The 72,089-nt window shown below is 36.4% G+C and overlaps 1 protein-coding gene across 1 annotated transcript; it reads right to left on the bottom strand.

The window, feature by feature from the left end:
• Positions 1-43,308: 43,308 nt before the first annotated feature.
• On the bottom strand, positions 43,309-43,737 carry LOC141714486 (uncharacterized). Its single transcript, XM_074518004.1, has one exon. The coding sequence runs from the start codon at positions 43,735-43,737 to the stop codon at positions 43,309-43,311; it is 429 nt and encodes a 142-aa protein (XP_074374105.1).
• Between the last annotated feature and the right edge of the window lie 28,352 nt (positions 43,738-72,089).

Here is a 72,089-nt window from a genome sequence, read left to right as displayed (position 1 = left end):
CATGTTATGAATGGTACTGTGGAACTTCATTTTATTCCAAGTGAGAAGCAGCTTGTAGACATCTTTACCAAGCCACTTGATGAATCCACCTTCACTAAGGTTGGTAAGTGAGTTAGGTATGCTTAATTACTCTTAATCTATATTGATGTCTAAGCAATTTGCAATGCAGCCAGAGTAAAAGTTGACATTTCCTGTCAAAGACAAAATTTTGGCTAAGTCAGAATTTATATCTCGACGGATGTTCATTATCCGTTGAAAATGAACATCCGTTGAATTTTATTATCCGTAGAAATATCAATTATCACTCTGGGTACTTTTATCATTATCCGTCGAATTGCACTCAATCTTAGCCGTTAATTTTAAGCATCATCCGTCGAATTTACTTACAACCTGTATGTATATTTCAACGGATAATCTTAGAATTTTGACAGTTTTCTTTATTTTGAAACGACTATTTTGGGCTAATTTGATTGGCTACTTTATTTACTTTTTAATTTTTGACAGTTTGTTTCTGAGTAAGTATAAAAGCTAATTTCCATTCTATTTTTCACTTTTATCATTCTCAAGCAATATCTCTAACTTTCTTATTCCAAAAAGCAAATACTCTCTTTATGCAACTCCAATCACAGAAATGGCACCCGTAGTCAAAATCATGTCTGCAACTGGGTTTATCTATGAAAAGAACAACTTTGTGGCTCAGGTGAACAAGCAAATTCCGGCTTCTGAAGATTATCACAAGATGATGAACTTCATATTGAACTGCAAATTGAGCTATGCAATGCTTGAATCTCCAACCATCTACTGTGAAGTTATCGAGGAAATTTGGACTACAGCCGTGTTCAACTTTAAGGACAAAACTATTACCTTCACTTTTAAAGATAATGAACACTGTATTAAATGTGATGCTATTGAGAAATGCTTTAAATTGCCTGAAAATAACACACCTTCCTCACACACAGGCACTGATGTGAGTAATATGCTAGTTTTTATGGGCTATGCTCTTGATGCCACTAAATTTGGTGATCTTAGGAGATTGGGTCTTAGAAAAGAATGGAGTTTTCTGTGTGATTCATTTATCAAAGTGTTTTCTTGCAAAATTAGCAATTTTGATGCTGTATCTGTTGGGTTTCGAGCACATAAACGCAACGGAAATAGTAATTAAAACGTGAAAAAACAAAAATTTCGAAACCCACTGCAGGATCCATGTGAAAAATAGATATTTAATTTGTAGATCAGATTGTTTACCTTAAGAAGCTTTATAAATTGGTTGACTAATGGAGATCCAAAACTTGTTCAATCACCACGCATCCCGCCCTCGCGATCGACGCTCAATCGGTATCCACACGAATACTTGAACTCAAGGATTGGATGTGTACTAGTACAAACTCATTTTTTCTTGCTCTCTCCATCTTCTCTCTTGGTGGCTAGGGTTTTAGTAAAAGTCTTGCTTGCAAAATCAGCCACACAAGAGATATTATATAGAGAGTAGAAAAACGAATTATAACTCTTAACTAATTAGGAGTTATTATTAATTCGAAATTCCTATTTATATTATAATTAAGTCTCACTTAATTATTTAACAAATAAATTTCATAATTAATATTAGTAAATTTGAATATCAATATTTATCTAATTAATTAAGTCATACTTAATTTATATTATAAATAATTTGAATTACTTTAATATAATTTAAATCCAATTTAAATTAAATAATTCTTCAAGCATTCTTAGTGTGTGACCATATAGGTTATTATTACATTGACAACGAATTTTAAATCTAATTTAAAATCATAAATAATGAGCGACATCTAGTAATACATCATTGCTACCCAAGTAATAATAATTGAATCAGTGATCGATTAAACCTTTTGTGAATAATGTACAATGTAATATAATTTCTTTAACCAAATATTATAGATTAAACTAGAGGCATGTAATGTGTCATCCTCATCATAGTGTAATCCAAGTTTCTTTGATCAATGAGTAGACTATCATATCAAATCAACATTTGAGCGTGGCCACACATTTCATAGTTTAGCTCACACAAGAGGCCAATAATATCACTCCTAAAGTAGTAGGGTTAAATCCCATCTAGATCATTCATATTTCTCATACGATTCATAATATACCCAATGTCTACTTTTATCATTACCCGGTCAAGGATAACTTTTAATGGAATCAATGTATATTAATTTACGTATAAAAATATAATGACTTCAGGTCTAAGGACCATTACATCATTATCACTCTGAGAATTACTTATGACACAACAAACATGTAGAATCTCACATTGGGTCTGTCCAACACCATGTACATATAAATCTGCCTGTATTTTTTACTTTAGTATTGTTATGCCACGTTTTGGCATGACAAATACTTTTTAATAATTCCGTAATTTGTTAATTATTAATTACAGCTAATAATTAATTGCTTAAGCCCCAAGTTATCCTCTCTCCGAAACGAGGAAAGAATCAATCTCAATAAATCAATAACGGAAAATATCTCTCAACGATATTCTTCAAATCAGGAAGATATCACAACGCTCAGATTAAATCAGATAAAATCGGTAATTACCACATTAATGAAACTTATCCCTAAAGTCTCTTAGGGATAAGCCCAAATTTCACAGAACTGCGTAGGCTTGATCCAAGATAAATTGGTACGCAGGCATCTTGGCAAAAGGGATCCGATACAACGAGACAAATCGAGACACCTCCCAAGTCCAGCCCCTCTTTTTCATAAACCCTAATCTCACAACTACACACAAATCGCTCTAATATTCCAGCAACCCTCCGATTTCGTGTTGTTACGAAATTCCTCCAACAACATTTGGCGCTAGAAGGAGGGGTTATTATTCGAGGAGGACGAATAATATTACAAAACTCGTGGGTTTATGGTTCATCCATACAATGGGGGATCGATAGTCAATTACCGATGGTAAAAAAAAAAGGGGCTCGTGGCAGATATATCCTATATGGATGTACAATAACACACAATTCAGCGGAGTCCAGGCGGTGCAATATGGTGCAGCAAAGGCAGTCTCATGATGAATAACAAGACCCAGCGGCGGCATGCAAACTTGGCGAAAAAAATAATATTTAACATGGAGCGACCCGTGGCATTTAAGAAAACCCAACGATCAGGCGTTTGTAGTCACACGCGGACGGACATGTTAAGGTAATATACACGCGCGGACAAGGAGAAATAAAAAAAAGGGAAGCAACCATGGAGTAAAAAGAATGACGAATGAACATGTCATGTTGAGATTGTGGGGCCAGCAGGAAAAAGAAGACAAACAACTTGAGGAAGACTGAAACGCACCATAGAAAAATGGTGACACTCGGAAATTCACAGCCTGTTAGAAGCGGAAAATAAAGATAAGATTTTTCTTCTCCTGATTTATTTCTGCAAATTTATTATTACGTGATGAATGCATAGATATTATGTTTTTCTTCTAATTTTTTATAAGAAAAATATTTAGTGATAAAATTCGTGCGAGTCGCATATTTTTATGATTGTAAAATTATTGCGTCATCTTAATTTTGGACGACACACATATTTTGGGAAAAAATCGTACGAGATATTTATTTGAGAGAATTGTGGATTTTTAGAAGATCGTACGAGCTGCATCTTTTGGAAAAATAAATTATATATGCGAGATGCATAATTTTGGGAAAATATTTAAGAAAGAGCATTATTTTTGGGAAAAATAAATATCGTGACAATTTTAAATTGGCATATTTATTATGTTTGAATTGCGTTTAAAATATTTTGCATATACTGTCGCGATAATACATATATGTCGAAAAATATTTTCAAACTTGTGAATGGGAATTGCTATGTTTGGTAGCTGAGACAACCACTTGGAATGATATACACTACCGATTGTGAACTTGTATTGTTGACACCTTACGCCTAGATAGGCAGAAAATTACAAACGGAAAGATTGAAGGTATGAGCTCACCTTATCTCAAGTATGGAAAGAGATTCAAGGTGCGAGCTCACCTTATCTTAAGTACAGAAAGAGATTGAAGGTCGGGAGTTCCGCCTTATCTTTTGCTGAAGGCATGTTTGTTGATCTTGTTACATTCATATAATACTAGCAGTTCACCTCAATAATACAATTTTACAATCGGCTGTTATATCTATCTTGAAGTGTGTACGTCAAGGTCCAACTTAACATCATTGTTCGCAATGGATTTATAAATTTGTGCTCGCACAACCACAAACAAGGGAAATATGTATCTTTTTCGGATCTTGCATGGTCTCGCACGTGCATTCGCATAATTGTTTTGAGCACGAAGGTGCTCTATGTTATTTACTAAACTCCGATTTTTAGTTGTTTCAGCGATTGAAGAATATTTAGTTCTCCACTGCAGCAAGCTACACTGAAGAACTGGGGGGTAGTTGTTATGCCACGTTTTGGCATGACAAATACTTTTTAATAATTCCATAATTTGTTAATTATTAATTACAGCTAATAATTAATTGCTTAAGCCCCAAGTTATCCTCTCTCCGAAACGAGGAAAGAATCAATCTCAATAAATCAATAACGGAAAATATCTCTCAACGATATTCTTCAAATCAGGAAGATATCACAACGCTCAGATTAAATCAGATAAAATCGGTAATTACCACATTAATGAAACTTATCCCTAAAGTCTCTTAGGGATAAGCCCAAATTTCACAGAACTGCGTAGGCTTGATCCAAGATAAATTGGTACGCAGGCATCTTGGCAAAAGGGATCCGATACAACGAGACAAATCGAGACACCTCCCAAGTCCAGCCCCTCTTTTTCATAAACCCTAATCTCACAACTACACACAAATCGCTCTAATATTCCAGCAACCCTCCGATTTCGTGTTGTTACGAAATTCCTCCAACAACAAGTATCACTATACCTATGATCAATGAGATGTGATCATTAGTCAAGACACACACCAGTTTTAATGCATTATTATTGTCCCTTAATAATAATACTCGACTAGGGACCTTTAGGAATATTGATACTATTCTCATAATCTCATTTCTAAGTCACGTACTTAGAGATATAGAATTGCATATCATATTCTAATGATATTTATTAATCTAATATTTATATCGCAGTAAATTAAAAATTAATAAATTATAAAGAGAATAATCGATAGAACATAAACATTAATAATCCTAATGTCTTAAACTAAAACATCATAGTGTTGTGTCTAGGGCACAAACACTAACAATCTCCCACTTGCACTAGAGCCTATCACCCATGTATCTAATACTCATGGAACTAGTATGACCATCGTACTTCTGCTGCGACAAAGCCTTAGTCAGTGGGTCTGCAACACTATCATTATTATGCACTTTACATTTATATCTCCTTAATCATTAATCTCATTAATAAGGCGATATTTCCTAAGGACATGCCTAAACAGTCTCCATGGTTGTTTCAAAAAAATATCAATATATTCGGCTTCCATAGAATCATCAATGTTCTTACTGTGAACTATTGAAGCTAACATCAATTATATTTAGACAAAACACAAAATAGACATAAAATCGTAATCATCCTTGTCTGTCCAAAAATTAGGTTCAGAAACTAGTATCAGTGTAACCCTTTACAGCCAGTTCCCTATCTTCTCCGTACACCAAAAATAAATCTTTAGTCCTCTTTAAGTACTTAAGAATATTCATGAAAACTATCAAGTGACCCTCACCTGGATTAGACTGGTATCTGATCGTCATGCTCAAAGCATACGAAACATCAGGATAAATACATAATCATTGTACATAATATAGATCCAATTGCTGACGCATTTGGAACTTTCTCAAACGGCCCTTATCATCTAATGATTTAGGGGCAATTATCTTTTGAGATCACTATACCATAAGACATAGAAACATATCCTTTCTTTGTCTCTTGCATCATAAAATGATGTAATACTTTATCAATGTAAGTACTCCGACTAGGTCGATTAATCTTTTCAATCTATCTCTATAGATCTTGATCCCTAATATATAGGTAGCATCGCCTAAGTCTTTCACCGAGAAACTATTTCTCAACCAAGTTTTAACAGCCTGTAGAGAAGGTATGACATTCTTTATTTGTTATATGTCATCTACATATAATACTAGGAATGTCACATAGCTCCCACTAACCTTCTTGCAAACACATGGTTCATCTTCATTTTGAATAAAACCAAACTCTTTGACCGTTTCATCAAAATAAATATTCATTCTTCTTGAGGCTTGCTTCAATTTATAAATTGATAGAAGCAACTTACAAACTATCTTAGCAAACTTTGGATCGATAAAACCCTCAGGTTGTATCATATATACATCATCTTCAAGGCTCCATATAAGAAAGCAGTTTTGACATTCATTTGCCAAATCTCATAGTCAAAGTAAGCAACTATTGCTAACAAAATCCTGATGGACTTGACCATAGTAACCGGTGAAAAAATCTCATCATAGTCTACACCATGAATTTGTTTGAAACTTTTTTCCACTAGTCGCATCTTATAGGTCTGTACTTTACCATCCATGTCAGTTTTTTTCTTGAAAACCCACTTGCACCCTATAGGTTTTACCCCTTCGAGTGGATCAACTAAAGTCAATATTTTATTTTGATACATGGATTCCATCTCGGATTTCATGGCCTCTAGCCATCTCTCGAAGTCTAAACTATTCATAGCATCTTGGTAGGTGAGAAGCTTATCATTATCCGTAAGCATCACATCACCATCTTGAGTCAAAAGAAATTCATAATTTCTCCCGGGCTCATGGTGAATCCTACTAAATCTACGAATAACCTGTGTTTCTTGGACATGATTACTTTTAACATTTTGATGTACATCCTGATCTTATTCCAACTCTGGTTCAATGTTATCATGTGGTTCTCGATCTTCATCGAGATGTATTATCCTCCCACTGATTTTCTTAGAAAGTAGTTCTCCCTCAAGAAATATAGCGGCCCGAGCAACAAACACTTTGTTCCTGGAAGGATTATAAAAACTATACCCTAGTCTCACTTGGGTATCCCAAAAAATAGCGTCTATCTAATTTTGGTCCAAGCTTGTCAGAGGCTAAACGTTTTACAAACACTTCACGTCCCCAAATTTTCATAAATGACATGCTTTGACATTTATCACTCTATATCTCATACGAAGTATTTTGAACCGCTTTAGTCGGAACTTGATTAAGTGTATATGCAGCCGTTTCTAGAGCATAACCCTAGAAACTGAATAGAAGATCCGCTTGACTCATCATCGACCGCACTATGTCCAACAAGGTATGATTTCTCCTCTCAGAATCTCTATTCTATTGAGGTGTTCCAGAAGGAGTAAGTTATGATACGCTATCACACTCCTTCAAGAAACTCTTGAAATTGAGGTTTAAGTTTTCTCCTCCACGATCTGATCGTAAAACTTTTATACCTTTCCCTTGTTTGCTTTTCTACTTCGGCCTTATATTCTTTGAACATTTCAAAATAATCAGATTTGTTCTTTGTAAGAACCACATATCCATATCTACTAAAATCATCAGTGAATGTTATGAAGTAGTATAAGTCACCCCTTGTCATCATACGCATTCGACCACATACATCATTATGTATAAGTCATAATCGTTCGATGGCCCTTTCACCTGATCAGGTAAAAGAAGCTTTAGTCATTTTGCCAATGAGACAAAGTTCGCATCTTCCGTAGAGGTAATGTTTGATCTGAGTCATCTTAGAACATATAAATTGTTAACTAATTGTGCAACATTATAGGCCTTATCATTATAATAGAATAAACAATTGTTTTTTATTTAATTAAAATGAAAACCTTTCTTGTCCTGACAAGAAATTGATTTAATGTATCCCCTAAAGGCAGGCACGTAATAACAATTTATCAAGTTCTCAATCTCGCCTATATGGGCAAAATTAGGTATCAAGTTCCTTCAACTAGAGCAACAACTTTTGCTCTAATTCTAACCGGATACCTGAAACTTGACCATTGCTAGTATTCTTCTTTAGATCTTCCAAACAAGCTCGACAATTTAACTTCCAATCATCCAGTTATATCCACAGAAATGACAAGCATCTCCATTAGCAACATCACTATCAGGCTTCAAAAGCCCTTTGGGATTGAACTTCGGTTTGGCACCGAATAAGATCAAATATTCATCTTGCCTGTCCACTTTCCTTTCTTATTTGCATTCCATGTGTACATCATCAATATGGACGTAATTCATGCCTTTATCGTGTTATTTTCAGCAGTTCTAAACATGCTTAACAACTCAGTGAGTGTTCTGTCTATCTCATTCCTTTTGTTCTTAACAAACTAAGAATATAAGTTGTTCAAAGATTGTTTGATCAAATCAAGCTAAGTCTCTAGACTATTCTTGAAACCCAAAATATCAAGGTACATATACCTATCATCTTTAGAACATATGGTCCAACCGGATATCATTATCACATTAATGCAAAGTATGGTGCCTTATTATTGTCAAATCTTTCTGACGAGCCTATCTTTCAAACATCCTTTGAAGGTGCTCAATCATATCATAAGCATCATTATGCTCTTGTTGCTTCTAAAGCTCAGCACTCATAATTACAAGCATGAGACATGAAACATCAGTTGCATAATCAATTTACTTCTGGTAAGCATTTTGTTCAGCACATGTTTCATTCTCAACTAGAAGAAATAAGGGAGGGTTTTAAGTGACATCCTTGAACCTGAGGACAATCCTCAAGTTCCCATGTCAATTGAGGAAATTATTTCATGTCAGCTTGTCCTTCTCAAGGACTATTACATAGAGAAGTTATTTGTGTTATTTGTCATTTGATATCTACAATATTAAAGTGCATAAAATGACTTAGTCTACAGATGATCATCAAATTATGTTCAAGTGATTATTCATATATATATATATATATATCTCCCACTATTTTTATCAAATCAATAGACCTAACTATTAATTCGAAAAGAATATCTTCTATATCCTTTCTAGTGAACCAAGATCCATATTTCACCATGCGTTAGGTCAGCTTTGGCTTTTCTCCTAAAACATGATTATTTAGGTAGACAATATTTGTCAATTATATCAACTATATAACTCTTGAATAGCTTGGTGGAACAACATTTGTTCATATTTATCTAATAAATCTCGCCAAACTCTATGCCTCTAAGTTCACAATCATATTATGGTAACTTAGTTAAGTCAAACCCAATAGTCAAAAGTATCAATATACTTCAACACATCTCCCACGATAGATGGGAGTACTTCACTTTGGCGAACCCACTCCTTATCGATCTAGGGTTAATGCATTAGACTTATTGGAAGGCATCCGATCAACTTAATATTAACTTTAGGGGTTTGTTAGTTTTAAAACGATCATGATCCCATCATAAAGAGATTCCCAATTTTTCCTTGAATAAAATACTTTAAATCAATATTCGTCAATGGTTTAATTTCCAGGTAGTGAGGGAGTCACAACGGTCTCGCTTAAAACCCACAACCTTACAAGTTCAATAAACTCGCTTTTGACAAAATCACCCCATGTCAGAAACAAAAAAAAATTGTATTTTATTCCGTGTTTCATAAACACTAGAATCTCTTAATCGTTTGTTCATTTTAAAATCTTGAGTCGTTACAGATTTTATCTTGTTTAGCAAGCATGGCATGGGTGTCGTATCTAATACATACATCCTTAATCTAATTAAGCATGCATATTTGTAAATTACTCTACACATACATTCATCATATGCGTATATATATGTAAAGTGCAATAAATAAACGTGGTTGATTATGGCTTCATCCTATGTGATCCTTATCAAGCTAATGACAAAGATCTAGGTCAATCTAAGGTGAAAATAAATATAGGCTAACTATTACATGTCTTCTTTCTTTTATTGCTTCCTTGGACGGACTCCGTGTGGGATTACCCTTATCTTTAAATCTTCATGTCTTCATGTACATTACAAGAATGAAATACGAAAACTAATCTAATGAACTTATAAGAAGAACTCGAGTTACATTCGAGATTTAATAATTACAAGGTTAAACGACATGCAAGCCGTATTTGAAAAACCAAAACCATTAAACGAAGGTCATAAGCCATAACCATCCACCATGCTCAATTAACACAAAATAACATTTTAAAACACATAATCTGAACTTAACATATCATACCCATCATGATCTAATCATAAAAACCAAATATTGAAAAAATTAGAAAATTCGAAATTAAATCTGATAACATTAAATCGCAGATTACAGGGCCTAAACGGCGTCAAACGCCTTACAGACGAGTCTCTGATAGCTTAATCTATCAGTTTTATTCAGACGCTCGATTTCATATAAAATAGCATATTCGTTCGCCAAAATCGGACATCAGGCCCAGATTTCAGAAAATCCGCTGTATTCGATTCAGAATCGTATCAAATACGATTCATTTAATAAGAACAAACACAAAACATATATATATCAGTATATATACAGATTTTATAATCATCATATGATTATACAACTCTCATGAATATCATATATTCAAAACATATATACATACGCATATATAAACATAACAATATGTAAAACATACAAAATCACATACATAACAGTCATGGAATATTGTATACATGTTATCATCATAAAACCAATAAACACATAAACGAATTAAACACTTTTTGCAAGTAGCTCTGATGCCATTGTTGGGTTTCGAGCACATAAATGCAACGGAAACAGTAATTAAAACGTGAAAAAACAAAAAATTCGAAACCCACCGCATGATCCATGTGAAAAATAGATATTTAATTCGTAGATCAGATTGTTTACCTTAAGAAACTTTACAAATTGGTTGACTAATGGAGATCCAAAGCTTGTTCAATCACCACGCATCCCGCTCTCGCGATCCACGCTCTATCGGTATCTACACGAATACTTGAACTCAAGGATTGGATGTGTACTAGTACAAACTCGTTTCTTCTTGCTCTCTCCATCTTCACTCTTGGTGGCTAGGGTTTTAGTAAAAGTCTTGCTTGCAAAATCAGCCACACAAGATATATTATATAGAGAGTAGAAAAACGAATTATAACTCTGAACTAATTAGGAGTTATTATTAATTTGAAATTCCTATTTGTATTATAATTAAGTCTCACTTAATTATTTAACAAATAAATTTCATAATTAATATTAGTAAATTCGAATATCAATATTTATCTAATTAATTAAGTCATACTTAATTAATATTATAAATAATTCGAATTACTTTAATATAATTTAAATCTAATTTAAATTAAATAATTCTTCAAGCATTCTTAGTGTGTGACCTTATAGGTTATTATTACGTTGGCAACGAATTTTAAATCTAATTTAAAATCGTAAACAATCAGCGGCATCTAGTAATACATCATTGCTACCCAAGTAATAATGATTGAATCGGTGATCGATTAAACCTTTTGTGAACAATGTACAATGTAATATAATCCCTTTAACAAAATATTATAAATTAAACTAGAGGCATGTAATGTGTCATCCTCATCATAGTTTAATCCAAGTTTCCTTGATCAATGAGTAGACTATCATATCAAATCAACATTTGAGCGTGACCACGCATTTCATAGTCTAACTCACACAAGAGGCCAATAATATCACTCCTAAAATAGGAGGGTTAAATCCCATCTAGATCATTCATATTTCTCATACGATGCATAATATACCCAATGCCCACTTTTATCATTACCCGGTCAAGGATAACTTTTAATGGAATCAATGTATAATAATTCTCGTATAGAAATATAATGACTTTAGGTCTAAGGACCATTACATCATTATCACTGTGAGAATTACTTATGACACAACAGACATGTAGAATCTCACATTGGGTCTACCCAGCACCATGTACATATACATCTGCTTGTGTTTTTGACTTTAGTATCACTATACATATGATCAATGAGATGTGATCATCAGTCAACAAACACACCAATCTTAATGCATTATTATTGTCCCTTAATATTAATACTCGACTAGGGACCTTTAGAAATATTGATACTATTCTCATACTCTCATTTCTAAGTCACGTACTTAGAGATATAAAATTGCATATCATATTTCAAGGACATTTATTAATCTAACATTTATATCACAGTAAATTAAGAATTAATAAATTATAAAGAGAATAATTGATAAAACATAAACATTAATAATCCTAATGTCTTAAACTAAAACATCATAGTGCACAGACACTAACAGTATCTTACTCACTTGTTCACAGGCTTTATATGCTCCTTAGTGATAAGTACTTCAATTTCTGCACATCTGTTATGTGACGGCCTCAACCATGGGGTCTGGGGCTGACGTCACCAAAAATGTGATAAATTATAACAAAAACTACTAAATAAACTTTATTATAATACACGACCCCAACCAGGAGCCGAAACAGGTTCAAGTATTATTTAGGTTACAACACACACACTAACTTATTCAAACCCAGACACATAATATAAAACCGACAACCGTAACATCAGAAAATAATAGTACAACAACAGTACAAATCCATCTAACAACTACAGTACAACACCCATAATATACTAAGTACACAACAAAATTGGCTGTCATAGCAGACCCGCCTAATACAAGCTACAGTACATAGAAAATATACATAAGAAAAGCATCTACAGAACTCCTACAACTAACTCCGAGCTCTGTATCTCACTACAACAAGTCTGGTCTAGCCCCTGCCACTGCCACCAATGGATCCTAACTCAAATACCAATCAGTTCATGAGATCCTGGTACTGAACAGCTCTGAACTCAGAGCTAATGAAACGGTCAATGGTCCGAGCTCTCTCTACTGCAGCCTGAGTCAAGGATCAAACTCTCCCTTGCACATCTGGGGAAGGGGCAGGAATACCCTGGAAAGGCCCGACCGGAATCTGGTCAAGCTGAGCTGCTAACCCTGGGCTCTGCTCTCTGATCAAAGACTGGTTCACCGCTCGGTGAACATGGTAAGGGATCGGGGATGATGCACCTGAAGGAACAAAGGGAGGAACAAGTGATCTCGAGGTGGAGGAACTAGGGCCACATCCTGGTGGGAAATCCCTAATAGCCGACACTGACCTTCGTACCCAGCGAGGACGGATACTATGTCCTCACATACCTCCTTATATAACTGGAGGAATAGGTGGATGAGGCATGGGAGTCTCCTCGGCTACAACATCCAAGGTTCGCTAAGAATCAGAATCATCTGAGTCTGCCGGGTTCCCCCGAGAAGGAGAACTGGAGATCACTATAGGCCACTGTCAATCATAACAATATACAGGAAAGACATAACAAGGTTAAGGCAAGTCTATTAAAATATTAATAGATGCCAGGGTAACGCCGTCGGAGCCCTCGACTGACACTTAAGGTTGCTCCTCGACATGAGTTGCTGACTCACACTATATGACATAGTTCCTACACCTTATTGACTCATCTCTTAACCTAAATTAGGGACTTGAACCTGTAGCTCTGATACCAACTGTGACGACCTCAACCCTGGGGTCAGGGGCTGACATCACCAAAAATGTGATAAATTATAACAAAAACTACTAAATAAACTTTATTATAATACACGACCCCAACCAGGAGCCGAAACAGGTTCAAGTATTATTTAGGTTACAACACACACACTAACTTATTCAAAACCAGACACTCTCACTTATTACAGCAACTCATCAGACCTCAAGGCCTGATACAAACTACCTCAGAGGAGCCGGGACCGGAGGCTGACACTCTACGCTGACCTGGTCTTCTAGACATCTGCAATAAATAAATATAAAACAAGCTGCAAGGGTGAGCAATCCATTGCCCAACAGTACCTCAATATGAATAACCAGTAACAGGATGTATAAAACAGTATAGGAACAGATATTAAACTGATATACGAAAAATCCGTAAAACAGGTATAAACTGGATATCAAACTAGAATGCTTTGTAAAATAACATCATCTGTAGTGTGCTGTGTAAAAATACCAGAGTTAAATTTTAGCATGCTATTTCCTTTCCAAAATCACTGTACAGTTCTGGACCCATAAACCACCTCACCCGTTACGGGGACTCTAAATCATTTGTTTCGTTTCAGGAACCATTAAACCTTTATCAAATATATAAAAGAGGATGAATTTTAGGGACAGCTGATCACTCTATCCCACCACAAATTTCGTTCCGGAACTTAGAGACTAGCTAGGTCTCTGTCATGCTAGACTAAGTGGCCTACCAGTGCGCGCATCCGACTTAGCCTCTTACGCAACCATGTTGGGCCGTTACCTAATAACGAACCTCTTACGCCAACTGACCATCCAATATCTGATTTATTTTTATCCAGTTTCCAAAACCAATTACACCTATCTCTGTTTAAACGATTACAGCACACATTCTAAAAATCCCTTTTTAATTTTAGTCACAATCTAGAGATAGGCATTTTCAGAAGTTACTTTTTCCCCAAAACCTCATTCAGTAAAACATATTTAAAACCGGGGAATACGTAACTTAAAACGTTCTGTTCCAGTACATAATTTAAATCAACAATTATTCATATATACTGAACTATAAAAGATTAGTTCAGGGGTACTTGCGTTGCGAAGCTTTGCACTAACTCTGGCTTAACTCTAATTGACTTCAACTACTGGGTCCTTTGACTCGAACCTACGAAATCAAAACAACCTAGGTTATACGACCGATTGTGCTTGAATTTTCCTCACTAATAATTATCCAACGATATACTTCCCGACTCGCATGCATATTAATAACAATAATATATACGCAATAATAGTGCACATAACAATCATGGGTTAATTTGTATTAAACGAGATATATGTACTCGATTTATAATTTAAGGAAATTTTTAGAAAAAATTTGGACAACGACTCTTCTGTTTATAGGCCTACCCGTCGAAATATCAATCGACGTCAAATCCCAACACAAACAATTGAAATTGCCACATAACTAAATTTTTAGTTCCGAAAATAATTTATACAACTCATTTTATTTATTAAAATATTTAGGACTCAGAACAGGGTCATCACCGTCCACCGCGCGCTCGTAAAAATTCATCGCGCGCGGCGGCAAAATTTATTGGTGCCCGAAAATATACGAGTGTCCGAATAAATTTCATCGATTAAAAATTATTGCTCACTTAAATAATAATTTAATATCACAGATTGTAGTCAATAATTCCCTGCAGAAAAGAAAAGGGAATTAAAATTAAAAATTGTTATAACCAAGTCCAACTGCACGCACAGGGCCCAAACAAAGGCCCAACAACAGGATCTAACAGCAAGGCCCAAACGGAGGAGCCCCGCCACAGAACACAGAACACAACCGGCCAAACCACAGCCACACAACCACACTCTGCACACCCACACACACACACTTCACATACACACACACATCACATAATTCACACACACACACCACACAATAGATACACATAATCACACACAGTACACATAATCGAACACCACCACCCACCGCCGCCACCATACCGGAGAACCGGCGGCAACAGGCGGCCGGAAACGGGAAAGAACGGCGACAAAATAACCGAAAATAGGCGTTGTAGGAATTATCGAAAAAGAAGCAAATATAGATGAGAGGGAACCGGGATAGAGAGATTGCGAGAGAGGACAGAGAGAGAAGACAAAAGAGGATGGGAGAAGAACCGAGTACAGGGGTGGGGGGTAGTGGGTTATTGTTATGTTTTTATTTAACAGATGTTAGAACTCGGAACAAAGAGGTAACACGTGTCCCCTACTGTGATACAAAATAGACACGTAATATTTAGGATTAATACGTGGGTTCTTTTGTGGCTCGATTTGTCTCAAAATTAGAAATTAAAGAACTGAGGTGCACGCAAAATAGTTTCATAAAATTACAGAAATAATCTTAAAATGTCACAAATATCCCGAAGTTTGTAAAAACATAGATTTTGAAATTTTAAGACAATTTTCAAAACGCAACTTATACCCGCTTTTAGCCTTTAAATGAAATCATGCGCGGGTAAGTTTAATCCCGAAAATTTCCAAAATAATTTTAAAATTCTCAGAATATTATGAACTTAATAAAATACAAGTTTTATGATTTTTGAAGAAGTCTGGAATTAAATATGGATTTTACTAATAAACACAGTCAGAAAATCATTCAAGAATAAATAATTAACAGAATATTGATTTGTAAATTTTATAAAATCCCAAAAATAGTCCTTCAAATTATAGAATTATAAAAAAAAATTTAGAGGCAACCTAGATAGCTTTAGAAAATAAGATTATCATAAAATCACTTTTTAAAAGTGAAATCAAAATAAAACGGTGCAACAGCTAATTATAAAAACACACCACGCTATCCAACAATCACCTATGAACAATAATAAATCAGACACAGGGACCAAGATTAATACAAAATTCTTTATTCAATATATTTACGCAATAATTGCATATTTAAATATTACAGAAATATACGAGTCGTTATATCCTTCCCCCCTAAAAAGATTCTGTCCTCAGAATCTTTACTAATTAAATAAGTGAGGATATTTGTCAAGCATATCTGATTCTAGTTCCCAGGTAGACTCTTCTACCCTAGGGTTTCTCCAAAGTAGTTTAACTATAGGGATAGATTTATTTTTAAGTACACACTCCTTACGATCTAATATCTGGATTGGCTGCTCCACATAGGATAAATCCGATTGAAGCTCTATCAGTTCATATTCAATTACTTGATTCGAGGCAGGAATGTACGGCTTCAACATGGACACATGAAATACGTTATGGATATGCTGCCACTGCGGGGGTAAAGCTATCTCGTATGCCACTTTTCCTATTTGCTTCAAAACTTCAAATGGTCCTATATATCTCGGACTCAGTTTACCTTTCTGACCGAATCGAATCAATCCCTTCCATGGCAAAACTTTTAGTAATACCAATGATCCTATTTCAAAACTTATGTCCTTTCGATGTAAATCTGCATTCTTTTTCTGTCTATTCTGAGCGGCTTCCAATCTTTTTCAAATTAACACCACAGCTTCTTTTGTCTGCTACACTAATTCAGGTCCTAACACTTTCTTTTCTCCTACCTCATCCCAGTATAGAGGTGATCTACACTTTCGTGTATATAAAGCTTCGTAGGTTGGCATTCCAATGCTGGCGTGGTAACTGTTATTATAGGAAAATTCTATTAATGGTAAATGATCGTCCCAAATTCCCTTGAAATCCAAAGCACATACCCTTAACATATCTTCGATCATCTGAATCGTTCTCTCACTTTGGCCATCAGTTTGAGGATGATAAGCGGTGCTCATATTTAACTTAGTTCCTAAACACTTTTGAAACTTTGTCCAAAACCTTGAATTAAATCTTGGATCTCGATCTGATACTATAGACACATGTACCCCATGCTTGGCAACTATCTCATCTAAATATATTTTAACAAGCTTTTCCAGAGAATACCTTTCATTAATCGGGAGGAAATGCACTGACTTGGTCAATTTATCAATGATCACCCAAATGGCATCGTGATTTGATCTTGTCCTCGGTAAGCCTACCACAAAATCCATTGCAATTTCTTCCCATTTCCACTGTGGAATCTCCAGAGGCTGCAGCAATCTACTGGGTCTTTGGTGCTCTGCTTTTACTCTCTGACACACGTGACACTTGCTAACCCACTCCGCAATCTCTTTCTTCATTCCTGGCCACCAGAAGTGTTTCTTTAAATCTTGGTACATCTTCGTGCTACCAGGGTGAATAGAAAACCTAGAATTGTGTGCTTCATGCAATACATCATTCTTCAGTTCTGCTACATTAGGAATCCAGATGCGAGAGGAAAACTTATATAGACCGCGGTTATCCTTTTGAGTACATAATTCTTCTCCTGTCAGATCTTCTAATTTTCATTCCATAACTCCTTCTTGGCATCTTTTAATCTTCTCTATTAACGCTGGCTGGAAAGTAATCTCGTATAGCATTTCCCGATCTTCACCTGATACTCGAATTTCGATTTCCATCTTTTCCAAGTCCCGGGCTAATTCATCCGCGATACGGGCCATACGGTAAGGTGCCTTTGAAACTGGTTCTGCTCCCGGAATCAAATCAATAGAAAACTCAATCTCCCGATCTGGTGGTAATCCTGGTAACTCGTCTGGAAACACATCTGAAAATTCATTAACTACTGAAATCTTCTCCAATTCGGGTACTCTCTTTTCAGTGTCCACAACATGGGCTAAATATGCTTCACAACCTTGTCTCAATAACTTCTTCGCTTCCAAGATAGAAAGAAATTTCTTGTCCTATTTTTGTCCTTGATAAACTATCCTTTTATTGTCTTCTGAATATAACAAAACTTTCTTTTTCTTACAATCAATATTTGCCTTATGCTGAGACAACCAATCCATTCCTAAAATTACATCAAACTCTCCTAACTGAAAGGGTATTAAATCTACCAAAAAGAGATGCCCGCAAATTTCTATTCGACATCTAGGGCAAAACCGGTTTACTGAAACTTTATCCTGATTAGCTACCTCTATCGATAAGGGCTCATCTAGATTTTCCAACATCAAATTCATTTTACTTACACATTCTTTAGATATAAAGGACTTAGATGCTCCCGAATCAAATAAAACCTTAACAGGCACTGAATTTAGAGAAAGCGTACCTGCCACCACATCTGAATCTTGAGCATTAGATTTCTTGGTCATTTTAAAGGTTCTGGCTCTTGCTGTGCTAGTTGCTGGTCCTTGAGATTCATTCCCTCCTACATTACCTTGAGTAGCCGTCTTGCAGTTTCTGGAGATGTGCCCAACCTTACCACACTTGAAGCAGGTGACTCTGATGTTTCCTAGGTTACATTCTGACGCATAATGACCCTTTTTATCGCATTTAAAACACTGGACATTCTTCCGGCATAGACCACTATGCTTTCTACCACATAACTTACAATCCACAACTAGCCTGGTTGATTGGACTGGGGCGGAGGCAACTGAGGTGACACCGGAATTTGTCTGAGCCATGCCTTGCCTTCTAAATCTCCTATTCCTATTCCGGCCAAACTTCCTTGGGAACTTCTGACTAGACTCCTCCTGGTCTGCATTACCTGTACCATCTTCAAACTTTCTCTTCCGATCACCCCTTTCCTTGGAGGCCAACTTCTGATCACTTTTAATTACCAGGGCAGCTTGAACTACAGAGGTATACGTCTTAAGTTGTAGGGCCACTACTCCACTACGAACTTTCGGCTTTAGTCCTTGCTGAAATCTCCTAGCTTTCTGAATCTCAGTGTTCACATATCCAGGGGCTAGTCGATCCAACTCCGTAAACTTGGCCTCATACTCAGCCACACTCCTTTCTCCCTGCTTCAATTCCAAAAACTCTACTTCCAACTGACTCTGCAAACAATCTGGAAAATACTTTTCTAGAAACAGCTCCGTAAATCTAGCCCAAGAAACATGGCCTTCTCCTTCTAAGGCATGCGCATATTCCCACCAAAAACTTGCTTCACCTTTCAGAAAATAACTAGCATAATCTGACTTAGAATCATCACACACTTGAATAAGGGTGAAGGCTTTTTCCATTTCTTTAAGCCAAATTCTAGCAGCAATCAGGTCTACCTCGCCCTTAAACTCTGGAGGTTTAACTGACTGGAAGGACTTGAAACTAACAGTCTGGTTCAACTCTTTTGGCTGGGGTTGTTGTTGAAGCTGTAAATGTTGTTGGATTTGTTGATGTTGTTGTTGTATAAATTGCTGTTGTTGTTGCTGCTGTTGTAGGAATTGCTGTTGTTGCTACTGGAATTGTTCTTGCTGCTGAGCCATCTGATTAGACTGTTGGCGCAACAAATCTAGTAATCCATCCATGACTGGGCCCCCTTCAGAGTTCCTGCTGGAGGAATTGGACGGTAAATTTTTCTTGGGAGGCATTCTCTTGAAACACAACAAAAAGGTTTTATATGAAAATTGTGCCCCCGGGAAGCAACAGTTTTATGCATCAGGAGAATGCGGTAACAATTAAATTTTCCCTTCCTTGTTTATTTGGGGTCCACCCATGATGCATAACTAAATTCAACAATCCAGCAAAAAATACAACAATAAGAATAACAGAAATAATAACAGTGCAATAAAATAAAACCGACAACCGTAACATCAGAAAATAATAGTACAACAACAATACAAATCCATCTAACAACTACAGTACAACACTCATAATATACTAAGTACACAACAAAATTGGCTTTCATAGCAGCCCCGCCTAATACAAGCTACAGTACATAGAAAACATATATAAGAAAAGAATCTACAGAACTCCTACAACTAACTCCGAGCTCTGTATCTCACTACAACAAGTCTGGTCTAGCCACTGCCACTGCCACCAATGGATCCTAATTCAAATACCAACCAGTTCACGAGATCCTGGTACTGAACAGCTCTGAACTCGGAGCTAATGAAACAGGTCAATGGTCCGAGCTCTCTCTACTGCAGCCTGAGTCAAGGATCGAACTCTCTCTTGCACATCTGGGGAAGGGGCAGGAATACCCTGGAAAGACCCGACCGGAATCTGGTCAAGCTGAGCTGCTAACCCTGGGCTCTGCTCTCTGATCAAAGACTGGTTCACCGCTCGGTGAACATGGTAAGGGATCGGGGAGGATGCACCTGAAGGAACAGAGGGAGGAACAGGTGGTCTCGAGGTGGAGGAACTAGGGCCACATCCTAGTGGGAAATCCCTAATAGCCGACACTGACCTTCGTACCCAGCGAGGACGGATACTATGTCCTCACACACCTCCTTATACAATTGGAGGAACAGGTGGATGAGGCATGGGAGTCTCCTCGGCTACAACATCCAAGGTTCGCTCAGAATCGGAATCATCTGAGTCTGACGGGTTCCCCCGAGAAGGAGAACTGGAGATCACTATAGGCCACTGTCAATCATAACAATATACAGGAAAGACATAACAAGGTTAAGGCAAGTCTATTAAAATATTAATAGATGCCAGGGTAATGTCGTCGGAACCCTCGACTGACACTTATGTTTGCTCCTCGACATGAGTTGCTGACTCACACTATATGACATACTTCCTACACCTTACTGACTCATCTCTTAAACTAAATTAGGGACTTAAACCTGTAGCTCTGATACCAACTGTGACGGCCTCAACCCTGGGGTCAGGGGATGACATCACCAAAAATGTGATAAATTATAACAAAAACTACTAAATAAACTTTATTATAATACACGACCCCAACCAGGAGCCGAAACTGGTTCAAGTATTATTTAGGTTACAACACACACACTAACTTATTCAAAACCTGACACTCTCACTTATTACAGCAACTCATCAGACCTCAAGGCCTGATACAAACTACCTCAGAGGAGCCGGGACCGGAGGCTGACACTCTACGCTGACCTGGTCTTCTAGACATCTGCAATAAATAAATACAAAACAAGCTGCAAGGGTGAGCAATCCATTGCCCAACAGTACCTCAATATGAATAACCAGTAACAGGATGTATAAAATAGTATAGGAACAGATATTAAACTGATATATGAAAAATCCGTAAAACAGGTATAAACTGGATATCAAACTAGCATGCTTTGTAAAATAACATCATCTGTAGTGTGCTGTGTAAAAATACCAGAGTTAAATTTTAGCATGCCATTTCCTTTCCAAAATCACTGTACAGTTCTGGACCCATAAACCACCTGTCCCGTTACGGGGACTATAAATCATTTGTTCCGTTTCGAGAACCATTAAACCTTTATCAGATATATAAAAGAGGATGAATTTTAGGGACAGCTGATCACTCTATCCCACCACAAATTTCGTTCCGGAACTTAGAGACTAGCTAGGTCTCTGTCATGCTGGACTAAGTGGCCTACCAGTGCGCGCATCCGACTTAGCCTCTTACGCAACCATGCTGGGCCGTTACCTAATAACGGACCTCTTACGCCAACTGACCATCCAATATCTGATTTATTTTTATCCAGTTTCCAAAACCAATTACACTTATCTCTGTTTAAATGATTACAACACACATTCTAAAAATCCCTTTTTAATTTTAGTCACAATCTAGAGATAGGCATTTTCAGAAGTTACTTTTTCCCCAAAACCTCATTCAGTAAAATATATTTAAAACCGGGGAATACGTAACTTAAAATGTTCTGTTCCAGTACATAATATAAATCAACAATTATTCATATATACTGAACTGTAAAAGATTAGTTCATGGGTACTTGCCTTGCGAAGCTTTGCACTAACTCTGGCTTAACTCTAATTGACTTCAACTACTGGGTCCTTTGACTCGAACCTACGAAATCAAAACAACCTAGGTTAAACGACCGATTGTGCTTGACTTTTCCTCACTAATAATTATCCAACGATATACTTCCCGACTCGCATGCATATTAATAACAATAATATATACGCAATAATAGTGCACATAACAATCATGGGTTAATTTGTATTAACCGAGATATATGTACTCGATTTATAATTTAAGGAAATTTTTAGAAAAAATTTGGACAACGACTCTTCTGTTTATAGGCCTACCCGTCGAAATATCAATCGACGTCAAATCCCAACACAAACAATTCAAATCGCCACATAACTAAATTTTTAGTCCCGAAAATAATTTATACAACCCATTTTATTTATTAAAATATTTAGGACTCAGAACAGGGTCATCACCGTCCACCGCGCGCTCGTAAAAATTCATCGTGCGCGGCGGCAAAATTTATTGGTGCCCGAAAATATACGGGTGTCCGAATAAATTTCAACGATTAAAAATATCGCTCACTTAAATAATAATTTAATATCACAGATTGTAGTCAATAATTCCCTGCAGAAAAGAAAAGGGAATTAAAATTAAAAATTGTTATAACCAAGTCCAACTGCACGCACAGGGCGCAAACAAAGGCCCAACAACAGGATCCAACAGCAAGGCCCAAACGGAGGAGCCCCGCCACAGAACACAGAACACAACCTGCCAAACCACGGCCACACAACACACACAACCACACTCTGCACACCCACACACACACACTTCACATACACACACACATCACACAATTCACCCACACACACCACACAATACACACACATAATCACAGACAGTACACATAATCGAACACCACCACCCACCGCCGCCACCATACCGGAGAACCGGCTGCAACAGGCGGCCGGAAACGGGAAAGAACGGCGACAAAATAACCGAAAATAGGCATTTTAGGAATTACCGAAAAAGAAGCAAACATAGATGAGAGGGAACAGGGACAGAGAGATTGCGAGAGAGGACAGAGAGAGAAGACAAAAGAGGATGGGAGAAGAACCGAGTACAGGGGTAGGGGGTAGTGGGTTATTGTTATGTTTTTGTTTAACATGTGTTAGAACTAGGCACAAAGAGGTAACACGTGTCCCCTACTGTGATACAAAATAGACACGTAATATTTAGGATTAATACATGGGTTCTTTTGTGGCTCGATTTGTCTAAAAATTAGAAATTAACGAACTGAGGTGCACGCAAAACAATTTCATAAAATTATAGAAATAATCTTAAAATGTCACAAATATCCCGAAGTTTGTAAAAACATAGATTTTGAAATTTTAAGACAATTTTCAAAACGCAACTTCTACCCACTTTTAGCCTTTAAATGAAACCATGCGCGGGTAAGTTTAATCCTGAAAATTTCCAAAATAATTTTAAAATTCTCAGAATATTATGAACTTAATAAAATATAAGTTTTATGATTTTTGAAGAAGTCTGGAATTAAATATGGATTTTACTAATAAACACAGTCAGAAAATCATTCAAGAATAAATAATTAACAGAATATTGATTTGTAAATTTTATAAAATCCCAAAAATAGTCCTTAAAATTATAGAATCATAAAAAATTTTTTAGAGGCAACCTAGATAGCTTTTGAAAATAAGATTGTCATAAAATCACTTTTTAAAAGTGAAATCAAAATAAAACAGTGCAGCAGCTAATTATAAAAACACACCACGCAATCCAACAATCACCTATAAACAATAATAAATCAGACACAGGGACCAAGATTAATACAAAATTCTTTATTCAATATATTTACGCAATAATTGCATATTAAATATTACAGAAATATACGAGTCGTTATATGTTATATATGAGTTAGGGAGTAAATAAGGGGATTTTAAGAAGAGGTCTAAGAATATTTATTATGCTAGATTCTTCATGATGATAGCTAATTTTGTTTCTGAGAACCTTTCAATTGAGAACCCAACAAACAAGTTAGCTTGTTGGGTCCAAGAGAGAAGAGTTATTGCTGATCTAAACAGGATAAATCACCACAAGGATGTTCCCCTTGTGTACATGCTAATCATGGAACAACTCAGGTAAGTGAGGTAAATATTTATGTCCCTACTTCTTCCCAAACTATTACTTCCTTGCAATCAAATATGGCTATGGCACCTGTGACAGTGACCAAACAGGTGCCTACCCAAGCCATCAAACCAACAGTTTCCAAATATAAATCAAAGAAATCCCCCTCTAGTTTCTTTCAAAATAAACTAGTTGTAAAATCTACTAAAAGCCTAGAGGGGAGTGTGAAGGAAAGTGAGACTGGTAAGGGACAGGGTGAACATCAAAGAAGCCCTAAGAATAAGGTTGAAGATGTGAGTGCATCCCAGCCCATCCACACTACAGTTTCCCAACAAACTGTATTGCTTAACAAGGATATATGCTCATTGCTAGTTGCATCCTCCCAAAAGAATGTAACTATTGAACAAAGCTCTCAGCCAAGAGCCCAGGCTAAGAGGGTTAGGGACCCAAGCTCACCCCAGACTTATGTCAAAAAGAAGAAATCAAAAACTATTGGGGATACACAGGGTGCACATACTGTGCCTACTGCAGTCAAAGACTCAGTTCATGCACCTTCTCAAAGTTAGATTGATGTGGCTCCAATAAATGTGGAGTCACAACCAAAATCTTTAGTTATAGAAGCACCCAACACACCAAACTCACCCACAAATTTTCTGGATGTGGATATGATTCACACATCAATTCCTGATTCTCCATCTCTAACTCTCATGGAAAAGCCAAAATCTACAGCAAGTGAGCATCATCTTTTAGATGATTTGTTGGCTTACTTGCCATTACTTTCTGATTCTACTGAGAATACTGTGCAAAATCTCAAATCAATCTCCACAGATTCTACAGTAGTATCTACTCCAAACTCTGTCATTTCTACCATCTCTACTCCAAACTTTGTCATTTCTACAGTCATTCGTTGAAACTTTCAACTACTATTTTGACAGATGGTTCTCATCCGTTGAATATCATTACACCACTCCAAATTTCAACTACAATTACAAGTGCAGATGATCTAGTGGTTGTACAATCACTCTTAGGATTGAGGGAAGGGAGTGAACTAAGTGAGAGGCTAAGTTGCTCTCAGGCAAAAGGAGAGGAAATGAGTGAAACTCTACAAGCTATTTCTTCCAGCTTGGAAAAAGTAAGTGAGTGGAGTCCCACCTTAGTAGGTGAAGGTGAGGGTGTGAGGGTGGGAAGCCAAGGGGATCCCTAGATGCAAAAATAGAGAGAAAATGAGAGAAAAACAGGTACAGGAGAAATAAGGATGTAGACCATTGCTAGTGAGTCAATGAATGTCAGTGATGCAGAAAAAGAGAAACTATTTTAGCAAGAATATCAAGTTGTGATAGATTATATCTCTTTAGATGCTGAGACATTTACTCATCCTATTCCAGCATATCAAATTCTGGTTGGACATGGCAATGAGGAGGCTGAGAAGATACTCAACTTGGTGCATACTATTGCTTCTATGCAAAGGGCTAAGGATGCCATCACAGCCATACCACCCTCAGCTGGTGATGATGTTGATTATGAAACTGGTGGTTCTGAGGATATATTTGAGGATGAAGATGATGATGAAGGAGATTTCATGGATATAGGGGGAGAAGCAGACCCTAGCTCAAGATCAAACATTCCATCTTGGGTGTTTTCCAAAGCATGTGATGAGCACCATTTCAAATCCACTCTTTCTCACATCATTCAGCAAACTCAGATAGCCCTTCAAACTACTACAAATGCCAACACCAAGAGACTTCAACAAGCACATCTGAACTCTCTCCAACTACATCAAATTCAATCTCTCAAATAAAATCTGGATATCACTGAGCTGAAGACAGAAATTGATCAAGTCAAGAAGGATGTTATTGAGAGATTGGATGCTAAGTTTCCTAACACAACCATGTTAGACATCAAAAAAAAATTTAGGAAAGATTCTGATCTAAGCAGCAAAGTGGATTTCTTAGACAAAAGGCTCAAAACCCTGGAAACATCAATTACTGAAATTCATCTACATCAAGCCCAACAAACTCTGCTACTTCAGAAACTGGTGGATGCACGAGCTTCAACCTTCACTCAACTTGATGCTAAAAAAAGGGGGAGAAAGACTCAATTATTTCAGTTAGCCAGAGGGAGTCAACGAGTGAGGGGGAGAAAGTGCTAAATATACAAGTCAGCAATGTGATTGTTCTAGAAATTGCTTTCACTAAGCCACCAGCCTTGGACAACATTGATCTGATCAAGATAGCAGCTGCTAAGTTGGAATCAAATGAGAAATTTTAAAAGCTTGATGTTGTAGTAGTTGAGCAAGAGCTGGATGCAAAATGGAAGAATCTTGATGAAAATATCATGAAGAAATTTCGTCCAATTGAGAAGCAAGACAAGGTCTTTTCTCACTTCTGCCGATTAAGACAAATTTCAGCTAATGAAATTAGTCTAGGGAACATGGAAATGGGTCAACCCTCATCAATCAAGTCTCCAAAGGCTAGTGTGATCTTTCAACCAAAAAGAAATTATCCAAAGAATTCAGACAAAAATCCACTAGACCTATCTTATGAAACCCCTAGGCCAGATGAAAAGAAGCTGCTTGTAAGGTCTATTACCTTATCCAAGGATCCCAGAGACACAGTGTCAAAGAACAGAATTGCTAAGATCTACAGGAATGGTAAACTAATATGTGTAGTGGCTGGACATCCACAGTTTGCAGAGGCTAAGCAAGAAGAAAAGGCGAGGCTTAAATAACAACAAAAGTAAGCTGCTTTAGAAGCCAAGAACCTAGCTAAGAAGCCTACAACCACAGAAGTTACATTGCCTACTGTGACAATTGAAAATCTGGATGAAGGAATGAAGGAGGAATCAAAGCAGACAAAGAGGAAGTTTAGATACAAAATTCATGCAAAGAGGAAGATAGATTTCAGTGATGATAAGAAAGACTACATGCCAACCCAATCTACAACCAAGTCAATCAGCCATACCTACTGTGAGGGAGGCTGGATTCAAGGTTGATCCTAACATCACCTTTCATGGTGAACCTATTATTCCTAAGGATGAACCTAAAGATTGGGAAAACTTGCCTCTTTCTGATCTAAATCTTCTAATCTTTGCCAAACAAAGGAAGACAAAGGAAAGAGTAGTCAAAACAGTCAAGCCTACCAAGCTTAAATCTAAACAAGTGGCCAAACCCAATCCTAATGTCAAGAAGGGAGATCAACTCTACATATATGACATCAAAGAATTTTCAGACAAAAACCTCTATCTTGATGAGCTAGAAGAAGTCAGATCTATTGATGCCTACAAGCACCTTCCAGAGAGACCAGTCTTCAGGTATAAGGGTGGTAAAGAGATTACATGGCCACTTCACAGAATTCTCAATAAAGGTTATTCCACTTTGGTGACCATCTTCTCTGCAATTATGAAAAACTTTGGATTTAATATAGTTGCCAAGAAAATGGTATTAACCAAGATTGAGGAGATAATGAATAGATAGAGAGGATCAAATACACTCCCAAGAGTATTGACAATTCCTTTTAATGGAGATAGGGTGCATCTGAGGCCATACTGGATTATGGAGTTCACGGATGAAAAATACATTAGAAGATTCTTCAGATTGGAAGACCGGCTAAAGATTGAAAGCAATAAAACTCTCAAGGAGATGCAAGAAAAGCTGGATCTAACAAATGAAGATGAATCATAATTTTTCAGACAATTCCAATATCAGATTGAAGAGAATGATGTGAAGCTGGGAAAGAAGTCAAGGCCATCAAGGAAATGATCTAAATTTGCTCATTCTAGAGGAGCGCCTTGAAAATGATCTATAAGACACTCTACAATTTTTTTTTTGTGAGATTTTTCAATAAACCGCAACACTTGTAAATTATAATCTACTTTATTTCATTTTGTATTCATAGAGTGTTTTGTTATCATCAAGTTTCTCTTAATTTATGGCTACAGTTCTAGTAGACATAAATTGGGGGAGATTGTTAGTAATATGTTGTGTACTTGATGATAACTTGAACAAAACACTTACTAGATTTTATTTAAGTGACTGTAGCTTTCAAAGGATGATCAATTCAACAACCTTTGAAAGAGTAGCTTATTTAACAATAAGAATAGTAGCACATTCCTGCATACTTAATCTAACTTAGTGAACTAGATGTTGTAGAATGTTTAAGTCATGTTGACTACTAGATTGATATGCAAGATATGATGGTTAATTGTAAATATTAGATGCCTTGTAATCTTGTATAAATGAAATGGAGTCAAATGTCAAGAAAACAGTTTCAACGGATGATTCACAAAATTTCAACGGATGATCAACATAAGTCTCGACGGATGATCAACCAAAGTTTCAACGGATGATCAATCTGAGTTTCAAAGGATGATCAGAATTAAAAGAGCAATTGATAGTGACTTGACAGTCACATGTGTTGGTTGTATGTAAATGGAATGTGGCAGCTTGATTCAGGGTTTAGAGAACAAAGAAGCATTTCCACTTTCATGCTAAACTGAAGATATTCAAATATGCTGGAAAGAGAAGTGTAGCAGCATGAAATTAGACTCGAAATAATTTGTCTTATTATCTTGTCTTTTTGTCATGTAACTTGGTGATATATAAACCAAGAGTAGCAAGTTGGATAGTATCCAAGTTAGTAAGCATTTACTAGAGAAATAGTTAATGCAACATCTGTAAAGAATTTCTCTGTTCTTGTTGTTCAACTTGTAAGCAGCTGTGTACAATTTTGTAACACAGAGTTCTCTACTTAATATATATCTCTGGTGGAAAAGTTCAATCCACCATAAAGTTTTTAAGTACTTGTATTTAAATACTTTGTGTTTTGATTTCTACACTATTTTCATTCCGCACCATTGCTAAAACAAACACAGTTATTTATTTGTAGAAGAATTGTTCTTGAAATTTAAAAAGTATCCAGAATTACATTCACCATCCTTCTGTAATTCTTTGTTAGATTGTTAGGGAATAACACTCTTTCCTCCAGCAATCTCCACAATTGTACAAGATAGAAGGTAATAAATACAAAAAGAAAATCTAGATGATGCGATCCTATATGAAAGAATGAATTATGCAACAAATTGGTTTTTAACAATTAACTAACTATTATTTTTTGGTATTGTCAAATATTTAATTTTTTGGATTTTTCTATAATAAAAGTGAGATAAAGAAAAAAATAGAAAGGTGATTCAGAATACCGAAAAGCGCTTTCAAAAATTCCAAAACAGACAGCGAGGCCTTCTAGCGATTTTCTTGTCTGAGCTTTCCTCCGTTTCACGATTCCCTAAAAAATAAAGAGAAAAAAAAATTAGTCCAAAGAATTAAATTTCAAGGAGTGAAAATTACCTATAGTCCCCGGTAACGGCGCCAAAAACTTGATGCGTAAAATAACTGCAAGTGCACGGTGGTTAATTGTAGCAAATACAGGTCGATCCACAGAGACTATGAATTTTCAAACCCTAACAATTTAAATTAGGCGAACTAGACAATAAGATTTGAGAGATGTTTTAATTAACCTAATTAGAAAATAGATCTAATAATATAAAAAACCTAGGAATCTGAATCTATTAATCAATCACAATTAATATCAACTCGCCCTTAAATCAATTCTCTTTTTCTTCACAAATAAATTTTAATTTACGAGACAAGCATATACTGATAGGTCCATAATTCACATATTTTTAATACATGTTTTATGTCCATTTTCGTAATTTTATTAATAAATAAATTGTTGTTAGTCCCTAAGTATCGTAGTAGGGGGGTTGAATATGATACCTACTATCTTTTTTGATTCGTTTCAAGTTCTTCGTTAAATATAAGGAATCAAAATAGACATAAAAGAATTCGAGGAATATTTATTTTATTAATATAAACCCTGAGGTTGCTACACTCTAATCAATCAAATGATTAGCTAATATAAATTCAACAGCATAACAGTATGTTTACAAGCTTAATAAATATGGCCTTCAATGGTGCTTCGTAAAATACATTTGGGATCTAAAGAACATAATTAATGAATTAAATCATTATGCTTCTTTTGACTGTAGACTTCAATTCATTTGTACATGTGGCTTATTCTCAGCCAAGTACAAAATGTCTTGCTTCTGAGTTCAATGAATTCACCAAGTCACAAGTGGCGACTAGAGAGAACTTCTTTGCCTTAGTAATTATATCCACTTGCACACACAAGGAAATAATTCTTTTCTCTTGACTTGTAATTTACTTGCGCATAAAGGGCTTCTAGAACTCCACTTGTGCACACATGGGGAATTCATTCCCTTGGAAATTTATTCCAGTTGCGCAAATGGTGGGAAAAATAAACATGCCTTAGTTTATTTCTCATTCCCATTGTACTGTATTAACTTGATTTCTTATGTATGAATTAAATTACTCCTTTTCTGATATGCCGACGCTTGGTGCACTGGTCTGGTTTACAAACGACTCACACTGAATTGGATTCACTCAATTCTTTTTACCATTCTGAATTGATACATCCTGTTGGTTATTCATTGCTTCAATCACTAAAATCCTTGATCTTCAATACTTCAAACCAATATATTTCATTGTCAGTAGATATCCTTTGACATTTTATTCTTCACGAAGGCTTGAATATATTAATGAACTTCTTTCCATGACCTGGTTACAGACTTAAATTATTAATTTCATCTTTTGATTATTTGTATTTATCCAATCTTCATCTTCAGGTGCTTCACAGTTAATATTATTTATCTATTTTTATTTCATGTTAAGTTATATTTCCACGGTTAAATATTATGTTATATTATGCTTTACAGTTATTTTACTTTGTTTTATAGGAAAATAAATAAAATCAAAATTTTAACAGGACAAGGTGAAAAAGGCAAGGAGGTGGAGAATATTTGAAGCTAAAGAAATTCGAATACTTATTGTAAAAGAAGAAGGAAAAGGAGGAAATATATCATAAGAAGGATTTTCTATTCAAAGACCCAAGCCCTCATATTTTCCCTATATATATGAGTCATCCCTCTTGTATTTTACCTAACCCCCAATACCTAAAGCACCAATCTAGAGTTAGAATTTTTTTAGTTATTTGTTTTGCTAATATTTTTATCATGTGTAGCTAAATTTTTTCCCTGGGATGAAGATGACGTTAATTTAATTACTTTAATATCTTCTCGTTCTCATTATTTGATTCTCGTGATTTTTCTTGGTGCTTAATTATTCAATTGACAAAGTGATTTTGATATATTATTTTTACCAGATTTATTTTTCATAGCCTATTCTTGCTCCATGAAGTTTTGTTGGATTATTGTTGTTTCATAGTATATGTTTGTCTCGTTAATTGATATACGTTATTTTTGTGAAGAAAAGAGAATTGATTTTAGAGCAAGTTGATATTAATTATGACTGGTTAACGGATTCGAATTCCTAAATTTTCCATATTATTTGTTATTTTCTAATTAGGTTAAAGAAATCTCATCTCAAATATATTTGTCTAGTTTACCTGATTTAAATTATTAGGGTTTGAAAATTCGTAGTCTCTGTGGATCAACCTGCAATTGCTACAACTAAAACTGTGCACTTGCAGTTCTTATTATTTGACACATCAAGTTTTTCACGTCGCTGCCGAGGATTATTGGTAATTTTTACTCCTTGATATTTAATTTTTCGGACTAGTTTCTTATTTTCTCTTTATTTTTTGAAGAAATCGTGAATCGGAGAAAAAATTGGACAAGAAGATCGCTAGAAGGCCTCGCCGTCTCTTTTGTAATTTTTGAAAGCGATTTTTGGTATATGGTATCACCTCTCCTTTTTTTCTCACTTTTATTATTGACGAATCCAAAAAAAAATTAAATATCTGAAAAATCCAAAAATATTAGTCAGTTAATTGTTAAAAACCAATTTGTTGCATCATTCATTCTTTCACATAGGATCACATCATCTAGATTTTCTTTTTGTTTTTATTTTTTTTCATCTTATACAGTTGTGGTGATTGCTGGAGGAAAGAGGTACGTACAATTTAGAGTAATACACGTAGTATAGTGCATCCATAAGTGTTTATTATCTCGTTCTTTATGTGTTTCATCATCTAATTAATCTTAAGGGTGCCACGCCATTAAAAGATAAAGTGAGGGATTTCATCACCCTTTCTTTGGCCCACAAATCACTAATTCCTTCATATTGCATTCTCCTCCCTTAATAAAATCAAGTAGATGTTGGCCTTTAAGATTTTGAGCTCAATTAGGAAGGTCCCTAAAAGAGAAAGTAAATTTGGAGTTATTCAAACTTTTGGTAACTAGGCTAGCGGTTCTCTAATTCAGCGCCTTGTTTACAAGGAACTTGATGGTCCAAAAGTTGGAAACTGTCCAGATTTTTTGTAGGATTACCCTAGATCTAAGATTTTTTTTAATTGTCCATTTTTTTCTTGGGTGTTTACTTATAGCTCTTGTCTGCTGCGTGATTACTTGTGTTATATGCAAAGTACTTGGGTTTCGGACCAAAAATCTAGATTAATATAAAAATCTAACTATTTATCTCCTAAAGTAGTAAGACAACTCGAGTTCCCTTCACCCATTAAAACTGAGTCAAAATAAAAAGTAAAAATTCCACCTATAGTCATGTCTGTCTCAATACAGTTGTTACCCCGCTCGTTCTGCTGAACCTTCATGCATAGTCCTACCTCAAGTAACCGCGAATAATTTCAAAATCAAACATCCCAATGTTAGCATATTACCTAGGATTGCTGGGGTAGAGGGGGAGGATCCATTATTTTTCATGAGAGAATTTGAAGAAGTGTGTTCTTTACAAAAACTCTAACAACTTAATGAAGACTCAATTAGGCTCCGACTTATTAACTTTGCTTTAAAATAAGAGGCTAATGGTTGTATAGTCTACTCGTTAACTTTATTTTCACGTGGGAGGGATTTGTGTCTATCTTTCTTAAATAGTATTTCCAAGCCATAAGGCAAACAGACTTGGATATTTTTATCAATTAAAACCTTCAGGGAAGAACTCTAGAAGCTTCCATTTAGCCGGTTGGGGTGTGCATGAGGGTAAGTGCATAGGAGGTAATAAGAAAGGGATGTCGGGATGGAAACAACACTTCTTGTATTGCTACAATTGCCTATCGTATAAGAAATATTTTAACCTGAATCCTAGTAAGTACCGCATAACTTGATTGCATCGAGTCTTTGTCATACCTTCCAGGTTCTTCTTAATGAGTCTCTCTCCCTGCTTGACCCTGTTATACTTATATTAAATCATGTAGATACTCAGGCCATAATTCCCTTGAAAGATGATCCTTTAAAGCGTGCCAAGCGTGCACTAATTTTTTCAACCAAGTTGGGTGATGGAACCAGCCTATTGAGTGAGGAAAATTTTAGAATCTCCGAGTTTGTGTCAAAATGAGGTCCAACTGATGGAGCTGGTACCTCTCAGAGAATAGGTTCTTACGTATTTCATTACCTTCTCTGTGTTTACTTTGCTTTTCTCACTATAGTTGTATATTGTACTTGTATTCAAATTTTCTTTCATATGCCTTGGCATTTTTTTGTGGCCTTTTTTTACAGAGATGGCTTCTGGTGTGCCCTTCAGTATTAAGAAAATGATCAAATTCGAAGACATTTTCTCTAATTAGGAAGATATTGGTAAAGAAAACAATCTGATATATATATATAGATATAGGTGTTTAATGTAAAACTGAGGAAACAAAGTACACGTGAAAGTTGTGTTTTTATTAATAATCCATACAATACAATATATAGAAAACTATAGATAAGAGAATGGCTAAAAACTAGGATCACACACAGTAATCCACTCCTACAATGACTCTAACCAACATCGTGCATGCACCTACAACTTCTCTTCTAACTGATGATTTAAACAGATATGCAAGACTTATTCAAACGTGGAGTATACCACTCAGCTGAATAAAAACAATCAAATAAAACAATGCAAATAAATCAAATAAATGTTTCATATTATCCAACAATCACCCCCTCAATATGAAACTTATTTATTTAACTCTTTAACGCCCAGCAGCATCCTCATCTTTTCAAACTTGACCGTGGTGAGTCCCTTTGTCATGATATCTGCACGCTGCAACTCAGAGTTGATATGCCTGATGACTATCTCCTTCCTTCACACACATTCACGAATGAAATGATACCGTACATCGATGTGTTTGCTCCTGCCATGAAACACTGGGTTTTTTGCTAAATCTATAGCAGACCTATTATCAATATATAATGTGACTGGACCTATTTCTTCCCCTGTGATCTTACTCAACAAATTCTTTAACCAAATCGCCTGACAGGCAGCTGCGGTGGCAGCCATGAACTCTGCCTCGCAAGATGATAATGCAACACACCTTTGTTTCTGAGAGACCCAGGTTATGAGACTATTATTCAAATAAAAAACCATTTCCCCTGTGCTTTTTCTGTCGTCTGTTTGCCCAGCTAAGTCACTGTCTGAGTATCCCACGAGCATGTTGTTTGTATTGTGCCTGGAGTACACTAAACCAAAATCTAGAGTCCTTTTAACATACCTGAGGATCCGCTTCACAGCATGTTTGTGCATAATAGTGGGCTTCTCCATAAAACGACTCACTATACCCACTGCGTAGGCAATGTCCGGGCGAGTGTGAACAAGATAACGCAACCCCCCGACCATACTTTTGTACTCCATTGGATCCACCAGCGTGCCACCTTCGTCTTTAGTAATGTGTTCCTTTGGGTCCATAGGATATTTAGTGGGATTATATTCTCCCATTCCTGCCTTCTCCAACACCTTGCGAGCATATCCCGTTTGTTTAAGCTCAATAAAATCATCCCCTTGATTCACTTCTATTCCCAAGTAGTACGTCAGCTTTCCCAGGTTGTTCATCTCGAACTGATCACTCATCTGTTGCTTAAACTCTTCAATGACAGCAATGCTGGTGCCTGTAATCAGTAGGTCGTCTACATATACTCCAATAATGAGTGTATCACTGCCTTTATTTTTAGTATATACCGCATACTCATGTGGGCACTTGGAAAAACCCATGATCTCAAGACAATTGTTGAGCTTCGCATACCAGGCTCGCGGAGCCTGTCTTAAACCATAGAGTGCTTTTATCAGCTTGTAAACCAAGCGTTCTTGTCCCTCCTTGACAAATCCCTGTGGTTGAGTAACATAGACTTCTTCCTCTATCTTGCCATTCAGGAACGCTGTTTTAACATCTAAGTGATGTACCTCCCAACCATACTTTGCTGCCAAAGCCAACAGCAGCCTAACAGTCTCGAGTCTGGTGACAGGAGCGAATATTTCATCAAAATCCACTCCTCGTTCCTGAACGTATCCCTTCGCTACAAGCCTTGCCTTGTATTTTATTATTTCACCATGTGCATCTCGCTTTATCTTGTAGACCCACTTCAGCCCAATCACCTTACGATCTGCAGGTAACTCCATTAGTTTCCAGGTATTATTTTGCTCGATGGAATTCATTTCTTGCTGCATTGCTTCCCTCCAGTTCTTCTCCTTGACAACTTGCTCATAGTTTCTTGGCTCATCCACTCCCATTAATAACAACTCGTCATCTAATTCGATTTCTTCAGTGTTGTTATATATGTCAACAATCGAAGCAAAACATTTTGGTTCACTGCTAACTTCTGTTTCCGAGCTTTGAGTTCTTGATAGTGATGAGCCTCGTGTGCTTGACTGTGATTGAGGTGTACCCATCTCAGTTTCCGAATTAGAACTCAAATGCTGAGATGAACCTTGCGTGCTTGACTGTGATTCTGGTGTACCCATCACAGTTTCTGAATCAGAGCTCAACTGCTGAGAAGCGTCAGTGTATCATTCATTATTTGTGAAGCTGTCCACAACAGTGAATGTATGCTCACGACTACAGGTTAGAATATCTTGCTGAGCTTTATTCCAGTTCCAAGTTTTTCCCTCCTCGAAAATTACATCTCTGCTTACCAAGATACGATCCGTTTCTGGATCATATAAACGATAGGCTTTGGTTCCAGGCTCAGTTCCCAGATGCACCACCTCCTTGCTTCTATCTTCTAATTTCTTTGTGTAGAATCCTGGCACCTTCATGTGACCCAAGCACCCAAATATTTTTACATGTCCAATGTTCGGTTTCTCACCTTTCCATGCCTTGTAAGGTGTTTGTCCGTTCATGGAGCGTGTGGGAAGCCTGTTAAGAAGATAGACAGAATGCCTCACAGCTTCTCCCCATAACGTCATCGGCAACTCCATTTGTTTTAGTAGACTACGAGCCATAGCAACTACAGTGCGGTTTCTACGCTCTACTACTCCGTTCTGCTGAGGGGAGTATGGAGCCGTATACTGCCTTGTGATTCCATTTTCTGCACAAAAAGCCTCGAAATCTTTAGAACAGAATTCCCCTCCACGATCAGTTCTAAGAGTTTTAACCCGCTTCTCTGTTCCGTTCTCCACTCTAGCTTTAAAACTTTTAAACATTGCTAATGCCTCGTCCTTTCCCTTTAACATGTAAACCCACATCCAACGACTATAATCATCTACAAGAAGCAGAAAATACTTATTACCTCCCTTAGTTGCTGGTGAAATTGGACCACAAAGGTCTCCATGTACTAGCTCCAGTCCTTGCTTTGCGTGAAAATTTGATTGAGAAGGAAATGGCTTCCTTGCCTGTTTTGCCATTAGACAGTCCGTGCAAACACCTTTTGGCTGAGAAAACTTAGGCATACCATGTACCATTTGCATCGAGTGCATCAACATCAAAGCTTGAAAATTAACGTGGCCTAAACGTGAATGCCATAACCAAGACACTTCTTCACAGCTTGTTTTCAAACATGTACCTTTTGCAGTCTCAATAATGATTTTATACAGTCTGTTAGGAGACCTCTTCACTTTCATAAGTAATTTTCTTTGTGTATCATACACCCATAAGTATTCACCATTTAGGACCACCTTATTCCCAACTTCAGAAAGTTGCCCAAGACTGATTATGTTATTTCGAAGCATGGGAATAAAATATACCTCATCGAGTATACGCTCCTCACCATTTTTGCACGAGAGAATAACAGATCCCTTTCCTTTAATATCCACCGTCGATCCATCCCCGAACCTTACTTGACCTGTCACATTTTCGTTTAGCTCCTTAAACTTGGATCTTTGTCTGGTCATATGGTTGCTTGCTCCATTATCCAGATACCATAAATTCGACTCCACTTGTTCACTACTTTGTTTGAGCTTTGGTACCACCTTCCTTTCATTTATCAACATCAGGTCTTCTTTCGTTTCTCTGTGTTCAGTCAGCAATAAAGCAGGCCCATCGTCTTCAACTTGATTCATATTCATTTCATGTTGTTGATCTCGTTCCTTTCGGGGTTTTTTACACTCAGCTGCGTAATGACCGTAAGCACTACAATTATAGCATCGTAGCCTGCTTTTGTCACGTCCAACACGACCACTGTTTCTTCCTCGGAATCTCTGGCTGGGGGAACCGTCAATATCACCTTTGTTGTTGTGTTTAATCCACTCGTCCCTTGTCAGTAACAACTTTCCATCAGCTCCTTCCCGTTTGGACCACTCCTCTTCTGTGAGTAAGAGCTGTCCTCCCCCATCTTCTGTTTGTCCTTTCACACGTTCCTCGTGAGCCTTCAAGGAACCCACAGCTTCCTCAACTGACATGGTGTCTAAATCACCGAACTGTTCGATGGTAGAGACAATGTGGAGAAATTTTGATGGTACATCACGAAACAGTTTTTTCACCACATAGCTCTCCTTCATCTCCTCTCCCAGAGCACGTATCTTAGTTACCATTCCGTTCAGCTTTAAATAGAACTCATCTAGCTGATCACTATCCTTCATACTCAAGGATTCAAACTCACTCCTTAGTGTCTGGATCCTGGCTTTTTTCACGCGCTCTGCTCCCTGACACATAGTCTCAATAGCCTCCCAGGCTTCTTTGGCTGTTTCTTTATCAGCCACAGATAACAGAATATCTTCAGGTATCCCCTGGTATATGGTAGTCAGGGCGATCTTGTCTTGTCTGTCATCAACTGCAGCTCCCTTTTCTTTGTTCTCGATTGCATTCCACACCCCTTGAGCCTTCATAAACACTTTCATCTTAAGTGCCCATCCTGTGTAGTTACTCCTGGCCAACATCGGATAATTCAACCCTATTGCTCCTTCCTTCAGCTTGCTAGTCTCCGTAGTTGTCATTTTTGGCATATACTTGGGCATACAATAATCTGAGGCTCTGATACCAAATAAAGAAAACAATCTGATATATATATAGATATAGGTGTTTAATGTAAAACTGAGGAAACAAAGTACACGTGAAAGCTGTGTTTTTATTAATAATCCATACAATACAATATATAGAAAACTACAGATAAGAGAATGGCTAAAAACTAGGATCACACACAGTAATTCACTCCTACAATGACTCTAACCAACATCGTGCATGCACCTACAACTTCTCTTCTAACTGATGATTTAAACAGATATGCAAGACTTATTCAAACGTGGAATATACCACTCAGCTGAATAAAAACAATCAAATAAAACAATGCAAATAAATCAAATAAATGTTTCAAATTATCCAACAATTGGCCCCGTTTAAATTTGTCCCATCTCCAGGATTCCCCACTCCTCCTCAACCGTGGAAAAATCAGGAACCTCTTCCAAGAAATAGCTGCACCTGATCAAGTAAGAGTTCCAGTTTCCAAGTATGGAAAAAGGTTGAAGAGTGGTGGTGTCATTGAGAGCACTGAAAAGCTTCAGATATTCACTGAGATGCTCAAGAACCAGGGTCCTGATGAGATGGTTGCCTAATCAGTAAAATTGAAAGTGGGAGAAGCTATTCTTTTGATTACCCTTGCCTACGCCCATAGCCTGTACCTGCATTTCAAACACGGGGAGCGGACCACTGAAGCTACCCGTGTAGAACAAAAGCTTGTAGAGGAAGTCGGGGAGCTTAAAGCCTTCCTGAAGGCTAGGGATGACGAATTAAAAAGAGCTGCTGAGACACTACGCAAGATAAGGGTTTCCGAGTCCAAGTTGTTGAAGGAAAATGAATAGATGAACAACACCATTATCACCTTTAAGAAAGAAAAGAAGTAAGAGATGACCGAGCTAGCAAGGAAATCCCATGAGCTCAAGCTAAGAATTTCCAAGCTACAATCAGTTATGAACAACCATAAGGCCATGCTTCTTGAGACCAAAAAGATGAAGTATAAATCTGGATGGACAAATGGTGTAAAGGACTTCATGAAGTCCACCATTGATATTTTCCCTGATTTAGACTGGTCGAAGCTTAGAGAGAATGTTGCGAAGGAAGGTGCCAAGATAAAGGCAGAGAAAATAGCTGAAGCTGCAAAGGTGATTCCAACTGAGCCCATAGCTCCTGAAGCGGTGCACGAAACTTCACTTCCTATTGACCATGCCGAGGTGCGCGCATACGATCCTCCTGCCAATGAACCTACTATCAACGCCATTGCTGATATGGCCATTGATACCGCAACTACTCCTTGACTCCTCTCCCCATGGTTAAGTATTTCTTTCTTTTAAGAACCTTTTTAACAGATCCCTTGAACTTTAATGGTGCTTTGCACCAAGACTATGATGGTTTTTATGGATGAGGGTGTAGACACATTATAATGCCTTATAAGTTGTACTGCTACTTAACTCCCCTTCCCCGTACTTGCTTTTAATTTAATATTGTACTTTTGGTTTTATATGTTGTATTACTCCTTTTAATTATTGCTAAGGTAGATAATATGCGGGCATAACTTAAGGGCTTTAGTAGGGGTGTACAGATGAACCGCTCAACCGCATCCAACCGCTCACAACCGAACCGCATTTTGCTGATAGCCGCAAAATACAGATTGGTTGTGGATATAAATTTTAAAAACCTCTCATTCGAGATTTGGATGCGGTTTTAAATTCTTGAGAATCGCAAAATCGCAACCGCAACTGCAACTCGCAATATATATTTATAATAAAATATATTTCCAAAAATGTAGTTATATGCCTCCACACGGAATATAAGTACATGTATCCAAACTATTTTTTATGTTTTTAATATACTTGCTCCACACGGATCATTAGTTTGTATCTTATTTTTGAATCTAAATTTATCACGTAACTTAAACTTGAATTTATTAATATTCCGAATTTATTTTTTTTACAAATTATTAATTATTTTAAAATAAGTGGTTGAACCGCAAACCGATCCGCAATAACCGTAAATTCGCAACCGCAATTGACGCGGTTCGGTTGCGGATGACAATTTTTTGCGGTTGCGGATGACAATTTTCAAAAACCGCTCTTCGGTTTGGTTCGACTTTTACTCCAAAACCGATACTATCGGAACCGCGTACACCCCTAGCCTTTAGGACTAGAACCTCAAGTGTAAACTTGCATACCGCAACTCTTACTTCTAGACTTCGTACCTTAGATTTACTTAGAACTTAGTTAACTTATCACTTAACTTTCATTCCTGAAACTTATAAGTAGCTTAACTAAAATCTTTAAACACCTACTTATTAGACTCCTTGACTTAGATTATTGTTCTCGGTGAGTAAAAATGAGTTTCAATCCTAAAATACTTTTTGTTTTTTTATGCCTAGTCATTTTTATTCTCTAAGCAACACTTCCTTCTTAAAATGTTGTACTATCGTTACTTGATACCTCTTACGTCACCTTAACTCTATTATTATTACTTAAAATAAAATTATGCTCAAGCTTCCTATTATTGCGTCTACCCTCCGAGTCACATAGATTCTAATAAGATTATAATTTTTTAAGATTGTTATAGGATCCTTTACCTTTCAATCACTTGAACCAAAACCTTAGTAGACAAGCCGTGATCATAACTTTGGTTTTATCCTACTCATTTTCTTAGTGTTTATCCTTAATCTAATTGCTTAATCTTTATCAAATTAAGATTATGACCTACTTGATATGTTTTTACGCTTACTATACGCATGAAAATGCACCCGGGATACCAAATGCTTACAAGTAGAGCCGGCCAAACGAACGGGCCGAGCGTGTCGGGCCGAATTCTGGACTGGCCGGTTAGTTGACATCTGAAACTGTGAACGGCACGCGAGGATATACAGTTCGGGCCGAGCCGGGCCGATTACAGAGTTGGAAGACTCGTGAACGGCACGTGAATAAAACGAATAACACGGTTCAGGCGAATAGGCGATTTGTGCGGTTAACAAACGAATAATTTGATTAAACTAGAATAAGAAAACTGATAGGTAGGCGGTTAACTGCTCGGTTCAGGTGAATAAACTTGATAATATGCATGTTGCACGCGCATACCATAAGCATATTTATATTCTTTTTTAATAAACTCTTGTGTGTAGTTGTAAATTACAATGAATCAACTTTTTTGTAAACATAAATTACAATTTTTTTTCTTTTTTTAAATTAAGCATAAATTAATTAAGTATAAAGATTAAAGTTACAATATTGTAAACATAAATTAAACATAAATTAAATATAAATATTAAAGTTATAATATTATAAACATAAATTGATCTTTTTTGTGATTGTAAGATTAAAGTGACAAGAGAAGCAGAATTACAATCTTTTTTCCTTTTTTCAACTTCATTTTTTCGATTTCAGCTGGACAAGAGAGGTTTGGTACATTGACAAGCTCATACTATAGAGGCGCACATGGAACCGTTCTTGGTATGACTTCCGATATAAGAAATTATTTGTTCTTGGCGCGTGAACTTTAATCGTGACCAACGAATTATTCGCGGGCCGGTTAACCGCGAATAACCCCCTCAATTTTATGTCTGTTCGTCAACGAATTAGCCGGTTCGGGCCGGTCTGATTCCGGGCCGGTTCCGGTTTTATAAAATAGTGTTCGTGTTCGGTTCATTAAACTTGACGGTTAGTGCCAAATAATTAACTTTTCGTTGACACGCCGAATTAGGCGAATTTTGACGAGCCGAATTGCGAATAGGCCGAGCCAAACCACTCGTTTGTCCGGCTCTACTTACAAGAGCTTAATATTTTTCCAAGGTGGTAGCTTTTTATATGAAGTTAAACCTGTAAGTTGGTTATAATTAAACATTTATACTAAGAGGTCTTCTATCAAACTATCATTGTTTTACTCTTTATCATTTTTATCATTGGAGTTAATTGCAGTTTGCAATCCCTACCTTTCATTAAATAACAAAACTATATACTTACTTTCAAAAATATAGTTTGCAACCCTTAACTTTAGACACCAAATACAATATGCATCCCTTTAACCATTTTGTTAAAAATATTTATATTGTGAAGGGTAAAATTGAAATTTAGCAAAATATTTAAATAATAATTTTAATTATTTTTAAATTAAACTAAAATTTAGAATTTCAAATTATAAAAATAATATTAATGTCAATTATTTTATTACTCGGTATAATTTTTAAAATTTTAAAATATAGATATATTTATAAACTTTATGATTATATATATAAATATATATTTTGCTTAATAAATATATTTTAAGTAATTAGCATTATGATTAATTTAGAGTATTTCTAATAGAAATTAGCTATAATTTTTTTCATGTAAAAAATGCATTAAAATAAATATTTTAATTAATTTGAAATTTTAGTTATTAATATTAACATCTCAATTTTAATTTTATAACCGCAAGGGATGCATGTTGTAGTTGATATTGAAAGTTAAGGGTTGCAAACTGTATTTTACTTAAGTATGTATACTGTTTTGATTATAAATGAAAGGTGATGGTTGCAAAGTGTAATTAACTCTTTAACTATTTATTTGAACCTTAACTGTCTAGAATAATTAGATCCACATTCCAAGGCACGGGTACATTCTGATAGCCTTATTTAAATTCATATTCTATGATTTTCTACAAATGATTTGTTAAATGCTAGTTGACGTTCTAAGTTTTATTCTTTTTTTGAATAAACTCGTACTTGCATTCAATTATTCATATCAAACTCTAGTACATGAGAAATAAAATTAGGAAGAGTGACATACTACTCTCCTTTGTCTGACATAGAATGTGTAGCTCTAGCTAATTCATGTGCCACACTATTCGCAGACCTAAACGCAAACTGAACTAGCACTTGATTTATGTGCTTTAACAAGTGAAGACAATCACCAACTATAGTTCCAAAATGAGACTCACCCGGAGCTTTCTTACATGCCTGCATTAATTCTTTTGAATCAGTCTCAAATACACAGCTTCCATACCCTAATTCAGCAATCCACGAGAGTGCTTCTTTTAAAGCAATGGCTTCTGCTTCTCTTGGTCTCCATGCGCCTTCCACTTTCTTACAAAAAGCCCCCATAAACACACCTTGTGCATCTCTTATAACCGCACCGCACCCAATGCTATCTTGAAACACTGCTGCATCCACATTGACTTTGATCCATCCCTCATTCGGTTTCTCCCATTTTCTCATTCCACCTTCTTATCGACCTCTTACATCCCTTACTTGAGCTTCTTTCCACTCTTTCAACAATTTACTAGATGCTGCCAATACACCAAAAGCAGATCCATTTGCCTTATCCCAAGCCCATTTATTTCTTATGTTCCACAACCCCCAACTGATCATTCCTATTTGCACACATTGTTCCCGTGAGCAACTATCGAACACCCTTATTATGACCATAGCAGCTGTCTCTTGAGTTGAGTGTTGCACCATCGAACTCAATCCTGCCATATGACATACCGTTTTCGCAAAATCACACGAAAACAATACATGAGTATCCGTTTCAGACTCAGCATGACACCAGGGACACAAGATGTTTATATCGACATGCTTCATTACCAATGCATAGGCTGTAGGAAGACAAGACTTACACACTCGCCACAGGAAATTAACAACCTTACATGGTAATTGTAGAGACCACAACTTAGTCCAGTACCTCTTATCTGCAGTGTCAATTTCCCCTTGCAACCATCGATATCCACTTTTGACTGTAAAATCCCCTTTTTCATCTAATATCCAATACCATGAATCTGCAGTCTCATTTATTAACAACGGAATCTGCTTAATAAGCTCAGTATCTCTATCTTGAAAACTGTCATGAAATATATCCAACTCCCATCTTCGTTCATCCATCTTCATTAGACTATGCACTGTACTCTCTTGTAACTGCACTGGCACTGGGGTCATTACATACCCATTAGTCATATTTGGCAACCAAGGTTCCCCCCACACACGCGTATTTCTACCATCCCCAATTTTTCTTCTTGCCCCTGCCTTAACCACCTCCATAGACGACACAATACTCCTCCAAACATAGCTTGGATTTGACCCCACTTTAGCATCTAACAAACTCGAATTAGGATAGTATCTCGCCTTCATTATTGCAGAAACTAATGGATTAGCTTCTTTAAGCAATCTCTAGCCCTGTTTAGCCAACATAGACAGATTGAATTTTCTTAATTCCCTAAGCCCCAGCCCTCCACAATTCTTTGGCACACAAACTTTATCCCAGGACATCCATCTTACTCCCCTACTATTTGTTCCATTTCCCCATAAGAAAGCGTTCATCTTTCATTCAATCTCCTCACACATGGTAATTGGAATTAAAAAACAGATTCATCCAGAAACTCGACAATGTTTGAGCTGATGAAGATAATAATGTTACCTTTCCATGCTTTGATAACTCTTTATTATACCACCCCTTCAATCTTTGCTACACTCGATCACTAATAAATCCAAATACCTCAACCTTATTTCTACCAACACACATTGGCATACCAAGATACTTCCCAGGTTTCTGAGCTTGCTGCACTGCTAGACTACTACAAACCTCCACCCTGTCCGCTTCAGCTGTATTAGGACTGAAAACAATCTCAGACTTATTATAATTTATAACTTGCCCTGATAATGCTTCATACCGCTGTAGCAAATCTTTTAGTGTTCGTGCCTCTGCTTTTGTTGCTCTAAGGAAGAAATAACAATCGTCCGCGAAAAGTAAGTGTGAAATACTTGGTGCATTATTTGCAATTCGACACCCATGCAGTAACCCACACTCTTCATGCTTTCTAATCATACCACTCAAACCCTCCGCACAAAGAATATATAAATATGGCGATATCGGGTCTCCTTGTCGTACTCCTCGATGAGGAACCACCTTTCCAAACACTTCTCCGTTCCTTATGAAACTATATGAGACTGTTTTGACAAATTGCATCACCCTTTCTATCCAGGTCGCAGGAAACTTAAACCTTTCAAGCATCAACTCAATAAAATCCCATTCCAGACGATCATAAGCTTTAGATATATCCACTTTCAATCCAGCCACCCCAATCTTTCCTTGTGTTTTCCTTTGAATGTAATGGTTGATCTCATATGCTATTAACGCATTATCAGTTAACAACCTTCCTTTAATAAATGCACTCTATTTTTCAGAGATAATTGCATTGAATTATTCTTAATTTAGCCTAGCACGTACTTTCTAAATGAGAATATCTTACCAACACATATTCATTTCTACAACTGTTAACGCGCAAGTTTTAGCACACAGACGCACCCAAAAAAACTTTACTAGAAACAACTTTAATAATGTGAATTATTTTAAATTATTATTTTTAATAAAATTAACTAAGTGCATTCAAATTACCTTATTTAATATATATCAGTTTTATACTAACTTGACCAAAAAGATAATAAGTTAAAATGAGGTTCGTATTCAGAGCTTCATATTCGAGGTACCTCACCAGAAGAGTACATTGAGTAGAAGCTACACTATGAACCTAACATATAACACTAATTCTAAGCTCACTTACTCAACAATGCTTGCAAAAACTACTCAGGATGACCTAAAAGGTCCTACTAACATATTTTTAAATCAATCATAAGGTTCCACAACAATCTAACAGTTTATAAAATTTATTCTACGCATGCAATCATACCTTATTGAATAGAAATATTTAAAAAATAGAAAGGAACATGATTATCTCTTAACTCTATCTATTATCTTCTATATCCATATTCCTACCTCTGTTAGGTCACATAACACTGTAGAAGGGGGTTGAATACAGTGTAGAATACAATCAAATCGATTTCGAACTCAAGTAACAGTAAACAAATATATTCGATATAATAAACTCTGTTTCAATGGAACTGTTCTCTCTCAGTGATGAACAAATATCACGAGAGCTGCTAGGTTACAATGTATGATCTTCTCGATAATGATAACATATATAGTGTAAACATATGTCTGTGTTTATATAGTACACAGTTACAAAATAACTTCTAATTAATATGGAATATAATTCTGTCTCCTAAAATATATCAATCAGAAATCTTATACAAGTCTTTAAGTCCTCTAACTCTTTCCATGCATATCTTCTTTTTGTAGTAGTCTCGATCTTCTTTCCTGTAAATCAGCTTCCTTCCTTAACTGTTAGTCCTCCTGCACTTAAGTTCTGATATCCATCTTCTGATATTTATCTTCTGATAATCTAAGTCCTGATATCCTTAAGTTCTGACTTCCTGTAAGTACTGATTTCAATAAGTACTGATATTTCCTGTTTGTTAAGATCTGAAAACTAAACATGAAATATATTAGATATGACATCTCAAATATATCTAACAATCTCTCCCAACTTGTAAATTGTGCAAAAATATACAAGTTAATAGATTTGATGATGTCAAAAACATTTAAGTTCAAATGCAATAAGAGTTTAATAAGACTATTAACTATAACTTACAGTCCTTGTAGTTTTACCAACTTCACTGGATCAATCTAAATCCATAATGATTCTTAACAAAATCTCTTACCAGCTTGTCTTCAGCTTTCCTAAGAAATTCAACTAACTGTGCTTTGACCTGCATCAGTTCTTCATCCTTAATATCACCAATTTGATAAATGGCTGTTCTGAGAGCTTGAATTGATGTTCTTTCAAGTCCATCACCAAGTCTGATAACTCTAGGATGTGAAGAGTTTTCATTATAACATAAGCATCTTCCTTTCAGAATAACTTCCACCTTAGCAGAATTCTTCAGCATAGGAATTTCTCTTCCATCATCTTCAGTAATCATTGGTATATACTGAGAAGTCTTTGTACCATAGATTCTAAATAGATCTCTTATAGCCTTCAAAATGTATTCTGACCATCTTCTTGTAACATCAGATTTTACTTCCAGAAGATAGTGAATATGTTGAAGTTCTCTGACAGACTTCTTTAGCACATCAGTATCATCTATTCTGTAAGTTAATCCATCATAGAGAAATAAAATCAATTTCTCCTTTAGATTTTCCTTATCAAGAGCATCTATTACAATTTGAGCAGACAACACTTTGTCAAGGTGCTATTGTTTGATTTGTTCATATGGTTTGTCTGTCAACATGAAAGGATCTCTTAGAGTAACTTCTACTCCTGTTTGTATTTTCTCTTCATCAGAACCTAATCCAGCTTTATCTCTAGGTTGCTTGGATCTCAATCCAAATGTTGCGAGTTGACTCAATATAAGATTGGATTTTGGTTCAACTGGAGTAGCTTTCTTCCATAACAGCTTCTTCTTATCAGCAATTGTCATCTTTTCCAAATTAACTTGATCAAAATTTATTGTTTCTTCTGTAACTTGTTGTTCTCTATTCTGAACAACTTGAGCAGTGTCAGAGGTTGTTTTAGATTCTTCAATTATTTTTCTTTTCTTCAGAATTGGAATAGTTTCATCTTCTATCAAATCATCATCATGCACTGTAGTTTGATAGACTGGAATGGAAGAACTTATCTTTTTCTCAATATTTAAAGGTTCACCAACCTTTTCTTTTCCTTTTGATTTAGGATCAATCTCAGTTTGTGATCTAGTCTTGGAATTTGAAGTCTCAGAATTTGACTTTTCCCTGATCATAATGCCTTTTTCCTTAGGTCTTGGAGGTTTCTTTGCATCAGAAGCTTTAGACTTAAGATTTGCATTCTCAGCAGCAAATCTAGCTTCTTCCTCCTTGAGAGTTTCTAAATTCATTCCTGGATTTTGTTTCAGAAATAATCTTCTAGCTATCTCCTCATCAAGTGTCTGGATTTTAGGATTTTGTAATAAATAGTAGTATGCTTCACCTTTAGCTTCAGAGTTTGTAAAAACTTCTGAGAGTCTTTAGATCCTGACTGAATCAGAATATCAGAACTTGACATCAGACTTTGTTTATCTCACAACATCAAAACTTGACTTGTTCTGTGTAGAAGAATTTCCTTGAACTTTTCCTTGACCTCTTGTTAGGTCCCAATGTGTTTGTAGAAGGGGGGGGGTTGAATACAAACAGTACCAAATAATCGAATAAATGCGGAATAAAAAATGTGAAACAAAATTCAAGTTAAATAAAAATATTATTAAACTTGAAAGGTGTTACAACAACTGTATCGATTACAAGGTATTAATCTCAAATCAATTATCACAAATCTAGAATAAATTCGACATGAACTTTTTCTATTTTTGCAATAATTAGAATCAAATGCTAAACGCGATTTGAGATTAAGTTCTAGGGATTTTGATCCACTAGATTGTTACACAAGAACAAGATAAATAATTCTAGTGGTTTGGATTTAACATTAACAAACTAGAATTTTGATCTTGATGTAAGCAGAGAAGAAAATAAAATGTTTCAGAGGCGGCTGCTTTTTTTCCTTTGTTCTTGAATGTGTTCTGTATGATTGAGATGTTTTGAGTTGAATGACTTCTGCTTCTATTTATCAACAGCCAAATTAATTGAATTGGAATGACAATCCTTTAAGCTTGTATGACAATCGGTGAGACTATCCTTTTGAGCTAGCAAGACAATCGTTTGAACCAGCATGACTATCGGTAGGACAATCTTTTGAACTGGCATGACTATCGGTAGGACAATCTTTTGAACTGGCATGACAATCGGTATGACAATCCAGATTGTCATGCTAGTTCATTTTCAATTGTCTTGCTGATTTAAGATTGAATTTAATCCAATTAAACTTCTGAAAATTCCTAAAATTAATTCTGAATTAATTAATCAATTAATTTAATTAATCAAAAAATTAATCTTTGCAGATATAATTTATTTACTTAATTAAATTATATGACTTAATTAATTAATAGAGAATTAATACTAACCCTGAGCAGCATTCATTCTTCCGAATATCTTCTGAAAATCACTGAGAATTATGAATCAATTCCACCACTTCAACGTTGACACTCGATGTACTGTCTGGTTCATGAGTGACTAACTTCTGTGACGTTTCTTCATGTCTTGACTTTGACGCTTTGATTTTCTTCAGATTAAATCCTTGTAATTAATGATACTCTGACGAGATCTCTGTCACTTGATTAAATCCACGATCTTGATTTATATCACTGAGGCATGATCAACTTATTGAACTTCTTCCAGTGAATTACCTCCTCAAGTCTGTAGATGAACCTTGTTTCTGAATCCTTTGACAGATATTACTTTGCGAGATCTCTCTGACGGTCGATCCACTATTTACTTATTACATTCTTATTTGAGTTGAGTTGAATCCTCGAATATACAAATAGGCCTATGACATATGACTTACAATCTCCCCCTATTTGTTTGTTAGACAATAACACACAAATACCTAGAGGATAACTCAACTAACAAATAAGAAAAAGATATAAACATACATGCAAAGTAAATAGCATAAAAGTTCTGGATGAGATTTAACATTTTCCAGATTCCAAGTAGATGTTCCTCTAGACTGAACATATCTTCAAGTAGTTCCATCTTCATTTGTACAACCACATTTCCTGTTGAGAAGCCCATATCTCTTGCTTCTCCCCCTATGAGAATCAACTGATTAAAGAAGATCACCTTCGTTTTACCACCTCTCCCGTACAATAGGATCCGCAGATAAAAACCAATGGTACTCCCCTAACAGCTTCTTCCCTTACTAGGAAATCACCTTGTGTTTACCACCTCTCCCGTACAATAGGATCCGTAGTTACAAACAACAATGGTGTGGAGTAGTGTACATTTTTAGGATCTTTTTCTTCCTCCCTGCTATTTCTCCCCCTTAGTTGAGGAATCCTCCAAACTATTACTTAAGCTTTTATCTCCCCCTTAAAGAAGGAATGTATGCCGTCGTCTGAAGGAGTTCTCATATTTCACTTGGTTGGAAAAGAAATAACAAGTAGTTTCTTTTTCTACCTCACTGTGAGTGTGTGATTCTGTTTAGTGTACCTCACATGTGTTTCACTCTTCTCTCCACTCGTGTTTACACTCATTCTCACAAGTGTATCACTCTTCTCTCATAGCTCCATAATCCAGCTGTACCTGCAAGGAAAATCACCTTAGCCATCCTTAAGGAGGTCACAGGTGGTGCAATGGGAGTTCACAAATCCCCATCCTTGTTAAACTCGTCAGATGAATCTGAGTCATAATTTACAAGTTGCTAGTTTCCCTTTTAGGGTTCCAGATTTGAATTCTGGGAAGGTAAACAATGATCCAACGAATTTAGCATAAAGATCAAAGTTCCCTTCTAATGTCTGTGAAGACATTTCCTTGTGACTTATCAGGTAATATCTGAATCATTGTCAACAATTTGCCGATCTGCACCTATGTCAGATCCACTATCCGCAGATGCATCCAGGGGATTTAAGCCTGGGGAGGTAGACACTGACCACTGACATATGGCTTTTGGATCAGTATCCTCTCCTAACACCTGTAAAGACAATTGGTCCACTAACGAACCTTGAACAATCGAATCTGACCTTAAAATGGTCGAAACTCTTGTTTCCGTCAACTCATCCTTTGTGTGTGTAACCTCTCCTTGTGCATCAAGAATTGATTATGTTTGAAGTGGTGACACTACATCGGATACCTTGGCCGACAGGCAAAATTCAATAGACGCACCCTGTTGAGAGAATGAATCTAGTAACTGTTTTTGTGCCTTTTCAGCCATTACATCTTTTTGAGAAGATGTATGGGGGCTAGCAGTTGTCTTGGTTTAAATACTACTCATCTATGTAGGAGACAGAGCTACTGGGTTGACTACAGAACCTTCCTTATGTGGTGCACTAGGCACTATCTCCCTCACGCTCATTCATACTACATTTAGTGGTAAGAGAGTGTTGGTTGGTTCTGTTTTTGTGTTTGTCTTTACAGTCTGGGATATACGTTGTGGGTTTTCAACCTCATGACTGTTAATGAAAGAAAGTCATTGGAGACTGAACCTGTAACACAGAATATATGGTAATAGAGAGAAAATGATTTACAATAGTGATTTCAAAAGATTTTACATGAAATAAGAAATCACTAATGTAGAAAGAAGTTTAATTTTTGTTTTTCAAAATGAATGAGTTTTTGATAAAACATTGATCACTTAGGGTAAAGTCTAAGTAATTCTCATTCATGTCAAAAGCTTACAAATATCTGCAACATAATGTTAACAACATATCATTGACCGATACTTGTCAAGTACTTTAGATACTAATTGTTATGTTGCATTAACAATATACCACTGCACATATAAAACAATATTATTGTGCCTAGTGATAAGATAGTTATAAATATGACGACTCTACTTATTCATATAAAACTGTAACTGCGGTTAGAGTGCCATACCATGTCCTTGACGATTGCTTGAGCAGTATACTAGTTCATACCAACCTGAAGTGAGACTGTGAAGAAGAGATTGCATAGTCCAATAGATCTGCAGCTGCAAAGTCCATGAACTGTGGTGCATTGACTTCCTCTTTTGACTCACCAACCAGGAGTGCACTTGTACACATCTTACTAGAGTCCAATTTCAAGTGTAATGTGCATCAGGTGCCTGATATGTCGTAATATTCTCAAGTCTCATCACTAGTGCTATATGTTAGATACTGCTTCCTGATAATAACCTAGCACAATATACAAAATTACAATGATAACATTCCCAGCTTGTAAACAGCCATATCCCTCAGATAAACCTTTGTTGTTATCTCCAAAGGTAACCATGGGGCCAGCTTTCTCAACCACATTTGATAGCAGGGCTCTATCTCCGGTCATATGTCTTGATGATCCACTGTCAAGAATCCACACTACCGGTTATACTTGTTTAATGCCCTGCACTACAAATGGATTAGACCTTCTTCGGAACCCAAACTTGGTTGGGCCCGGCATACTTGTAGAACTGTCCTTTGTCAGGCAAAACAACATTTTTAATTTTAATTGTCTCAACTTTCTCAATGACTGAACATTTGACCTTGTAAATAACCTTAACAAATTTCTGTTTAAGCTTAGGCACAAATGTCTCCTTTCTAGCCTTAGAAGGACTGGCAGTCTTAGACCTATCATGCTTCTTGTTATTCACATGCTGACGAGGAGTAGTCTTATCATTAGACACATGCTTACCATTAAAATAAGCATACATCATATTAAAAGCACAAGACATACAATTAGAAACACCACATGCTTTATGAGAGTGATTAACAGCAGGCAATTTATGCATGGTAGACATGGCATTTTTGTTATCCAACTCATGTGTGTCTGAGTTAGTCTCAGTTGCTTTCACAACTTTGACTGGAACTTTCGACACACTTGACTTGGAAACAACCTTCTCATTAGCAAGATCTTCAGCACGTATTTCTTCTTGAATAACAGAAGAGGTCGCATCAAATGGTTCAGCAATTGATGCTTTATAGAGGGGTTCATCAACACCCTTAAGCACATGTGGTACTTCCCTCCCTTTAGCACAGACATGAGGAGGAGAGTTTATGCCTAATTCTCCAATAGCAACATTGTAATCATAACCTATTCTAGATGTTTGATTAACAGCTTGCTTACTGTAGAACTCTTTAGCCTTCGAACAAGAATTGAAGTAGGCTCTAACCTTAGTCTCAAGACCGGTGATCTTGTCTTTGAGAATAGTTTCGAGTTTTCTATAACAGTCAACTCTATTCTCTAGAAAAGATACCTGTTCTTTTAATTTGTCTTGATTAATGTGCACAAGTCTTAATTCATTGACCTCTTTCTCAAGGTCTGTGATCTGTAAACTTAACAGTTCATTATCACGACGTGCACAATCTAAGTTACCTCTTAGATGATAAACCATTTCAGCATCAGAAAGTTTTACCTCTATTCTTGACGATGAAGCTTTTCCATCAACAGCCATAAGAGCAAGATTTCCTTCTTCTTCATCTTCACTGTCAGTATCATCCCAGCTTCTTCCCCTTGCCAGATAAGCCCTTTCAGAGTTCTTTCTTACTTGCTTTGGCTTCCTACATTCTGTGGCAAAGTGTCCCAACTCATTGCAGTTATAGCATCTAATGGTGCTCCGATCAACCATCCCTGTTTTGTATCCACCACTGCTGGTGTTAGAGGATGAAGATCCACCTTTCTGGAATTTGTTGTAGTTGGACTTGTACTTAAGCTTGGGATTCCTCTTTAATCTGACATGGGAGAATCTCTTGACAATTTGGGCCATTGACTCGTCTTCCAATTGCTCCAGCTCTTCCAAGGAATAAAAATCATCACTTGATTGATTTGTAGTAGGAGGATCATATTCTGCTACTAACTCATTTTCCTCACTCTTGGAAAACTGTACCATTCTTTCTAACTGTTGAGATTGTTGTTGTTGTTGACCTTCAGCTACAAGTGCAGTAGATGTGCTGACCATTCTATCATTCCCGTAGACTTCCTTCTGTTGAATCTGCTCCAACTCATAGGTTTTTAACACTCCATAGAGCCTGTCCAAAGAAATCTCACTCAGATTTCTAGCTTCTCTAATGGCAGTGATTCTATGTTCAAGATAAGCTGGCAGTGTTAAAAGGAACTTTTTGTTGACCTCCCTGATTGAATAATACTTTCCAGTGATGTTCAGGTTGTTGATCAACGCATTGTACCTCTCAAACACTTCAGTAATTCCTTCTCCTGGATTTGATTTGAAATGTTCATATTCAGAGGTTAGGATTTCCAACTTGTTCTCCCTAACTTCCTCTGTGCCTTCATTAATTACCTCAATAGTTTCCCACATGTGTTTAGAATTTTTACAGTTCATCACATGTCTGTTCATCAAGGGATCAAGGGAATCAATTAATATTAATTGAAGGCTGGCATCCAAGGAGGCTTCTTCCTTCTCAGCAGGAGTAAAGTCTTCGGGCTCTTTTGGATAGGTTCTAGCTTTAGTAGTCACCACACCATCTATTATTACCTCCGGTTCAATAACCATCGGAGTTTTTATACCCTTCTTTAACAAGTTTGAATATTTGGGATTTGCAACTTGTAAAAATAATAGCATCTTCTTCTTCCACATGATATAATTCTCTTTATCAAATTGTGGAATTTTAACGGTTCCAACTTTATGTGAAGTCATTATGAATTTTTTTGAGTGAATAAAAAATTCAAGAAGTGAAAGAAACACAAAAGTCTAGGATCTTGATTTGTTCGTTAATCAGAAGGCTCTGATACCAATTGTTAGGTCCCAATGTGTTTGTAGAAGGGGGGGGATTGAATACAAACAGTACCAAATAATCGAATAAATGCGGAATAAAAAATGTGAAACAAAATTCAAGTTAAATAAAAATATTATTAAACTTGAAAGGTGTTACAACAACTGTATCGATTACAAGGTATTAATCTCAAATCAATTATCACAAATCTAGAATAAATTCGACATGAACTTTTTCTATTTTTGCAATAATTAGAATCAAATGCTAAACGCAATTTGAGATTAAGTTCTAGGGATTTTGATCCGCTAGATTGTTACACAAGAACAAGATAAATAATTCTAGTGGTTTGGATTTAACATTAACAAACTAGAATTTTGATCTTGATGTAAGCAGAGAAGAAAATAAAATGTTTCAGAGGCGGCTGCTTTTTTTCCTTTGTTCTTGAATGTGTTCTGTATGATTGAGATGTTTTGAGTTGAATGACTTCTGCTTCTATTTATCAACAGCCGAATTAATTGAATTGGAATGACAATCCTTTAAGCTTGTATGACAATCGGTGAGACTATCCTTTTGAGCTAGCAAGACAATCGTTTGAACCAGCATGACTATCGGTAGGACAATCTTTTGAACTGGCATGACTATCGGTAGGACAATCTTTTGAACTGGCATGACAATCGGTATGACAATCCAGATTGTCATGCTAGTTCATTTTCAATTGTCTTGCTGATTTAAGATTGAATTTAATCCAATTAAACTTCTGAAAATTCCTAAAATTAATTCTGAATTAATTAATCAATTAATTTAATTAATCAATAAATTAATCTTTGCAGATATAATTTATTTACTTAATTAAATTATATGACTTAATTAATTAATAGAGAATTAATACTAACCCTGAGCAGCATTCATTCTTCCGAATATCTTCTGAAAATCACTGAGAATTATGAATCAATTCCACCACTTCAACGTTGACACTCGATGTACTGTCTGGTTCATGAGTGACTAACTTCTGTGACGTTTCTTCATGTCTTGACTTTGACGCTTTGATTTTCTTCAGATTAAATCCTTGTAATTAATGATACTCTGACGAGATCTCTGTCACTTGATTAAATTCACGATCTTGATTTATATCACTGAGGCATGATCAACTTCTTGAACTTCTTCCAGTGAATTACCTCCTCAAGTCTGTAGATGAACCTTGTTTCTGAATCCTTTGACAGATATTACTTTGCGAGATCTCTCTGACGGTCGATCCACTATTTACTTATTACATTCTTATTTGAGTTGAGTTGAATCCTCGAATATACAAATAGGCCTATGACATATGACTTACAATCTCCCCCTATTTGTTTGTTAGACAATAACACACAAATACCTAGAGGATAACTCAACTAACAAATAAGAAAAAGATATAAACATACATGCAAAGTAAATAGCAGAAAAGTTCTGGATGAGATTTAACATTTTCCAGATTCCAAGTAGATGTTCCTCTAGACTGAACATATCTTCAAGTAGTTCCATCTTCATTTGTACAACCACATTTCCTGTTGAGAAGCCCATATCTCTTGCTTCTCCCCCTATGAGAATCAACTGATTAAAGAAGATCACCTTCGTTTTACCACCTCTCCCGTACAATAGGATCCGCAGATAAAAACCAATGGTACTCCCCTAACAGCTTCTTCCCTTACTAGGAAATCACCTTGTGTTTACCACCTCTCCCGTACAATAGGATCCGTAGTTACAAACAACAATGGTGTGGAGTAGTGTACATTTTTAGGATCTTTTTCTTCCTCCCTGCTATTTCTCCCCCTTAGTTGAGGAATCCTCCAAACTATTACTTAAGCTTTTATCTCCCCCACAACGTCTATCCCAGACTGTAAAGACAAACACAAAAACAGAACCAACCAACACTCTCTTACCACTAAAGCTTAAGTAATAGTTTGGAGGATTCCTCAACTAAGGGGGAGAAATAGCAGGGAGGAAGAAAAAGATCCTAAAAATGTACACTACTCCACACCATTGTTGTTTGTAACTACGGATCCTATTGTACGGGAGAGGTGGTAAACACAAGGTGATTTCCTAGTAAGGGAAGAAGCTGTTAGGGGAGTACCATTGGTTTTTATCTGCGGATCCTATTGTACGGGAGAGGTGGTAAAACGAAGGTGATCTTCTTTAATCAGTTGATTCTCATAGGGGGAGAAGCAAGAGATATGGGCTTCTCAACAGGAAATGTGGTTGTACAAATGAAGATGGAACTACTTGAAGATATGTTCAGTCTAGAGGAACATCTACTTGGAATCTGGAAAATGTTAAATCTCATCCAGAACTTTTCTGCTATTTACTTTGCATGTATGTTTATATCTTTTTCTTATTTGTTAGTTGAGTTATCCTCTAGGTATTTGTGTGTTATTGTCTAACAAACAAATAGGGGGAGATTGTAAGTCATATGTCATAGGCCTATTTGTATATTCGAGGATTCAACTCAACTCAAATAAGAATGTAATAAGTAAATAGTGGATCGACCGTCAGAGAGATCTCGCAAATTAATATCTGTCAAAGGATTCAGAAACAAGGTTCATCTACAGACTTGAGGAGGTAATTCACTAGAAGAAGTTCAAGAAGTTGATCATGCCTCAGTGATATAAATCAAGATCGTGGATTTAATCAAGTGACAGAGATCTCGTCAGAGTATCATTAATTACAAGGATTTAATCTGAAGAAAATCAAAGCATCAAAGTCAAGACATGAAGCAACGTCACGGAAGTTAGTCACTCATGAACCAGACAGTACATCGAGTGTCAACGTTGAAGTGGTGGAATTGATTCATAATTCTCAGTGATTTTCAGAAGATATTCAGAAGAATGAATGCTGCTCAGGGTTAGTATTAATTCTCTATTAATTAATTAAGTCATATAATTTAATTAAGTAAATAAATTATATCTGCAAAGATTAATTTATTGATTAATTAAATTAATTGATTAATTAATTCAGAATTAATTTTAGGAATTTTCAGAAGTTAATAGGATTAAATTCAATCTTAAATCAGCAATACAATTAAAAATGAACTAGCATGACAATCTGGATTGTCATACCGATTGTCATGCCAGTTCAAAAGATTGTCCTACCGATAGTCATGCCAGTTCAAAAGATTGTCCTACCGATAGTCATGCTGGTTCAAACGATTGTCTTGCTAGCTCAAAAGGATAGTCTCACCGTTTGTTATACAAGCTTAAAGGATTGTCATTCCAATTCAATTAATTCGGCTGTTGATAAATAGAAGCAGAAGTCATTCAACTCAAAACATCTCAATCATACAGAACACATTCAAGAACCAAGGAAAAAAAGCAGCCGCCTCTGAAACATTTTATTTTCTTCTCTGCTTACATCAAGATCAAAATTCTAGTTTGTTAATGTTAAATCCAAACCACTAGAATTATTTATCTTGTTCTTGTGTAACAATCTAGCGGATCAAAATCCCTAGAACTTAATCTCAAATCGCGTTTAGCATTTGATTCTAATTATTGCAAAAATAGAAAAAGTTCATGTCGAATTTATTCTAGATTTGTGATAATTGATTTGAGATTAATACCTTGTAATCGATACAGTTGTTGTAACACCTTTCAAGTTTAATAATATTTTTATTTAACTTGAATTTTGTTTCACATTTTTTATTCCGCATTTATTCGATTATTTGGTACTGTTTGTATTCAACCCCCCCTTCTACAAACACATTGGGACCTAACACCTCTACTCTTATCAGAGTTTCCCTGGTCATCACTTTTATCATCCTTTTTCTTCAGTATTTCCAATAGGTGAGCATTTGGACTTAACTACCTTCTCCCTCTTTTTGGCATCATCAGGAAGTAAGAGAGAAAGAAGAAGTTCAACTGAAGATTGGATTTCTTCCAATTGAGCTTTCTGAGAAACTTGGTTAGCCAGTACCTCATCAATTTGGGCCTGTTGCTTCTCTTGAATCTTCTCAATGGCTTCAATTTTCTCAAGAGTAGGTCTGATAGGTTATCAGCATGTTCCTTTAGTGTATCAACCTTTTCATGAGTAGAAGTATGTAGACCTTGAAGATGTTTGGTAGATAGAGCAGTGATCTTGAGTTGTGTCTTTAAATCAGCATTTTTGAGCAACTCATCAGCTTTAGCAATATGCTCTGTCAAAATGTTAGAACTTGGAATGAAATTAGTGTCATTCCACTTCTTGGTCCACTCCATACCTCTGTGAGTATCCTCCCACGGAATAGGTGCTTCCTTTTCAACAAATTTCTTCACCAATTCTTCCTTTCCTAGTATAGAAACTGGAGTCTCAGCAGAAACACTTTCTTCAGAACTTGAGGAAGACTCATTATGTTCTGACAATACAACAGTGTGTGAAGCGACTGGAGATTCAGGAACAACTTCATTTAAATTCTGAACATCAGAATTTATCTCCAGAGCTGGTGTGGTTGATGTAAATGGTATCTCAGCATTTAAAACTAGAAAATGAGTTGGAGATTGTTAAGCTTCTGTAGATGGAGCTTCCAGATAAAGAACATTTGGTATATTCAAATTATGAATATCTATTTCAGAGTTTTCAGTTTTTTCTTTAGCATCATCTGTAGCTTTAATAGGTGAGACAAGAGGGGTTACAACTGTACCAGTAGCAGTGTCTTTGGCTTGAGCTGGAAGGGCTTCAATGATAATCGGTTCTTTTGAGATCAGAGATTCATGATCCCCTTTCCTCAGCTTCTTCAGTATCTTCTGATGGAGCCTTAGCCAAATATCTCATAGCCTTCATTTTCTTCAATTTCCTTGCCAATGAAGGAGTTGCTTCAATAGTAACAGAACTTACAGATTTCTTTCTTTTTAAAGTATCAGAACCTTGAGCTACTATTTCTGTCTGAGAAGTAACATTCTCAGCTTCAACTATAACAGGTTCTGATGCATGAACCTGTGCTTCAACTGTTTCCTCGAATCAATAAAATTTATTATTGACCATAATTGTAATCAAAACATTCATCAAAGGATAAAGTTTAAATAGATGAAGTAAAGATTAACAAATTCCAATTAGAACATGCACAGTCACATAATATGAGAGAAACAGAGACTAAATCTTGCAATTAAGGAAAATTTCATTAATATATCAAACGAGTACATTTCATGAAATTTATAGATTACATGCAAAAATTACAAGATAGTCCTAGTCTAAGAATCTTAACATCAACAGCCTCAGTCCTAGTCTAAGAAAACCTATCAACTAGTTCCTCCTGCTGCTGACAAAGAACACTGCAAGACGGATGATTTGTTCTTACGAAAGGAGAGCCTCTCTCCTTTCTTCTTCCAATTGATCAAGATGGAGCTGGTAGTCCATCGAAAAGAACAAGAGGTCTGTGTGAACCTCTTGTGGAACAGAGTTCCAGAGCTCTTCAGGAATGGCGGTGACATGCCACTCCTGTTGCCAGTCATCACAACTCAACTCTATATTGAAAGTTTCATAGTTCATGAACAAGTTGAAAATAACCATTTTTGTTTATGAAGAAGAAAAATGATGAGAATTAAAAGAGAGAGTGAGTTTGTGAGAAAATGGAAGATGATTTGGCTGGGATGAATAGTCGGTTTAAATAGCCAATGGAATACCAAGGGACACGAGGACTGTTTAACGAGTAAGAAAAAATAATGATGCCTCGTCTCCCTAGACCGATGTGTAATAATAACAGTCAGTAAAAAGTTAAAGCAAGAGTTAATGAGCACGTAAAATAAACAATAATTACTGTGCACATGCAGTTTTTCAAGACAAACACGTTTATCACTAACTTATAATGATTATGACTGTTTTTATCTTACCCAAATATATTCTGATTTAAATATGACTATTTCAGTTTTTATCACAAATAAGTCAAGTAAAGAAAAATACCACTTAAGCATCAAGGATTCCATCAGGATTTAATATCAGAACTTAACTTATATCAGATTTTAACAGTCATCTGAAAATGGCTTCTGAACTCAAAAGGTGAATATCTTTTTCTGTGATTCTTCATACAAATATTGACTTGTTTCCTTTAGAGTTTAATCATTAGAACTTCCATCAGAACTTGTCCTCAGTTTATGCAAATGATACTTAACTGTTTGTCAAAAACAACTAAATCACCACAGTAATTTTCATCATTCATATGGAGTGAAAGTGTGTGCATTCAGAAAAATATCATATAAAGATTAAAGTCTGATAAACTTCAGTACATCTTAGAAATAAGGCATAACTAAGAAAAGTGCTTAAAATCTGTCATCAATCATGAGGTCTACTATAAAACAAATTTATGCAAGAGTCCACCTCAATTATTTGTGCTCATTTTATGCATCTTTTGAAATTCCTTTTTACAGTGGCTTCTCAGTGTAAGTGAGTCACGACTGCTTATCAGAATTTATGCTGTTGTCAGAGTATTTCTTAAGTAATCAGAGAATGTGAAAAGTCACCAAGAAAATTTATTTGATTTTCTAATGCATATTACTTAATACCAGCAATGCACTTGGGTCTTCCCTTCCACATATTTACTCTAGATCTCAAAGGAGTACCTGACTTTTATTTCATTTTCTTTTCTTTTCATTTCTTTTGATAAGTGAGGCTTATCAGCATTTAGTTCATCCTTAAGATTTACTAACATCAGAATATAACAGATAAGAAGCAAGAATCTAGTTTGTGACTTAGTAATAAGATATACAAAGTAAACTTGACTAAGCTCAAAATCAGAATTTGCTTGTGTTAATGAGTTTCCATATAAACAACTAATTCAAACATGGGATTTCTAGTATGTTAAAGACTACTAGGTCAGCATCTAGCACAGTTATCCTCATTGGATTGAATAGTCACAGAACATTCAAAACACTATTAGAGTTTAAAGATCCACATCAGATAACAATCAGTATTTAATGAATTTCAATTAAAGAACAGATTTCATGAAGACAAGACAATCTGTAAACACTGATCATAAAGTCTGATGCATGAGAACAAAAACTAAGCAGATTTAGAGAAAGAATCTGAAACCATTCCAAGTTCATTTACCAGTCTTGTAAAAGTAGCTTCATAAAGTGGTTTTGTGAAGATATCTGCTAGTTGTTGATCTGTTGGAACAAAATGCAATTCCACTTAACCTTCCATCACATGTTCCCTTATGAAATGGTACCTAATGCTGATGTGCTTTGTCATTGATTGTTGAACTGGATTACCTGTCATAGCAATAGCACTTTGATTATCACAGTAAATAGGGATTTTAGAAAATTTTAACCCATAATCCAGTAACTAATTCTTCATCCAAAGAATCTGTGCACAACAGCTTCCTGCAGTAATATATTCTGCTTCTACATTTGATGTGGAAATTGACTTATGTTTCTTGCTAAACCAAGAAACCAATCTGCCTCCAAAAAATTGGCAGCTTCCACTAGTGCTTTTCCTGTCTATTTTGCATCCTGCAAAATCTGCATCTGAGTAACCTATTAGCTTAAAATCTGCTTCTCTAGGATACCACAATCCCAGATTAGTTGTACCCTTAAGGTACTTGAAAATTCTTTTCACGGCTATTAAGTGAGGGTCTCTTGGATCAGCCTGAAATCTTGCACATAGACAGGTAGCATACATGATATCAGGTCTAGTTGCAGTTAAATAGAGTAAAGAACCAATCATACCTCTGTAGTTAGTAATATCTACTGGTGAGCCAGTATCTTTATCTAACTTGGTTGCAGTAGCCATGGGAGTGGATGCTGTTGAACAATCTTGCATTCTAAATTTCTTCAGTAAATTTATGGTGTACTCAGATTGACAGATAAAAGTACCTTCTTCATTCTGCTTGACTTGAAGGCCCAGAAAATAACTAAGTTCTCCCATCATTACTCATTTGATATCTTAACTGCATTAGTTTTGCAAACCTCTCACAGAGTTTGGCATTTGTAGAATCAAATATGATATCATCAACATATATTTGTACCAAAAGTAAGTCCTTTCCATGGTTGAGGTAGAACAGTGTTTTATCAATTGTACCTCTGTGAAATCCACTTTCCAGAAGGAATTGAGATAATGTCTCATACCATGCTCTAGGAGCTTGCTTAAGGCCATAAAGTGCTTTGTCAAGCATGTAGACATGATTTAGAAATTTTGAATCTACAAAGCCTGGAGGTTATTCAACATAGACCTCTTCTTCCAATTCTCCATCAAGAAAAACACTTTTCACATCCATTTGAAAGACTTTAAACTTTTTGTGAGCAGCATAAGCTAAAAAGATCCTTATGGCTTCTCATCTAGCAACTAGTGCAAATGTTTCATCATAATCAATATCCTCCTATTGAGAGTAGCCTTTAGTAACCAGCCTTGCTTTATTCCTTGTAATTATGCCATCACTATCAATTTTATTTCCGAACACCCATTTTGTGCCAACAACTGATCTGTTCTTTGGTCTTGGCAATAGGGTCCAGACTTTATTTCTTTCAAATTCATTTAACTCTTCCTGTATTGCTTGCACCCAATCAACATCTTGAGAGCTTCTTCCACTTTCTTTGGTTCAGTCTGAGATAGAAAAAAATGATAGAGACATTCATTTGATGTTGCAGTTCTAGTTCTGGCACCTGCTTCAGGATCTCCAATAATTAAGTCAGGTGTATGTGATTTGGTTCACTTCCTTACAGATTGAAGTTGACTTCTAGAACTGGATCCTCCCCCATGATCCATGCTTTCTCCATCAGCATTTTCTGATGCCCCCCCGTAGTTATGCTCTCTGAGACTTCAGAGTTTGACTTGGATCCTTCAGGATTTGAAGTATCAGAGCTTCCAGAATTATCAAAATTTGGCTCATCAGAACTAGATGAATCAGAACTTGAAGAGCCAGTGACAGGTTTTGATGCTTCTTGAGAGTCTTGAGATGTGATAGGATCTTCAATTTGCTCCCCCTGGACAGGTGCATTTTCCTTTGGAGTTCTTACCACAGATTCAATGACATCAGTACTTACAGGTTCAGAGTTTAAGTCATCAGAATTTACGGAATCAGAATTTAAGTCTTCATTTTCAAATCTCAGCTGATCGTGATCATTAAAATCTTCAAGTCCATTAATCTTCTTATCATCAAAAGATACATTGATAGATTCCATGACAACCCTTGTTCTTAAATTATAGACTCTGAAGGCTTTTGTGGAAAGTGGATATTCAACAAAAATTCCTTCATCAGCTTTCAGATCAAATTTTGACAGCTGTTCAGGATGAGTCTTAAGAATAAAACACTTACATCCAAGTACATGAAAGTATTTCATATTTGGCTTCTTTTTCTTCATCATCTCATATGGTATTTTTCCATGCTTGTTTATGAGTGTTGCATTCTGTATAAAACAAGCAGTCTACACAGCTTCAGCCTAAAAGTAGGTTGGCAGCTTTGCTTCATCAAGCATAGTTCGTGCAGCTTCAATGAGAGTCCTGTTCTTTCTTTCTACAGCTCAATTTTGCTGTGGAGTTCCAAGTGCATAAAATTCCTGTTTGATTCCATGCTCTTTGCAGAACTCTTCCATGATTAAATTCTTGAACTCAGTGCCATTATCACTTCTTATAATTTTAACAGAAACTTTGACCAACTTATCCAGCTGTCTGACATGATCAGTTAGAGTAAATGCAGTTTCATTCTTCTTGTGCAAAAAGTACACCCAAGTGTACCTTGTGAACTCATCCACTATAACCATAGCATATTTCTTCTTTGCAATAAACATGACGTTGACTGAACCAAATAGATCAACATGCAGTAGGTGATAAGGCTCAAGAATTGATGACTCAGTTTTGCTCTTGAAAGAAGATTTTCTTTGTTTTGCCTTTTGACATGAATCACAAAGGCCATCAGGAGCAAATACTGATTTTGGCAATCCTCTCACAAGATCTTTCTTTACAAGCTCATTTATGCTGTTGAAATTTAAATGAGAGAGTCTTTTGTGCCAATTCCAGCTTTCTTCAATTGATGCTCTACTCAACAGACAGATTGCAGAACCATCAGAGGTTGTTGAAAATCTGGCTTCATAAATATTACCATGCCTGTATCCTTTCAGAACCACTTTTCCTGTAGAATTGCTTACAACTTCACATTGTTCTTCAAAGAAATCCACATGATAACCTCTGTCACATATTTGACTCACACTCAACAAATTGTGTTTAAGTCCTGAGATAAGAGCTACTGTTTCAATGATGACATTCCCAAGATTAATACTGCCATATCCCAGAGTTTTTCCCATATTGCCATCTCCATAAGAAACTCCTGGGCCAGCTTTCTCCACAAAGTCTGAGAGCAGGGGTTTATTTCCTGTCATATGTCCTGAACATCCACTATCCAGTACTAGGATATTTTTCCTGTTGCCCTGCAATCACAAAGACCAATAATGGTTAGTTTTAAGGACCCATACCTGCTTGGATCCTTTGGCCTTTTTAAGTTTGTTATCATTAGCAGCGGATTTAATATCAGAGTTTATGCTAACATGCTGTTTATCAGAACTTATATCAGACTTTGCATCAGACTTTACACTAGAAGGAATTAAAGCAACTTTCTTCAAAGAAGGTTTTATTTGATAATAATCATAATATAAACTATGATATTCCTTACAAGTATAAATGGAATTCCATAAACTACCATAATGAAAACAAGGATTTTGTGGCTTAAACCTAACAGACTAACTCTTAACTCCTGACTTAGGAGGTAAAGAGTTTATATTCTTATTCTTCCTGCAAAAAGAAGCAAGATGGTTAGAGTTTCCACAACTATAGCATTTCTTTCTAGGAGCATTAGGAACAGGCATATAATTATTGCTTTTATTCACACCTTCCTTTCCATTCCTATTTTTCCTAGCTGCCTTAATCTTGTTGACATTCCTTATTTCTTTCAGCTTATGCTTAAGCAGCTTTGTTATTCCCAGTGGACTAACAATGAGATTTACAGAAGGGGGGTTGAATGTAAATCTCAAAACTTTTGCAAGTTTTGAGCAGTTTCTAAAGCTAAGTGTTTAAGTGAACAAATGTGTGTGAATTGCTTGAAGCTGATACAGAAAGATATATATTCAAACACAAATGTAAAGAACACAAAGAACTTAAAAACTTTTCTGGTGGATTTGTTGTTCCACCAGAGATGTGTTATTTCAGAAAATCTGTGATTCAAAGAATTAAATCATAGCTGCTTCCTAGTACAAACTAGATGATTTTCTCTCTTGATATTTCTAAACAGCTCAGGAAAAAATCACTTCTAATTACTAGCTGCTACTTGGTTTATATAACACCAAGTTTACAAGTGAAGACAAAACTGTAAAATACAATTGAAAGGATTCTTCACATGTTTCTTCTTCATTTCTCTATCCAATGCAATCTAGGATAATCTGTGAATCTTTGAATACTTCCTTGTTTGCATCAGAATGGGAATGCTGCATTTTCTTGATTCCTCCTAGAGGCTTCCACATTCCAGTTTGTCTCTGTCAACCCATGTGCCTCTGTCAGCTTATGAATTGTCACTATCAACTGCTAATGAACTAAGCATCCGTTGAAGCTTTCATCCGTTGATGCCTTATCCGTTGAGGCTTTATCCGTTGAAGCTTTATTCGTTGATGCATTATCAGTTGAAGTCTTTATCCGTTGAAGCACTTATCCGTTGAAGCATTAGAGACATCCGTTGAAGCTTTGTTTCTTATCCGTTGAAGGTCTTCAATATCCGTTGATACTTCTTCACTTATACAAAATTACAAGGCATGAAATATTTACAATTAGCCCTCTTATTTGTATATCCATTAGTAATCAACATGACTGATAATTTCCTACAACATCTAAGAATTACAACTTGAAACCAGAGAATGAAATGTGCTACAATACTAAACTTATTGCTAAGTAAAGCTACTCCTTCAACGGATAGCCAAGATGGTCTTATCCGTTGAGGCTACAATCACTAGATTTCTACTTAAGTGTTTTGTTTAACTTATCATCAAACTGATACACATATTCCTAACAATCTCCCCCTATTTATGTCTACTAGAACTGTAGGCATAAATTTGGGTTTAGCTTGATGATAACAAAACACTTGACAAATATATTAACTGTAATAAAGCAGAAATTCAAAAGTGCTATAAAAATGTGTATGCTGAGATGGAATTGAAGACTTACATTATTTCCAAGGGTGCTCCTTTAGCCTGAGCAGATTACTTCCTTTTCCTTTGATCCCTTATTTTCTTTCCTAGTCCTCCTATCATTCTCCTCTATTTGAAGTTGAAGTTGTCTGTAGAATTCAGTTTCATCTTCTTCATTGATGTCCAACTTAGATTGCATATCCTTGAGAGTTTCATTACTGGCAATCTTGAGCTGATCTTCAATTCTGAAAAATCTTCTGACTCCTTTGTTATCTCTGAACTCCATCAACCAATGAGGTGATTTGTGAATTGTAATTCCTCTTTCTTGAATGAGTAAAGTTCTAGGCAAAGCATTGGGCTCCCTCTAAGTTTTCCTTATGTTGGCAATCTTGTTGAGAATCTCAGTCTTGGCAGTCCTGGTAAAGCCAGAATCCCTTTGTATGGCTGAGTAGACTCTAATCAAGGTAGAGTAGCCTTCATTCAGAATTCTGTAAAGAGGCCAGGTTCTTTCCCTATCTCCTTTGTATTTGAACACTAGTCTTTCTGGTAGCTGTCTGTAGGCAGCTATTCCCCTTACTTCCTCCAGCTCATCCAGATAGAGTTCAATGTCTGACAATTCTTTTATGTCACAGATGTGAACATAATCATCTTTAGAGGCTTGAGGTTTAGGCTTAGGCTTCTGTGTGAATTTGATTAAGGCTCTAGAGGGTGTTGATTTGATTCTTCTTTTCTGCTTCTTTGATGGTGGAGAAGAGGTTAGGAAGGTGGGCAATTTGATGGTATCCCAATCAATTGGTTCCTCCTTGGGAATGATTGTTTCACCATGAATGTTCATGAAGGGGTCAGGCACAATGGGTTCAGGAATAGAGGGTAGTGGTTTGGATATTGATTGGGTTTCTTCAGTCTTATCTACCATTTTTCTCTTTGTATTGACCTTCTTTCTGTTCCCTTTCTGCCATTCTTCTCTTCCCTTACTTCTTTCCTCCATCTCAGTACCAATCATGTTCCCCATAGCTTCATCTTCACTTTTGTCTTCAATTTCTTTCTGTTCTCCAGCCTGACTTGACTTTAGCTGTTTGTCAAGCTTTACTTGTGCTCTTTTGTCAGCCTTTAGCTGTTTGGCTTCTTCCTTCAACCTTCTGGTTTCTTCCCTCTTGGCTATTGAGAATTTGGGATGTCCTTGCATCACACATATGCTCTTTCCCTCTCTGAAGATAATAACCATGTTTCTCCTTACAGCCATATCCATGGTCTCTTTGAGATATGAGATACTTCTACCCAAAAGCTTGTCCTCATCAGCCTTTGGAAGAGGAAAATCCACTTCTTTCACAGGATTCTTTGTAGAGTCCTTATTGGATCTGTTGTTGGGCTTGAGGACCATAGGTTTCAAATCCATGGAAGAAGTCTCTCCAACCTTATTCCTCCCTACTGGCTTGAGTTCCATAGTAATTGATTCCACTTTTGTGCTGTGCTTCACAGATTGTGATTGAGAAGTTGTAGAACCAAATATTTGTTGCATCTTTTCATCAATCTTCTTCCTTTGCTCTTTGACTTGCAATTCAACTGCTGCTATCTGGATTAGATCAATTCCATCAAGATTTCCTTTGATTTGAATAATTGGAGAAGTGGTGATGACAGGAACTAGCACTTGAGAAATTTGAACTATTGTTGATGGCTCTCCTTCCCCTTTCCCTTTATTCTCCCCCTTTTTGTTATCATCAAGGGTAGGAGTCAAGCCTTGTGCATTGGCCAGCTGCATGAGTAGATTTGTTTGAGTTTGTTGATTCTGAAGAATGGTGACCATAGAATCTTCAATGATTTGAACCCTGTTTTCCAATCTGGCTAGTCTCTTGTCAGCATCAGATTCTTTCCTCAGTCTCCCCAACAAATCTTGCATAGTACCATAAGGTATGACTGAATCCAACTTCTCAGCATTGTAGGATTTCAGATCAGCAATGTCCTGTTTGAGCTCATCCACACTTAGATTTTGTTGGAAATGCTGCAACTGCAAGAGATGCAGAGATTCCAGATGAGCTTGAAGAATTGCCTTGGTACCAGCATCTGTAGTCTCCTGAAGGGCCTGCTGAATTGTCATGACTTGTCTAATCAAAGTGACACTAAACTCTCTTGGTGTTGAGGCTTTAGCCCATGCCCATTCAGGAAGATCAGGAACAGAACTTGGGCATGCTACTCCCCCTAAGTTCATGCTCTCATCCAAAGAATTAGAGTCATCATCATTAGAATTCACTCCAAATTCTTCAGATGGCTCACCAGCTTGAGAAGGCAGCCTGTTAACAGCAGCTTTATCTCTGAGAAGAGATTCTGAAGTGTGTACAATGTGTAATGTCTGTTCTGCCTCCACATTGCCCTGAGCAGCCAATAATTGATAGGCTGAAACAGGATGAGTAAAAGTGTCAGCATCCAAGGAAATGTTATCAATTGCAGCTTTGAAATGTTGCTGAAATTGTCTTTCCTTTTCTGCATCATCCACTTTCATTGACTCACTAGCAATGGCTGGATCCACCCTTATAGTTTCTGTACCTGCCTTTCTCTCTTTTTCTCTATTTTCTTGCATCAGGGGCTCCCCCTGGCTCACACACACCCTCACACCCTCACCCTCACCTTCTAAGGTGGCACTCCCCTCACTCACTTTTGCCATCCTGGAAGAAATAGCATGCATATGGTGACTCTCAACCTCTCCTTTTGCCTGGGAGCAACCCAGCCTCTCACTCAAAAGATCACTCCCTTCCCTCAAACCTAAAAGTGATTGTACAGTAGCCATGTCCTCTACAGTTGGTATTGTTTCTGTTATGTGTGTAGAGACCATCAACGGATAGGGAGTATCCGTTGAAGTGGAAACTGATGGTATCAACGGATAACTGCTGTTAAGCTTATCCGTTGAAGAACAACCACTTGTCAACGGATGGGAGATATCCGTTGAAGAAGGAAAAGATGTAGAGATAGAAAGTGACATAATTGTTGAATCTGTGGGAATTGATTTTAAGTGAGGTAACACAGATTCTTCAACTACATCTGAAAGAATTGGCTGATGATCCAACAAATCATTTAAGAGATGATGATCAACAGGTTTTGAGTGGGGCTCCTCCCTAAGTTTTAATGAGGGAGAATCAGGAATTGATGTGAATATCATATCCACATCCAGAGAGGGTGATGGAGAGTTTGATAATTGGTGTGTTTCTATTATGAGAGAATGGGGCTATGATTCTACATTTGCTGGAATCACATCAAGCTGAATTTGTGAAGGCTCAGATACAGGTGGATGTATCTGTGCTGTGTGTGTCCCTTGTGTGGAAACTAGGGTCTTGGCCTTCTTCTTCCTTGAAAAGGCTTTAATTGGTGAATGTGTGGTTTCAGTGTCCCTCCCTCTTTTGTTCTGTGTCCCTGGTTGGGGACTATTTTCAATAGTTACATCCTTTTGGGAGGATGCAACTAGGGATGTGTTGGACTCCTTTTGAACCACCACAGTCTTTTGAGAGACTGTGGCTTGGCTGGCTTGGGTACCACTCACCTCTCCCACCTTATCCTGGGGGGTTTCTTGATGTTCACCCCTCCCCTCACCACTCACATCCTGTTCACTCCCTTCAGGGTTTATGGTAGTTGTTACAACTGTTGTCTTTTGAGAAACAACAGAGGTAGGTTTCTTTGACTTGAGTTTTGAAACTTCGGTTTTGGTGGCTTTGGCAGGAACCTGTTTGGACAAAGACACAGATTCCATGGCCACACTAGAGGGCAAAGAAACAATGGGGTTGGAAATAGTAGGAGTTATAGAAGTGTTTACCTCACTTACCTGTGGTGCATTCATGATTGGCAAGTATACCAATGGCACCTGGCTGTTGAGGTTCATTCTCAAAAGGTCTGCAAGGACCCTTTTCTCTTGTGCCCAGCATTTGAGTTTATTATTCTCATTTGATATAACCAAACCTTCAGCTACATGGTTAGCCAATAACATAAAGAATCTAGCATAGTAGATGTTATGTGGTCTATTAGCTTTGTTACCTAATCTGGATCCTAATTCTAGCATAACACGGTTGCTAAAATTAAAGTACCTATCAAAAACTAGCATATAGAGCATATTAACAAGAGATGAAGTTATGGAATCAAAATTGCTAATCTTCCCAGAGAAAACTTTAATGAAGGCATCTCCAAGAAAACTCCATTCTTTCCTAAGGCCTTTCCTTCTAATACTACCTAAACTAGCAGAATCAAAAGCATAGCCTATGGAATCTAACATATCAGATACATCTTTATCAGTGTGTGGTGTCATGGCATTATTCTCAGGCAACTTAAAGCAAGATTGTATATCATCACAGTTAATGCAATAGTCCTTACCTTTGAGAGAGAAGACAATAGTCATATCTGTGGAGTTGAACTCTGCAGTTGTCCAAATCTCCTCAATCACCTCACAGTAGATGGTTGGGGCTTCCAGCATTGCATAGCTTAGTTTGCAGTATTTGATGAAGTCCATCATCTTGTGATAATCAGAATGGGCTTCATTCTTTTCAACCAAGGCTACAAAATTATTCTTTTCATAAACAAATCCTGTTTGAGACATAATTTTGACTACTGGTGCCATTGTTGTGAGTAGAGGTTACAGAGAAAAACTTGAGAATTTTTGGGAGAGAAGGAGAATAAGAATTGCAAGAAAGCGTAAAGTGAAAATAAGAGTTCAATTGGGCTTTTATACTTTCTTGAATTAAAACGTAAATAAAATGATTAAATGATACTTTTAAGTAAGTTACATCCGTTCAAGAATAAATAAAACTGTAGAAATTCTGAAAACTACCTTAAATACAAAGACATACAACACTGTATATCTGTATCAACGGTTGAGTAAAAGAATCAACGGCTATGACTCACTTATAGTAACTGATGTGACACTTCAACGGATAAGGTAAATAGTTATCCATTGATGATCAACACCATTTTATCCGTTGAAGGATAAAATTACCAGAAATGTATTTGTCTTTCAACGGATAATGAACATCCGTTGATAGAACAATTTTGGCTTTCAACGGATAGGGAATATCCGTTGATAGGATAAGTCTTACTTAAAGCCAACTTTGTTCTTGCAGCAAATTCATTTCAGGCTTCAAGGCAGATTATATAGATGACATAAATTATGAATAATTAAGCATACCTAGCTCACTTACTAATCTTGTGAATGTTGATTCATCAAGTGGTTTGGTAAATATGTCTGCAATCTGCTTTTCACTTGGAACAAAATGAAGTTCCGCTGTACCTTTCATCACATGTTCCCTAATAAAGTGGTACTTGATATCAATGTGCTTGGTTCTTGAGTGCTGCACTGAATTT

This window comes from Apium graveolens, chromosome 3, assembly GCF_009905375.1.
Source record: "Apium graveolens cultivar Ventura chromosome 3, ASM990537v1, whole genome shotgun sequence".
Classification (NCBI taxonomy): domain Eukaryota; kingdom Viridiplantae; phylum Streptophyta; class Magnoliopsida; order Apiales; family Apiaceae; genus Apium; species Apium graveolens.
Note: the sequence above shows the minus strand (reverse complement) of the source record. Positions and strands in the feature narration are given on the sequence as shown.

Bases quoted from the DNA above. Each gene is read 5' to 3' on its own strand.
- LOC141714486 (XM_074518004.1), bottom strand. From the start codon at position 43,737: ATGAGAAAATGGGAGAAACCGAATGAGGGATGGATCAAAGTCAATGTG.